This window comes from Mirounga angustirostris, unplaced genomic scaffold, assembly GCF_029215605.1.
Source record: "Mirounga angustirostris isolate CCGP_5_RB_7025 unplaced genomic scaffold, mMirAng1.0.hap1 SCAF_16, whole genome shotgun sequence".
NCBI classification, from domain to species: domain Eukaryota; kingdom Metazoa; phylum Chordata; class Mammalia; order Carnivora; family Phocidae; genus Mirounga; species Mirounga angustirostris.
Window position 1 is genome coordinate 56,991,748 of NW_026991724.1, and position 60,392 is coordinate 57,052,139.

The 60,392-nt window shown below is 47.1% G+C and overlaps 1 protein-coding gene across 2 annotated transcripts; it reads right to left on the reverse strand.

Moving 5' to 3' along the window:
- Window positions 1-7,847: 7,847 nt before the first annotated feature.
- Window positions 7,848-59,686, reverse strand: RDH13 (retinol dehydrogenase 13). 2 transcript variants are annotated; one of them, XM_064581704.1, is made up of 12 exons: window positions 59,377-59,686; window positions 56,414-56,532; window positions 54,907-55,062; window positions 51,691-51,795; window positions 50,551-50,763; window positions 49,641-49,742; window positions 23,328-23,363; window positions 22,935-23,192; window positions 20,115-20,402; window positions 10,908-10,967; window positions 9,547-9,597; window positions 7,848-8,124 (listed from the first exon to the last, which is right to left on the reverse strand). In XM_064581704.1, the coding sequence occupies exons 1-12, from the start codon at window positions 59,439-59,441 to the stop codon at window positions 7,889-7,891; spliced, it is 1,689 nt and encodes a 562-aa protein (XP_064437774.1). In that variant the 5' UTR covers window positions 59,442-59,686; the 3' UTR covers window positions 7,848-7,888. The 2 variants fall into 2 exon arrangements, 1 of the variants encoding a protein (XP_064437774.1); XR_010408282.1 differs by lacking the exons at window positions 7,848-8,124; window positions 9,547-9,597; window positions 10,908-10,967; ... (1 more) ...; window positions 22,935-23,192; window positions 23,328-23,363 and adding exons at window positions 38,920-40,627; window positions 45,780-48,263 and having other exon boundaries at window positions 59,377-59,612.
- Window positions 59,687-60,392: the final 706 nt, after the last annotated feature.

Sequence of the window (60,392 nt, forward strand, 5' to 3'; positions counted from 1 at the left end):
GGTTAGGTTTATTCCTAGGTATCTTATAGTTTTTGGTGAACTTGTAAACGTGATCAATTCCTTGATTTCTCTTTCTGCTGCTTCATTATTGGTGTACAGAAATGCAACAGACTTCTGTGGATTGATTTTGTATCCTGACACATTGCTGAATTGCTGCATGAGTTCTAGTAATTTTGGGTGGAGTCTTTTGGGTTTTCCACATAAAGTGTCATGTCATCTGCAAAGAGAGTTTGATTTCTTCTTTGCCGATTTGAATGCCTTTTATTTCTTTTGTTGTCTGATTGCTGAGGCTAGGACCTCTAGTACTATGTTGAACAATAATGGTGAACGTGGGCATCCTTGTCATGTTCCTGACTTTAAGGGAAAATCTCTCAGTTTTTCCCCATTGAAGATGATATTCACTGTGGGCTTTTCATAGATGGATTTTATGATATTGAGGTATGTTCCCTCTATCCCTATACATTGAAGAGTTTTAATCAGGAAAGGATGCTGTATTTTGTCAAATGCTTTTTCTGCATCAATTGAGAGGATCATATGGTTCTTGTCTTTTCTTTTATTAATGTGCTCCATCATGTTGATTGATTTGTGAATGTTGAATCACACTTGCATCCAGGAATAAATCCCACCTGGTCGTGGTGAATAATCCTTTTAATGTACTGTTGGATCCTCTTAGCTAGAATCTTGTTGAGTATTTTGGCATCCATGTTCATCAGGGATATTAGTCTCTAATTCTCCTTTTTGATGGGGTCTTTGTCTGGGTTTAGGATCAAGGTTTTCCTTCCATTTCTATTTTTTGAAACAGCTTCAGGAGAATAGGTATTATTTCTTCTTTAAATGTTTGGTAGAATTCCCCTGTGAAGCCATGTGGCCCTGGACTCTTGTTTTTTGGGAGGTTTTTGATCACTGCTTCAATTTCCTTGCTGGTTATTGGTCTGTTCAGATTGTCTATTTCTTCCTGTTTCAGTCTTGGTAGTTTATAAGTTCCCAGGAATGCATCCATTCCTTCTAGATTGCTTAATTTGTTGGCATGTAGTTGCTGGTAATAATTTCTAATAATTGTTTCTATTTCCTTGGTGTTAGTCGTGATCTCTCCCCTTTCATTCATGACTTTATTAATTCGGGTCCTTTCTCTTTTCTTTTGGATAAGTCTGGCCAGAGGTTTATCAATCTTATTAATTCTTTCAAAGAACCAGCTTCGGGACTCCCACTGCTTGTGCTCCTGCTCTCGCTCTCGCTATCTCTGTCTCTGTCAAATAAATAAATCTTTAAAAAAAAAAAAAAAAAAAAGAACCAGCTTCTAGTTTCGTTGATCTGTTCTACTGTTTTTCTGGTTTCTATTTCATTGATTTCTGCTCTAATCTTTATTATTTCTCTTCTCCTGCTTGGTTTAGGTTTTATTTGCTGTTCTTTCTCCAGTTCCTTTAGGTGTAAGGTTAGCTTGTGCATTTGGGATTTTTCTGATTTTTTGAGAGAGGCTTGGATGACTATGTATTTCCCCCTTAGGACTGCATTTGCAGTGTCCCATAGGTTTTGGACCGATGTGTTTTCATTCTCATTAGCTTCCATGAATTGTTTAAGTTCTTTAATTTCCTGGTTGACCTGATCATTCTTTATTTTTCTTTTAGATTTTTATTTATTTATTTGAGAGAGGGAGAGCAGAGGAAGAGTGAAAAAGGGAGAAGCAGACTCCCTGCTGAGCAGGGAGCCAGATGTGGGACTCGATCCCAGGACCCTGAGATCATGACCTGAGCCAAAGACAGACACTTAACCAACTGAGCCATCCAGGCGCCCTGACCCAATCATTCTTTAGCAGGATGCTTTTTAACTTCCAAGTGTTTGAGTTCCTTCCAAGTTGCTTCTTGTGATTGAGTTCCAGTTTCACAGCATTGTGGTCTGAAAATATGCATGAGATAATCTCAATCTTTTTGTATCAGTTGAGTCCTGATTTGTGACCCAGTATGTGGTCTATTCTGGAGAAAGTTCCATGTGCATTTGAGAAAAATGAGTATTCTGTTGTTTTAGGGTGGAATGCTCTGTAAATATTTATGAGGTCCATCTGGTCCAATGCGTCATTCAGAGCTCTTGTTTGTTTGTTGATCGTCTGCTTAGATGATCTGTCCATTGCTGTGAGTGGAGTGTTGAGGTCTCCTACTATTAATGTATTATTATCCATATGTTTCTTTATTTTGGTTATTAATTGGTTTATATAATTGGCTGTTCCCATGTTGGGGGCATAGATATTTACAACTGTTAGATCTTCTTGTTGGATAGATCCTTTAAGTATGATATAGTGTCCCTCTACATCTCTTAATACAGTCTCTGGTTTAAAATATAATTTGTTTAATATGAGCATTGCTACCCCAGCTTTCTTTTGAGGTCCATTGGCATGGTAAATGGTTCTCCATCCCCTCACTTTCAATCTGGAGGTGTCTTTAGGTTCAGAATGAGTCTCTTGTAGACAGCATATTGATGAGTCCTGCTTTTTATCCAATCTGAAACCCTGTGTCTCTTGATGGGAGCATTCAGCCCATTCACGTTGACAGAAACTATTGAAAGACATGAATTAGTGCCATTGTACTGCCTGTAAAGTCCCTATTTCTGTAGGTTTTCTGTTTCTTTCTGGTCTATGTGACTCTTGGGATTTCTATTCACTTACAGAGTCCCCCTTAATATTTCTTGCAGGGCTGGCTTGGTGGTCACATATTCTTTCAGTTTCTGCCTGTCCTGAAAGCTATTTATCTCTCTTTCCATTCTGAATGACAGCCTTGCTGGATAAAGTATTCTTGGCTGCATGTTCTTTTCATTTAGTACCTGAATATGTCTTGCTAGCCCTTTCTGGCTGGCCAGGCCTCTGTGGCCAGGTCTAATGTTATTCTGATGTTCCTCCATACATAAGAGATCTCTTCCCACTAGCTGCTCTCATGATAGCGTCCTTGGCTCTAAGATTTGCAAATTTCACTCTTACATGTCGGGGTGTTGATCTATTTTTATTGTTTTTGGGAGGGGTCCTCTCTGCCTCTTGGACACAAATGCTTGTTTCCTTCCTCAGATTAAGAAGTTCTCAGCTATGATTTGCTCAAATATACCTTCTAGTCCTCTCTCTCTTTCTCTCTCTCTACCCCCTCGGGGATCCCAATAATTCTGACAATGGAACATTTCATGGTGTCGTTGATCTCTCTAAGTCTATTTTCATCTGCTACTAGTTGCCTATCCCTCTCTTCTTCAGCTTCCTTCCTTTCTATCAGCTTATCTTCTAGATCACTAATTCCTTCTTCTGCCTCATTTACCCTGGCTGCCAGAGTATCCAGTTTAAACTGCATCTCATTCATAGCATTTTTAAGTTTGGCCTGATTAGATCTCATTTCTGCCCTTAGAGATTCTATATTGTCACTAATGCTTTTTTCAAACCTAGATATTGACTTCATGACTTCCCGAAGTCTATCTCTGACATCTTTCTTATATCCATATCCATTAGTTCTGTGTCAGAGGACATTGTCTCTGGTTCTGTTCTTTGTTGGGACTTCCTTCTCCTAGTCATTCTGTCAAGGGATGGTTGAGTGAATGGATGGATTCCAAAATGTCAACTACGGCCCAAGCTAGATGCACCCTAACAAAATCCAGAGTGGTCAGACGCCACCACTGAAAATACAAAGCCAAAATGAAACACAAGAATAAAAGTGAAAAAATTAAAATAAATTAAAATAAATTTTTAAAAAGGGGGGAGAGAAAGGGGAGCTGTAATCTCTCAATGTGCAAAGCAGGGTGTTTCAGTTGTTCCTGGGTGTATTTTGTTCTGTGTGTTAGAGGGCACTATGTCCTAAAATTACTGGGAAAGTAAAACTTGTATATATAAAAAGGTAAAACTGAGTTAAACATGGGCTAAAATAAAGCATATATCTATAAAAAAATATAGGTGTGTAAAAATACAAGTTCAAAAAGCGACTATGAATAATGAGTTGGTATAATAGACATCTAGTCAAAAATGAGGAGAAGGTATGAAGAAAAATACAGAAGGGGAAAACAGCATGAGAAAAGGAGAAAGGAAAAGAAAAGAAAATGAGAATTATATCTGAAAAATAAACAAGTCGTTAGGCCACACCTGGAGCTCAATATACAATTTTCCCCTGGTGTTGGGATTTTACAGTCTTATGGGATCCAAAGGATTGTCATCCACCTTGTTCTTCCAGCCTATCTTCTGGGGGAGGGACATGCTGCATGTGCAGAGTTGCCCCACCCCCTCTCAGGGGGTGGGCTCAGTGGAAACCAGTCTTCTGTGCCTCTTTTGTTCCCTGAGGAACACCTCTTCGGGGGATCAGAGCAAAAATGGCCACAGCCAAACCTCTGGCCCAGAGCAGAAAATTTGCCGTCTTCCCTCTTTAATAAACTGTCCAGGACAGTCTCCACTTCTGCTTGCACCTCTGAAAACCACAGCCACCCATGGTTCATGCCCGCAGCTACTCCCTCAGAAGTGTTGTCAGGGGTCCAGAAGTATCTTTGTGCTCCTAAAACCACAAGGGGCTGTGGGCTCCCACATGCACCCAAAGCTCTGGAATCAGGTCTGGGTTCTGACCTAAAGCCCTTTCCCAGCCACTACTGTTCTGTGAGTTTTTGCCCAGTTGCAGGCGTAGGTTCCAGATTTTTTCAGGCTGTTCAAGAAGAGTGGATATCAACCCTCCCAGTTCATGGTTTCTGGCAGTTCGAGCTGAGAGTCCCTTCCTGGGCTCGCTGACCAGAACCTGTTTCCTGGCTCCAATGCTCAGGCCCTCTACCATTTCAGGAATCTCCTTTTGCTCTGTGGTCCCTCATAATCTGAGACCATAATGCCCTACCTAGAATTCTGCCTTTTCATTTCCAGAGCCCCTTCAGGGAGGGGTGTCTTACTAGAGCAGATTTCTAAGGGTTCCGATTTTGTGCTCTGGTGTTATGTCACTTTCCAGGCACCAGCTTATGGCGGCTCCCTCCCCTTCTGTGTATCTTCTGATATCTCCCTGCAGATTCAGGATTCCATATGTCCTACCTTGCCAAAAGCAGTTGCTTTTCTGCTTGTAGAGATCCAGATACATATTCTTACATCTCAGGCTGATTTTGTGGGTGTTCAAAATGGTTTGATAGATAGCCAGCTAAATTCAGGGGACTAGTTGAAGTGGGGTCCCCTACTTCTCCACCATCTTGCCTCCTCCCTATACATATTTTTGCTTTATTCTCTCTTGCTCCCCCTCACCCTGTTCCCCATTTCCACATCACACAGATGAATATGGTTACCAAAAGATGAATCCTACAAATGAAGCTGTTACTATCACAGGTCAAATAAAAGGTATTGGTCAGCTAGTATAAATAGCCAAGGGGGACTAAAGCCTGGTCTGAGTGACTTGGTTCAAGTGTGTGTGTTTTGTCCTGGATCCACCAAGTAGAAGTTGCCAGAGTGAGCTGTGGAGTAGGAAGGTGTTAGAACTACATCACAGATGTATCCATCAATTCCATCTCTCCAAGCATGATATGAGGATCGCCTGAGATCATCTAAGCATGCAAAAGCATTATAACGTTAACCTGGTATTGTCTCTCTTTCCCTACCAAATCAATATGGAACCCTACTTTGGAGCATACAGTAATCAGTAAAGACTGCCCCTGCCCCTGCTCTAAAGCATGAGACTTTTGCAGGCACTTGGGCATTTGGAATGAATCTCCTTGAAGCAACAGGAAACCTTCTTTTTGCCCCATTGTAAGTCCAGGTTGAAGATAGATTAATCTGATCCTTGAATCCAGAAGCTGCTGAAAGAAACCCAAGATGACCCACAACTGACCATTGAGAGTGATAATCAAGATCCAGCCAATAACCAACCTTCTTCAAATGACTTTATTTTCTGAATCCCCTGGACTTATTCATTCCCCAGTAAAGTCCAGGATCATCAAGGTGATGGTGAACTTCCTCTGAGCCCTCTCAGTGATGTTAGGTGCTGGGCCAGATGTTACTGTAGCCTTAGTTGTGCTTTGGCTTCCATGAAATACACACAGGTGGCTTACCCCTGTTATGGATAGAATGCCTATATCTCGAGTCTATCAAGAGAAATAAAGGCATGAAAGCATTCATAAAGGAGGTTTTTATTAATGGATTCTGACCAAATTTAGACAGAAGATCCTTTATTTGGGGAGAACCTAACCCAGAAAGAAAAGGGGGACAGAAATGTTTGTAATCACACTGGTCTGTTCACCTTGCCAGTCACTGCCCAGTTCTGGCATTCCTTGACCTTCGTGGATAGCTGCCTAGTAAGTCTTCCTTGTAGAGTATTTCTCCACCAATCCTACAATATTTTGTAGCATTCTTAAGTGCTTCAGTGAAGCCCTTATATGATCATGTCCTTGCTCTGATTAGCTTTTTAATAATTCCAACCTTACTTACAGAAAACATAACTTCATGGTATGTACTTCATGGTATGCTCTTCCCCATAGAGTCCCCCTTATTTCCTTGTGACAGACAGAATCCCAAAAGTCCTTAAAGCAACAACTGTAAGAATCACTTTTTTTTATTAAGCACTAATTTTTAAATTTTTCTTCCAATCATCCTACTTTCCCCTATTTCTTCACTGGGGTCCATTCATTCATCATTCTCACCAAATATGCCACATTCCCAGACATCCCCTTCAAACCTCCATTTAATGTGCTTGTGTGTCATCATCTCAGTGATGTCCCTGCATATGGTGTGGGCTCCTGGATTTTTCTATAAGTTTCCTTCTGTTTCTCTCTCAAGGCCTCTTGTTCAGCTGGATATAGGTCTCTCCTAGAGCATCTGCATTCTCAGGGTCTGAGGTGTGCTAGCTGCCTTCAGGTGGGAGTGGGTGGGGTTGTTAAAAGAAGAAATAGAGGCACACAATGTTTTAAAAGCTAGGAAGGAATCTCAATATCTTCTAGCCGAGGGTTTCTCAATTTCTGTGCTATTGACACTTGGAGCCAGATAATTCTTTGTTATCTTAAGTGTATCTCAAAATGGAGAGATACTTGATGATGAGAGAGAAACTGTCCTGTGCATGCTTAGAGTGTTAGCATCTCTACCCTCTACCCACTAAATACGAGCACCTCCCTCCCAAAATATCTCCAGGCACTGACAAATATCCCTTGGGTGCAAAATGCCCTGAGGTTGCCCCCTTTAGGGGAAAAGAAATTGAGTAGCCTGTGTGCATCAGTTTAGGGACAGATACTCTGCCAATTTCACCTGTGAGTTAGAGAATCTGTGAGTGTGGTATTCACTATGCAGCAACATAGGAGGAGGATGTGGCCATAAATTGATGAACCCAAAGCCCATGTCTGAGGAAATGGCATTTGGGATCAAGGAGTAGGAGAAGGACATCCTCAGGGTGGGGAGGTGTGGTGGGGCAAACCCTGAGTACTCACACATATAACCAAATGTTTCTGGTTAGGAGAGAGGCTGGGCTGAGAGGCTCAGGAAATGAGTACTTGTCTGAATTAACCAGCTAAGCCATGGATACCCAGAGAAAACACAGGGGCCAACAGGAAGCATGGGAGAGTTTTGTGCAGAGGATAGAACAGGGTCAGCTATGAGGCTTGGGGATACAGAAGTCAATCTGTAATATGTATTAGGAAAGGTTGAAGAGGTCAGTGTGATGGTCCAGTTAGGGTGCCATAAGATCCACAAGGGGCAAGATATGAGTGAAAAGATACTGGCATCCACTAGATACCTCCAATCCCAAATGAAGGGAGTCCTTGGATGGAAAGCCAAATAGACACTGGCTCAACAGCTCCTTGATGGGACACCAAGGAGAGGCCCCAAGGTCCTCCTCCTCCAGTTATAACCACTATCCTCCTCCTACATTCCATACACTCCACACATGGTTTTACGTCCCATGTCTCGTAGATACAACCAAGCCTTGGAGTTCTAATGGTGGTGCCCATGGTTGTGGCCATCTGGTCGACCCCCATCCTGCTGACTGTGTGGTTTCTGGGTCTGCGGGAGGGGTGGGAGTGGCCTGCGGATAGGTCTGACCCGGTGTGGCAGGGATTTCTTTCTGCTGTGCCAATCTTCTGCCAGAAGCCCCACCAGGAGTATTAGAATCACAGCCCCAATGCATATCCGGACCAGATTGCTCTTGGTGTAGTGCTGCTGGGCAAGACCTGGAGGAACAAAGAGACAGGAGCAGGTGATGAAAGCCTATCTCTAGGACCCACTTCAAGGTACATCTTGGGTTTCTCATAGCCATATCCCTCATCCTAGATCCTATTCTCTGCTACCTAGAATGTCAGTCTCCTTCCTAGAGGGTTCCTCCCCTCCTCACCAATGGTCAGGGCTAGATAAGCCCAATTCTCTAAATATCATTTCTTCCATACAACCCCCTCATAGGCCTCTGATACAACCCCTCCACACACACAGACACTACCTGGCCATTTGGCTAATTGCAGCAGAAAAGACTATTACGAGGAGTGGAAAGAGATGGAATTTATCTTTCCCTGATCCTTTAGAAAATCTCAACCTTCCCACCTGATCTTATTGCCCAATTCTGAGTTCCAAGTACTGATATTTACCCTCCTCTTAACATTTTATAAACCAAGACCCAAGACCATAGAGCTGTACAGGGAAAGCAGTCAGCTTTAGGGGAAGACACAGGGGTGGGAATGAAGAGGGTCCAGAGAAGACCACTTACTCACCAGTTGGAGACTCTGGCCCCTTTGGAGAGGTGGTGATAGGAAAGTATAAAGGGATAAGATCATCTCCTCTAGCCCTGTTCCTGCCCCTATCCTGAATGCATGCACTTTTTTTTTTTAATTTTATTATGTTATGTTAGTCACCATACAATGCATCATTAGTTTTTGATGTAGTGATCCACGATCCATTGTTTTCGTATAACACCCAGTGCTCCATGCAGTACATGCCCTCCTTAATACCCATCACCGGGCTAACCAATCCCCCTCCCCCCTCCCTTCTAAAACCCTGTTTGTTTCTCAGGTCCATAGTCTCTCATGGTTCATCTCTCCCTCCAATTCCCCCCGCCCATTTTTCCCTTCCTTCTCCTAATGTCCTCCATGCTATTCCTTATGTTCCACAAATAAGTGAAACCATATGATAATTGACTTTCTCTGCTTGACTTATTTCACTTAGCATAATCTCCTCCAGTCCCATCCATGTTGATGTAAAAGTTGGGTATTCATCTTTTCTGATGGCTGAGTAATATTCCATTGTATATATGGACCACATCTTCTTTATCCATTCGTCTGTTGAAGGGCATCTCGGCTCTTCCCACAGTTTGGCTATTGCGGACATTGCTGCTATGAACATTGGGGTGAATGCATGCACTTTTGAGACAGAATGCCATGACTATAAGAAGAGCATGAACTACAGTCAGGTTTAGATTTATCTCAACCTTCTCACCTGATCTTATTGCCCAATTCTGAGTTCCAAGTGTGGATATTTACCCTCCCCTTAGTATTTTATACACCAGGACCCAAGACCATAGAGTGTAGCCTCTGTACAGGGAAAGCAGTCAGCTTTAGGGGAAAACACAGGGGTGGGAATGAAGAAGTCCAGAGAGGACCACTTACCAGTTGGAGACTCTGGCCCCTTTGGAGAGATGGTGATAGACCTAGAAGGCTCTGGGAATCAAAAAGAGAAAGTATAAAGGGATAAGATCATCTCTCCTAGCCCTGTTCCTGCCCCTATCCTGAATGCACACATTTTTGAGGCAGAATCCCATGACCATAAGAAGAGCGTGAACTACAGAGTCAGGCTGTCTAGATTTGAACCCCAGATCCATCACTAATTAGATGTGGGGCCTCTGTCAATAGACTTAATATCTATGAGCCAGTTTTTCCATCTGTCCAGTGAAAATAATTATAATACATCACAGGTTAATGTGAAATTTAAACCAATAACAATAATAACAGCATAAGGCACTGTGCTTGGTATATGATAAGCACCCCACACATGGTAGCTCTTGTCTAATTCCACAAGTATCTCCAGAGACTTTCCAGGTGCTCAGCCATACATATCTGACAGGTGTGTGTTTTAATATACTGTGTAAATTGCTATAATAGTCCACAGGACAGAGGAAACTATACAACCCAGTGTCAGAAAAGGCTCTCCTAAGGGACTGAAGCCAGGAGGAAATGGAAGGAAAAGTAGAGCAAGTGGCTTGGATGCAGAGTGAGGAGGAGATGCCAGGGATCCAGGAGAGCTTCATCTGACTCTGTGTGACTGAGATTTGCATGAGGAATGAAGACAAGAATGGAGGGATCTTGTCCCTCCCCTGGAGGGATCAGACAGTGGCTGATCTAAGGGCATTGCATCTAAAAGCATTGAACATCAAGCTGAGAACCCCAGGCTATATCCTAAGGGTGATTGGGAACCCAGAAGGATTTTGAACAGAGGGTGATAAAGAATCTCCTTAGGGTCTTAGAAAGAACTTATTGGCATCAGGAGTCTAACAGAGAGCTCGAGTCAGGTGGACCCAGTGGAGATATTGGACCTATCCTCAGGGGATCTGTCAAGGTTTCTGTCTTGAGGGAAGTGGATACTTTTTCCAGGAAAAGTGAGGGGGAAGAGAATTACATGTGAGAGAAGTATGTTGCACGGGACTGCAGTGATAAGAGGAGGCAGTGAAAAATAGAGGACAAAAGTTACACACATGGACCAGAGCAAAGTCAGAAGAGCAGTGTGTAGGAATGAGTGATGGTCCTCCCATCATAGCCTTGGCTCCGCCATCTTTGAAATGGCCACATTACGCAGAATGCATATCTGTCCCCATACTCAGAGCCCACCTCTATCCTATCCTTGATCCTCAAACCAAGGACTTTCCTTGGGAGAATCAGGTGATCTCCTGAAGCAGACTTAAAGCCTTAGATGATGAGAGAAAAACCTATCCTCATACTCCTCTCTGCTGGGCTCTGAGCGCCTGGTTACCTACCAATTGTAGAGCTCTTGTTGATGAGTGAGATGCTCAGTTTCCTGGAGGCTTCTGGGAATTCTAAGCAAGAGGGTAATAAGAAAGTGGATAATGTAAGTCTGCCCAGGGAGTCCCCTACTCTGCATAGCCCTTCTGAGATATCTGGGCTTCCCAGAACCCCTTTCTCTGACACACACTGCATAGACACTGAGGAGAGACAAATGTAGAGGTGCTATAAGACATATTGTCTTCGGGGTGCCTGGGTGGCTCAGTTGGTTAAGCGACTGCCTTCGGCTCAGGTCATGATCCCAGGGTCCTGGGATCAAGTCCCGTATCGGGTTCCCGGCTCAGCAGGGAGCCTGCTTCTCCCTCTGACCCTCTCCTCTCTCATGCTGTTTCTCTCTCGCTTGCTCTCCAATAAATAAATAAATAAAATCTTTAAAAAAAAAAAAAAGACATATTTTCTTCTATCCCTCAGTGGCTGAATAAGAAATGGATCCATTCATCCAGTGATGGACTTACATTATGTCCTCTTTTGGGCTACTATCAATAATGTTGCTATGAACATTTATGTACACATTTTTGTATGACCATACATTTTTTAATTTGGGGGGAGAGGATATAGCAACAAGTGGAATAGCTAGCTGGGTCCTATGGTAATTTTATGATAGAGTCATATGATAATTCTTTTGAAGAAATGCTGAAATGTTTTCCGCAGCAGTGACACCATGTTTCATTCCCACCAGCAGCGTATGAGGGTTCCAATTTCTCCACATCCTCAACAACACCTGTTGTGCTTTATCATTATTATTATTATTAATTACTATTGCCATTCTGGTGGGTATGATGAACTTCATGGTATGTGACTTATATCTCAATTTAAAAAGTAAGAAGTGGACCAGTAGATCTGTGCAAGCTCAGTGGTTGATACCAGCCTCTGAACACAAGAGGCTCCCCTCCCTACTGAGGCCATTTTCTTAACCAGGGACCTCCCCAGTTACATGGGCACCAAAGTATCTCCTAAAACCCCTCAACCTATAAATATGTAGCTCCTATTAAGGCTGGGGACCATCTTTGTATGGTGGAACCAGCTCATCAAAGCCTAGCTTATGCTCACCTATCTGTGGTATAATAAGACCTTGGGATATTATTTGTTCTCTGTTATTTCTCTTCCTGTGAGCCTCATTAATAAATTCTTGTTTGAGGGGCAACTGGATGGCTCAGTCCATTAAGCATCCAACTCTTGATTTCTGCTCAGGTGATGATGTCAGGGGTTCTGAGATGGAGCCCTATGTGGGGCTCTGCACTGACCATGGAGCCTGCTTAAGATTCTCTCTCTCCCTCTGCCACTCCCCATCTCACATGCATGCACTCTCTCTCTCAAAAAATAAATAAATAAATTTTTGTTTGAATTTAGATTAAACATGATGAAATACATGTATACCATGGAATACCACTCTGCCATAAAAAGGAACACACTATTAATAACACACAATAACTTGGATGGATCTCAAGGGCATTGCGCTCAATGAGAAAAGTCAATCCCAAAACATTCCATGATAGGTGAACCTTTCCATTTATATATAACATTGTCAAAATGACAAAATTAAATAGAATAACAAATTAGTACTTGCCAGGGGGTAGGAATGGTGGGAGGGGAGTGGGTGGATATAACCATAAAGGGGTAGTCTGAGGGATATCTTTGTGGGGATGGAAGAGTTCTGTATCTTGGAGTGGTGATTACATGGATCTACACATGTGATAAATTGCCATAGAACTAAAGACAAATATTGTATCAATGTCAGGTTCCTGGTTTTATGTTGTACTATAATTATGCAAGACGTAGCCATTGGAGAAATTTAGGCAAAGGGTACAGGGAATTCTTCTCTATTGTCTTTGCAACTTCTTGTGAACCCACATCTCAGAATTAGAAGTTTTAAAATTCCAATGAGAAATACATGCACACATATGCGCACATACACACATGCAGTGTGCCTCGTTTAGCATGACAGCCTCCATACCACCCTCAACCACACAAGTCAGCAGATTCTTGTCCAACTTGGCTCTTTTCAACATGCTTCTGTTCCTCAGAATTTGGGTCTACCCTGAGACATGGGGAATGTTAGAGATGCCACAGACTAATGCACAGTCTCTTAAGGCACCAGCTGGTATGCAACATACCAGAATCAACTAAGATACTTTGAAGATGGGAGAATATGATGGCTCACACAAAATTTAGTGCAGTCATTCTCAAAGTGACATCCCAGGATCAGAAGCATCAGTGTCACCTGGAAACTTGTTAGAAATGAACATAACTGGGGGTTCCTGGGTGGCTCAATCAGTTAAGCATCTGCCTTCAGCTCAGGTCATGATCTCAGGATCCTGGGATCGAGCCCCACATTGGGCTCCCTGTTCAGTGGGGAGTCTGTTTCTCCCTCTGCCTGCCGCTCCTCCTGCTTGTGCTCACTCTCGCTCTCTCTCTTAAGTAAATAAATAAAATCTTTAAAAAAAAAAAAGAAAATAAATGAACATAACTGGACCCCACCCCAGACCTTCTGAATCAGGAACTGGTGGGGTCCAGAAACCTGGATCACCTCCAGGTGATTCTCAGGCCCCCTAATGTTTGAGAACCACTGGACAATGGAATCAGAGACTCAAAACTAGAGTCCAGGAATCTATGATTTTATAAGCCACTCAGATTATTCTTCTCCACATTAGACATTATAAACCATCTAAGGCTGGATAGAAGTGGGGGTGTAGGGCAGCATAGTAATGTCTATCTAATATTATTATACCAATCTTCTTTACAGGCAGAAATAAGTGATTTTTTAAATAAATCAAATTTATGAAAGAGACAAGTGAATTAAATTGAGAAATCTAGATAAAGGGGAGAAAGAAAAGAAGGGGTCTGTTGGTCTATACCCCAGACACTGGGATGAATCCTCCAGAATTTACCTGTCACAGAGGATGGTGGTTCTGCGGATAACCAGCCGGGGGTCACAGAGGTCCCTGGGAAATCAGAAAAAGAGAGTTCTGTGTTCTGTTAGCTATGGATCCTGAACAAATAATAAAGCATTTCTGCGACCTAGTTTCCTCACCTAGAAAATGAATACAAAGAAGCTCACATCACTGGACTGTCATGGGTGTTAAATAGCACATCTAGCGCATTCTGGGACTCATTAAGAATGACAGTCTCTGTAGCTGCCCTCCCTGCTTTTTGAACTTCAGTTCTGTCCCTTTTTCTGGATCTCTGTGACCTGCACCTTACTTTGTCCCTAGGAGCAAAACCGGCTCTTAAGTCCTGGAAAGCAGAAGAGGCAGAAGCCGTGGGATACATGTAGGGAGAAGGGGTGATGCCCATGTAGCAAAACACAACCCCTTTCCACCCCCACCACCCTAGCTTTGTAGCTGCACCAACCTGCCAACCTCCTTTCACCCCAGGACGTTTGCTCATACAATCCCGCACGCGTGCAGTCCATCCCACTGCTCCACCCACCTAGTTACCTCTTACTCTGCCCTGAGATCCAGGTCAAACATTGACTGCTCAGAGAAGGGTTCCCGAACTGCCTCCCCTTCTAGGTTCTAACAGCACCATGTGCTTCTAATTCATAATGCATGTCACAGCGACAGCTATGCAGGTATTGGATACCCTTTAAGACTGTTTATTCTAATTACTATATGTATGTATTACGTGTGTGTGTGTAATATGTGTGTGTAAAGGAAAAGATACGAGAGAGAGAGAGTTTCAAGTCCCCAGCAAAGCACAGCCCCAGCATAGGCACTTTTGAAATACGTTCAGTGAAAGAAGCAATAAATGAGCAGGGATCCAAAAAAAGACAAATCTATAAAGGAAGGAAGATTAGTGGTTTCCTTGGGCTGGAGGGAGGAGGAGGGAGGGGCTGCATATGGACATGAGGGATATGATAGGGTGGTGGAAATGTTCTATAACTGGATTGTGGTGGTGACCACACAACTCTAAATTTACTAAAAACCACTGCATTGTACAATTAAAACAGGTGACTATTCATTAAGTTCCTATTATGTGCCAGGAACTATTGTTTGTGCTGGGGATACAGCAGAAAAGAAAACAGCCAAAATGTCTGTCTTTCTGGAGCTTACATTCCAGGATGCAGGGGGCAGACAGGTGATAAACACCATAAATCAGTACAATGTATGAACAGGTATAGGTGCTGTGGAGAAAAATTAGGCAGGGAAGGCAGCAGATAGCATCAGAGAGGCAAGAATGTGACCTTTGATAGAAGGCCTGAAGGAAGCAGTGGATTGAGCCATGAGATCTGGAGAAAGCATCCCAGCAAGTGCAAGGTCCCTGAGGACATAGTGAGCCTGCAGATTCAAGGAAAAGCAAGATGGGATGTAGTCAGTAATATAACCGTCACAGATGGTATTGTGCAAGACTGTTGAATCTCAGATCTGTTCCTCTGAAACAAATAATGCAATATATGTTTAGAAAAAAAAGAAGAAGAAGAAGAAGAAGAAGGTAGCGGGAGGGGAAGAATGAAGCGGGGGAAATCGGAGGGGTAGACGAACCATGAGAGACGATGGACTCTGAAAAACAAACAGGGTTCTAGAGGGGAGGGGGGTGGGAGGATGGGTCAGCCTGGTAATGGGTATTGAGGAGGGCACATTCTGCATGGAGCACTGGGTGTTATGCACAAACAATGAATCATGGAACACTACATCTAAAACTAATGATGTATGGGGATTAACATAAGAATAAAAAAATATATATATATATAACCGTCACAGATGGTAACTAGACTTATCCGTGGTGACCATTCCATAATATATATAAATATCAAATCACTATGTTGTACACCTGAAACTAAGACAACATTGTATGTCAGTTAGTCTTCAATTTAAAAGTAGGGTGGGGGGAAGCAAGGTGCCAGTGTACCTGAGGCAGAGTGGATGAGGGCAGAGCATCAGGTCAGTGATCAGACAGGTAAAAGAGGGGCTTGGTGAGAAGAGAGGAGGGAGCGCTGTGGGCTTTGAGCAAAATCATCTGATTTTCACAACCTGTTCTAAAAGGATTCCTCTTGCCATAGTTTTGCAAACATTCTAAAGGGGCAAAGGTATACAAACTTGCAACCAGTACATAAATAAGTCCTGGAGATTAATGCATAGCATACTGTCAACCACACTATATTACAGATTTGAAAGTTGCTAAGAGACCAGATCTTTAGTGTTCTCACCACAAGAAGGCAATGGCAATTTTGTGATGGGTTGGAGGTGTTAGTTAGTGAGACAGTGGCAATCATGTTGCAATATATAAATGTATCAAATCGACATGTGCTGTATCTTAAACTTATGCAATGTTATGTGTCAATTATATCTCGATTAATTAATATTAAAAAATTAAAGGGGACAAAGGTGGACACAGACCTGTATGGAGTAACCGAGTTCTACGTGATGGATGGTAGAGCGGTAGAAGTGCTCAGTTGTCAGATTAGGGACAGGTTTCAAAGATGTAGTAGGAAGCATGAGTTGGGCAAAGACACCAAGATTTATAAGAAAAATGCCTCTGAGTATTATAGCAGGAAAATGTGTCTTTTTTTTAATTTTCATGTTATTTTTTGGGGGCGCCTGGGTGGCTCAGTTGTTAAGCATCTGCCTTCGGCTCAGGTCATGATCCCAGGGCCCTGGGATCGAGCCCCGTATCGGGCTCCCTGCTCCGTGGGAAGCCTGCTTCTCCCTGTCCTACTCCTCCTGCTTGTGTTCCCTCTCTCACTGTGTCTCTCTGTCAAATAAATAAATAAAATCTTTAAAAAAATTTTTTTCATGTTATTTTTAAATACATTAAATGTACCATTTTATTTTTTTTAAGTGTACAGTTCAATAGTATTAAGTGCATTCACATTGTTGTGCAAAAAATCTCAGAATTTTTTCATCTTCAAAACTGAAATTCTGGGTCCATTAAACACTAACTCCCCTTTTCCCCTCCCTCAGCCTTTGGCAATCCCCTTTCTACTCTCTGCCTCTATGGTTTTGACAACTTTCAAATGCCTCCCGTGAGTGGAATCAGACAGTATATGGCCTTTTGTGACTGATTTATTTTACATAGTGTAACGTCTTCCAGGTTCATCCATACTGTAGCACATGTCTTCCTTTTTAGGGCTGTATAATATTCCATTATGTGTATGCACATTTTCTTTATGAACTGTGCTGTCCTCTTTTTTTTTTTTAAAGATTTTATTTATTTATTTGAGAGAGAAAGAATGAGACAGAGAGAGAGCATGAAAGGGGGGAGGGTCAGAGGGAGAAGCAGACCCCCTGCTGAGCAGGGAGCCTGATGCGGGACTCGATCCCGGGACTCCAGGATCACGACCTGAGCCGAAGGCAGTCGCTTAACCAACTGAGCCACCCAGGCGCCCCTGTGCTGTCCTCTTTTGAAAGAGGCATGTTTTAAGAATGAAGGATTGATAGCTGCTACGATGTGAACAAACCTCAAAAACACGAGGCTGAGTGAAAGAAGCCGGTCACAAAAGACCACATGTTCTAGGACTCCCTATATATGAAATTCCCCCAAAGAGGCAAATTTATAGAAATAGAAAGTAGTTAGTGGTTGAATGGAAAATGACTGCAAACAGGCACCAGAGATCCTTCAGAGGTGATGGAGATGGGCTAACTGGGTTGTGGTGATGTTTGCACAACTCTGTGAACTCACTAAAAACCATGGACACTTAAAGTGGGTAACCTTGTAGGTCTAGAAACCATACTTGAATAAAACAAAGAATGGAGGGCAATTTCTACTGAATAATGACCTCACTAGCTAGATTTCAATGAAAATAAGTCTGAATACTAGTACATTTTCATTTTACCCTGCACTATATTAATCCACTGGAGACCAAAAGGATAAGAATTTTCCCTTTGCTAATAGATAGAGTCATTAGTCTTTTGTATATTGGGGCATTTCATTTTTTTTTAAAGATTTTATTTATTTATTCATGAGAGACAGAGAGAGAGAGGCAGAGGGAGAAGCAGGCTCCCAAGAAGCAGAGAGCCCGATGCGGGACTCGATCCCAGGACCCTGGGATCATGACCTGAGCTGAAGGCAGACGCTCAACCATCTGAGCCACCCAGGCGCCCGGGGCATTTCATTTTTTTTTAAAGATTTTTTTTAATTTTAGAGTGTGTGTGAGCAGGGTGGGGAGGAGCAAAGTGGGAGGGAGAGGATGAGGGAAAGAATCTTGAGCAGCCTCCATGCTGAGCATAGAGCCCCATGCAGGGCTCCATCTCATGACCCTGAGAACATGACCTGAGCCAAAACCAGGAGCCCAATGGCTAACCAACTGAGCTATCCAGGTGCCCCTATTGAGGCATATTCAATAATTCAGTTGCTAGGGCACCTTACCTACTCAGTAGGAAGAGCATGCCACTCTTGATCTCAGAGTCATGAGTTTGAGCCCCATGAAGGGTGTAGAGATTATAAAAAATAAACAAATAGGGGCGCCTGGGTGGCTCAGTTGGTTAAGCGACTGCCTTCGGCTCAGGTCGTGATCCTGGAGTCCCGGGATCAAGTCCCATATCGGGCTCCCTGCTCAGCAGGGGGTCTGCTTCTCCCTCTGCCCTCTTCCCTCTCGTGCTCTCTGTCTCTCATTCTCTCTCTCTCTCAAATAAAAAATAAATAAATAAAAATAAACAAATAAACTTTGAGGCCCCTGGGTGGTGCAGTGGGTTGAGCATCTGGCTTTTGGTTTTAGCTCAAGTCATGGTGGGATCAGCCCCCCATAGGGCTCCACACTCAGCTTGGAGTCTGCTAAAATTTCCCTCTGCCCTTCCCTGCTCTCTCCCTCTCTCTCTCTGTTAAATAAATAAATCTTTTTTAAAAAATTAAATACACTTTAGGGGCACCTGGGTGGTTCAGTTGGTTGAGCGACTGCCTTCGGCTCAGGTCATGATCCTGGAGTCCCGGGATCGAGTCCCGCATCGGGCTCCCTGCTCAGCAGGGAGTCTGCTTCTCCCTCTGACCCTCCTCCCTCTCATGCTCTCTCTATCTCATTCTCTCTGTCTCAAATAAATAAATAAAATCTTTAAAAAAATAAATAAAATAAAAAAATAAAAATAAAATACACTTTAAATACTTCAGTTGCTTCAATACTTGTGAAGGAACATAACTGTAAAACAATGGTGAGCAGGAAACGTCAATAATGGTTTTTAAATTATATCAGTTGATGTAAAGGATTTAGCAGCAAGCTTTGTTGTAGAGATACCTCGTGCTTCGACTATTACAAATAAGAAAGACTTAGTGGTGTAAAGGGAGTCAAAGTTTCCTTCCTATTATAGTGGCATTTTTTAAGTAATTTCCATAAGTTTTTTGCTGCTGTTTGTTTGAAACCTAGACGAGACTCAAGGCATTATCACTGGTATTAAGAATTATTTTTTCTGGGCGCCTGGGTGGCTCAGTCATTAAGCGTCTGCCTTCGGCTCAGGTCATGATCCTGGAGTCCCGGGATCGAGTCCCGCATCGGGCTCCCTGCTCAGCAGGGGGTCTGCTTCTCCCTCTGCCCTCTTCCCTCTCATGCTCTCTGTCTCTCATTCTCTCTCTCTCAAATAAATAAATAAAATCTTTAAAAAAAAAAAAAGAATTATTTTTTCTAGTGTATACGCTCTGTAGTAGACAGGATAACAGCCTCCCAAATATGCTCAAGTCCTAATCCCCAGGCCCTGTGAATATGGCACCTTACGTGGTAAGTGAGAGGATGTCGGGGTGGAGAGAGTATCCTGGATTATCCAGGTGGGCCCAGTGTCATCACAGGGTCCTTAAATGTGGAGGCAGGAGGCATGGAGGCAGAAGAGTCTGAGACAGAGAGACTGAAGATGCTACGTTGCTGGCTTTTGTGACAAAGGAAAGGACCACGGGAGCCAAGGGATGCAGGCATCTCTAAAAGCTGGAAAAGGCACAGGACAGATTCTCCCCTGGGGCCCCCGAAGGAACACGGCCCAGCTGACAGCGTTGTTTTGTCCCAGGGAGACCCATTCGGTACCTGACCTCCAGAAATGTAAGGTAATGATACATTTATGGTCTTTGAAGCCAGTGTATTAGTGGTGACTTGGGACAGCAGCACTAAGAAACGAATATTATACCCTCCAAAGCCTCAGGTTTCCCCTGGCCTCCCACCTCCTTCACACCTGTTGGCCCCTCCCCTGGAACTTCCACCAGAGTGTGCAAGAGCTGAAGAAGAAGGGCTTGGTCTGCAGCACCCTCACCTGTGACCACAAGCTGCAGGGGGTCGCTGGGGGCCGACCACAGGTACGGCAACTTGCTGGAAAAGCTGTAGCATCGGTAGGTCCCACCGTGGGCAACAGTCACTGCGGTGATGGGGAAATCAGCCCAGTTCTGCTTCTCAGATCCCTTCTGGGGCCCAGCATCCCCTTCCTTGTACAGAGCAAATTGGTCGAAACTGTATTGGCTCCGACACTGGAGAGTGACTTTCCCTCCTGGGGACACAGCCGGGCTGGGCTGGGCTGAGAGCGAGGGCTTGTTGGCATAAACTCCTGGGAGGAAAGAGAGCTTTGGTGTTAAAGACCGTGGCCAGTGTGTGGCCATGGGGGTGAGAAGGTCCCCCCACCTCCTAAGAGCTAGGGAACTTTCCAGGTATATCCATCCTAGAGAACCCACTGGCCCTGCCACCAGCCAACAAAAGGGTTCAGGGAATGTAACCAGGAACCAGGATCATATCGCAGTGCCCAGGCTCAAATCCTGGTTCTGTCCCTTAGGGGCTGTGTGATCCTGGAGATCAATCTACCCTTCTATCTGTGCCTCAGTGTTCTTTTTTTTTTTATGTTAGTCACCATACAATACATCATTGGTTTTTGATGTGGTGTTCCATGATTCATTGTTTTTGTATAACACCCAGTGCTCCATGCAGTACGTGCCCTCCTTAATACCCATCACCGGGCTAACCAATCCCCCCTCCCCCCTCCCCTCTAAAACCCTCAGTTTGTTTCTCAAAGTCCATAGTCTCTCATGGTTCGTCTCCCCCTCCGATTCCCCCCCCTTCATTTTTCCCTTCCTTCTCCTAATGTCCTCCATGCTATTCCTTATGTTCCACAAATAAGTGAAACCATATATAGTTGACTTTCTCTGCTTGACTTATTTCACTTAGCATAATCTCCTCCAGTCCCATCCATGTTGATGTAAAAGTTGGGTATTCATCCTTTCTGATGGTTGAGTAATATTCCATTGTATATATGGACCACATCTTCTTTATCCATTCATCTGTTGAAGGGCATCTCAGCTCCTTCCACAGTTTGGCTATTGTGGACATTGCTGCTATGAACATTGGGGTGCATATGGCCCTTCTTTTCACTACATCTGTATCTCTGGGGTAAATACCCAGCAGTGCAGTTGCTGGGTCATAGGGTAGCTCTATTTTTAAATTTTTGAGGAACCTTCACACTGTTTTCCAAAGTGGCTGTACCAACTTGCATTCCCACCAACAGTGTAAGAGGGTTCCTCTTTCTCCACAACCTCTCCAACATTTGTTGTTTCTTGCCTTGTCAATTTTTGCCATTCTAACTAGTGTAAGGTGGTATCTCATTGTGGTTTGGATTTGGATTTCCCTGATGGCTAATGATGATGAACACTTTTTCATGTATCTGTTAGCCATTTGTATGTCTTCTTCAGAGAAGTGTCTGTTCATGTCTTCTGCCCATTTTTTGACTTGATTATTTGTTTTTCGGGTATTGAGTTTGAGAAGCTCTTTATAGATCTAACAATTCAGTAATGTGGCAGGATACAAAATCAATGCACAGAAATCAGTTGCTTTCTTATACACTAACAACGCAACTGTAGAAAGAGAAATTAGAGAAACGATTCCATTTACAATAACACCAAAAACCATAAGATACCTCGGAATAAACCTAACCAAAGAGGTAAAGGATCTATACTCTAGGAACTACAGAACACTCATGAAAGAAATGGTGCCTCAGTGTTCTTTACTGTAAATGGCAACTGATGAATCGTGGAACACTACATCAAAAACTAATGTTGGCTAACTGAACATAATTTAAAAAGATTTTTAAATTAAAAAAAATAAAGATAATTCCATAGTTGTAAAGATGAAAAAAAAACTAATGATGTACTATATGTTGGCTAATTGGATTTAAATTTAAAAGAATAGAAAAGAAAATGGGAATGACTAAATGAAGCAACTTAGCATAGTTGCCTAATGCATAAGGACCTCCCAAACTATGCCATTAGTAACAAAATAGCTTACTATTTTAATGCAATTTTTAAACCAGAATTAATGCAAATAATTCATACTGCAAAATAACCAAGATTTTGAACAAAAACAGACTCCAACTGTGCCTAGTGGAGAGGCAAAAGGCTCAAAACACTTTTGTGTATTTGTATGGTGAATTTTTTCCACACTATTAACATAGTTGAAAAAAATTGAAAAACTTCAAAGTAGGCTATTAGAACTCACAAATTATTTTAAGTTTATATCATTTATACCAAAAAAAATTTTTTTTAAAGAATTCATTATCCTTTTACTCTCCTGGCTTTAGGGAAACCAACTCATCAATGACATTTTCAAAATCTGTTCGGAAAATAGCCATTTGAAAATGCATTGGAAATAAAAGGACAAGCTGAGAACAGTCTATTCCATCAAAAAATTTAAAAAGAAGGCATTAGCATGTGGAGAGAGGGGATGCATGTTGCCTTTTGCATCCGGCTCAGGTATGGTTCGAAATGGCACCGTCTGATTCTGTCTTTACTTAAAAGTGTGGTGTTCTGTTCAGTGTGAATGTTTTCGCATTGGTTTTTGTTGTTTTATTTTATTTTATTTATTTATTTATTTTTTTTATTCTTACGGTTTTTGTTGTTTTAGAAAGATAGTGCGTTGACCTATCGCTTACGTGGATCACTGCGTTTTGGGGCACCTCTCCTAAACGTAGCTAGCGCTTCACTCCCCACCCCAATCCCAGCCCCTGGGGTCTCGGGGTCCGCTGTCATCGCCATCGCCCTCCTCGCCCTCCTGGAGCCCCCAGGCCACGGGTGCAGCCCCAAGCCCCACCAGGTACCTGTAGCAACCAGCTCCAGCCGGTCGCTGGGGGGAGACCAGCGGCTCCCATTCTGATAGGAACAGCGGTAGCATCCGGCGAAACGTTCCTCCATGGCCGGGATGAAGAGGATGGGCTGATCCTGGTAATTCACGGACCTCAGCTTCTCCAGGCGGTACAAGTCCACCCCCGGAGGTCCCTGGCAGCGGACGGTCACCTGCGTCTTCAGGGGCGCTAGGGAGCTAGGCAGGGCCTGGAGGGAGGGCTTGGGCAGGGGGCCTAGAAGGGAAGTGGAGGCTGGTGGAGAGCAGCTTCCAAAAAGGCTCCTCCTCCCGGGGCCCCCACTGCCCCCGCCCTCCTGAGCCCAGAGGAGGGACCCGGGACTCCGGGGCTCTGGGGCGGGGAAGGACTCACCATGCTGAGCTTGCACGACCTGCCCCAGACACAGCCCTGAGCAGAGAAGAAAAGCGCCAAAGGCTAGGACCTCCCGGAGCCCACACTTCTGCATGCAAGGCAGGTGATTTTAGACATTTGCAGGCAGTGACTTTCTCTTCTCCTCATTTTTTTTTTTCTTTTTTAAGGACACACACAATCACATAATTTAAGTGCCAGAAGCAGCCAGCCATGAAAGGCCGCATACTGTATGATTCCATTTATCTGAAACGTGCTCACTGGGTCAGTCTGCCTGGAAACACAGAGAGGAGATTAGTGGTTGCCAGGGGCTGGGGAAGGAGGATTGAGGGTTGGTTGTCATGGGTATGGGGTCTTTTTGGAGTGGTGACAGTGTCTTGGAACAAGACAGGGGTGATGTTTGCATGCCTTGCAAGTGTACTAAATGTCATTAATGATACATTTTATGTTAAGTTTGTTATTTTACCACAGTTTTTAAAAAGCCAGCCAGGGATTCCTTGCCCCCTCCCCATGCACACACTTTTTTTTTTTTTTTAAAGATTTTGTTTATTTATTTGAGAGAGAGAGAATGAGAGAGACAGAGCATGAGAGGGGGGAGGGTCAGAGGGAGAAGCAGACTCCCCGCCAAGCAGGGAGCCCGATGCGGGACTCGATCCCGGGACTCCAGGATCATGACCTGAGCCGAAGGCAGTCGCTTAACCAACTGAGCCACCCAGGCGCCCCAATGCACACACTTTTGACAACTGTGAAGAGAACTATCTCCTCTCTGAAAAGGGGGCTGTGTGCAGGATGTGGTCTCTTTTTTTTCCCCAGCTTCATGGAGAGTACTGATGTACGACATTGTGTAAATTTAAGGTATGTGTTGATTTGACATTTATATATCACAAAATGATTTCCACCACAGCATTAGCTAACACCTGTATCCCGTCACATAATTACCATTTCTTTTTTTGTGGTGAGAACTTTTAGGATACTCGGCAACAAGGTGTTATTGGCTATAAACACCATGTTGTAGGGCTGCCTGCGTGGCTCAGTCGGTTAAGCGTCTGCCTTCAGCTCGGATCATGATCCCAGTGTCCTGGGATCGAGCCCCGCATCGGGCTCCCTGCTCAGTGGTTAGTCTGCCTCTCCCTCTCCGTCTGCCCCTCCCCCTGTTCACGCTCTCTCTCTCTCTCTCTCTCAAATAAATAAATAAAATCTTTAAAAAAAGAAATCACCAAGCTGTATATTAGATCCGGGTGGGATCTATTGCATTCTGTCATGTCTAGAGATCACCGGCTGTGTTAATCATGGATTTCCCACTGTTCTAACTTTTTGTCTAAATCAATATTCTGTAATTACACTATGACTGTGCAAATATTATTCACATCTGAGGAGTGTAGTGTTGTACCTGTATATTTTTCCTATTTATTGAACCTGGAATCAGTATTTGTCTGGCTTAGTGCCATCTGCATAGTTTTCCTTGACCCTGTGTCTAATTCTTTCCACAGTTCCAAATAGCCTCCCCGCGTAATTTTACACACCTCTCAAACTGCCTAATCAATCAATGCCACTTTCTCCGGTGGAGGTGCCTTTCCTCCATTTTGCCTTCTACCTTCTCTAGGTTGAACAACTGCCTTTTTCCTCTCAAGCTGGCTTTTTTTTATTATTATTATTATGTTCAGTGAGCCAACATACAGTACATCGTTAGTTTTCTTACCCTTTTTGCTCGGTTGGTAACATAACCTGTTTTAGTCTCACTAGGGTTGCCAGATTTAGCAAATAAAAACATAGGACTCCCATTTAAATATAAGTTTCAGATAAACAATGAAAAATTTTTTCATAGTATGACCCACAAAATATAGCCGGATATACTTAGGCTTAAAATATTATTTGTTGTTTACCTGAAAATAAATGTCACTGAGCATGTTGTATTTTACCTGGTAACTCTTACCCTTACAAACACACACACACACACAAGCTCAGGAGGAGTTACTGTCTCCATGATAAACATAAGGAAACTGGACAGAGAGGCTAAGCAGTTTCTTTGAGCTCACACAGCTAAGAAGTGGCAGGACCTGGATCATCCCTGACTCCAGAGCTCAGGGGGTGACACACTTGTCTCCAGCCCCCTCTGAACCTCTATGCACACCAGGTTCTGCTCCCTGTACCCAAGCTCTACCCACATCTTTGTCTGCTGCCCAACGCAACCCCACCTTGGTCCTTTCGTGGGTTTCCATCCAGCCTTCTAGCGTGACTGAAAATACTCCCAGTCCCCTTCTGAGAACTTCCTGGATGGACCCTGAATCACCGCAGTCCTTCTGGTTAGGGACCATCATTAGCCCCATTTTATAGATCAGACTATGGAGACTGTATCGTGTCCGCCATCCTGCAGCTGGCAGGAGGTAGATTCAAACACCAGCAGCATATTTTAGTGATAAACAGTGTGAACTTGGTGCTAAACTCTTGAGTTTATTCGAGCCCTCGATGTGTGACCTTAAACAAGTTCCTTAGTCCCTCTGGGCCTCAGCTTCCTCCTCTGTAAAATGGGGGTATGAAAAAGGCCCTACCTCGTCAGGCCATTCTGGGAATTAAGTAGGTGTCTGCTAAAAAACATGGAGTAATATCTAGCCCATAGTAAATGCCACATGAGTGTGTGTTGATGAATGACTGACAGGTGGTCTGTGCTCATGACGTGTTCTCTTATCCCCATAACACAGCTGTTCCTTCCTGCTTGGCCCCTGGGAGCCTCCATCCTTTTAGCAATAGGGCTCTTCTGAATAAATAAGGGAACTGTGCACACACACGTAATCCTACCACCAATCCCACCATGGGAGGCTCTTACTTCAGCCCTATTGAGGTATCACTGACAAAGAAAAACTGTACATCTAGGGGGTACAACATGACGATTCGATGGACATTCACACCGTCAAATTATCACCACCCGTCCACTACCTCACACAGGTTGTTTTGATTTTTGGTTTGGTTTGGTGAAAATGCTTAAGATCTACTCTTTCAGTAAATTTCTGTATTATTACTGCCTATAGTCACTATGCTGTGCATTAGATCTCCAGAACTTGCTCATCTTGTAACTAGAAGCTTGTATTCTGTCCGCCTATCTCCCCATTTCCTCCCACCCTCAGCCCCTGGCAACCACAAGTCTACTCTCTGCCTCTTTTTTTTTTTTCTTTTATTATGTTAGTCCCCATACAATACATCATTAGTTTTTGATGTAGTGATCCACTCTCTGCCTTAATGAGTTCGACTTTTTTAGATTTCACATATAAGTGAGATTGTGCGGTATTTTCTTTCCGTGTCTGGCTTATTCCACTTAGCATAATGGCCTCAAGGTCCATCCATATTGTTGCCAATGGCAGGATTATTTGTCCCTGTGCCGTGAGGTTTGCTGACAAATCTGTAATCTAGTCCTGATGTCACCAAGTCCACATACAAAATATAAATTAATAATTAAATAATTAAAACAGTGTATAGAGACAAAGTTGCACCCAAAACTGGAAGACCTGTTTATTTCCTGACCCTGCCAAGAAGAGAATAGAACAGAATAACAGACAAACACCACCTCCCTGGGTCCCAGTTTTCCCAACCAACAAATGAAGGGCCCTCATAGGTCACCAGCTGTCCTGAAATTCATTTCTGATGCAGTTTTTTAAACATTCTTAGTCTCATAGCCCACTGCCTACCCCTCAGCATTTCCCAGATCAACCCTCAGGACTCACCAAGACAGAGAAGGGCAGACAGGGATGGGGCCATGGTTCTGCAGCCTGTCCAGAGCTCTGTAGCCCAGGAGGAAACCTTCAGGGGCTGGAGCAGAGGTGCGGGATGTGATGAGGATACAGAACCCTCTCCTCCCTTCCCCCCTCAGGCTGGCTTTTCCTAAGTGAGGCTCATCAAGCTGGAGCCATCCCTCAGTAGAATGACTTGCACACAAGCTCACAGAAGCTCATTTATCTTCTGTCACCAACCCAGGATCGCGCTATGTTTTCCCCTTGAGGCACTGAGGTGGAATATTATCTGATGGATCTCATTAACAGAACGGTCTCAGGGAGCTTTCCTTTGGAGGGGTGACATTTTTTTTTTTAAGATTTTATTTATTTATTTGACAGAGAGAAACACAGCGAGAGAGGGAACACAAGCAGGGGGAGTGGGAGAGGGAAAAGCAGGCCCTCCGCCGAGCGGAGAGCCCGACGCGGGGCTCGATCCCAGGACCCTGGGATCACGACCTGAGCCGAAGGCAGACGCTCAACGACTGAGCCACCCAGGTGCCCCTGGAGGGGTGACATTTGAGATTATACCTGGTCATAAGAAATATTCATGGAATGGGCGCCTGGGTGGCTCAGTCGTTAAGCGTCTGCCTTCGGCTCAGGTCATGATCCCAGGGTCCTGGATCGAGCCCCACATCGGGCTCCCTGCTCCGCAGGAAGTCTGCTTCTCCCTCTCCCACTCCCCCTGCTTGTGTTCCCTCTCTCGCTGTGTCTCTCTCTGTCCAATAAATAAATAAAATCTTTAAAAAAAAAAAAAAGATTCATGGAAGAACAGCATGTTCAGCATGCCCCAAAGCCTTGATGAGGCAAAGAGCTTGGCATTTTCATATAAGCGGTAAGTGATTAGTGTGGCTGGAATGGAGGAGCATAAAGCTGAGACTGAAGAGATTATACAGGTCAGATCAGGATGTCCCAACCTTGGTACTGTTGACATTTGGAACCAGGTGACTGTTGGAGTGGGGGCAGGCTGTCCTGTGCTTCTGGGAGGCTCATGGCCAATCAAGAACCACTGGTTTGGATCATTCGGGGACTCCATGGGCAAGATAAACCTGGGTACACAAATATCTCTTTATAATCCTACTCACTTTCCAGGCATGTTTTGTTTGACCCTCACACAAGACTGAGAAACAGGTGCAGCTTTAGTCCCATTCATTTTTTTTCTTTTTTAAATTTTTTATTTAAATTCAATTAACATATAGTATATTATTAGTTTCAGAGGTAGAGTTCAGTGATTCATCAATCTTATATAATACCCAATGCCCTCCTTAATGTCTATCACCCAGTTACCCCATCCCCCTACCCCCCTTCCCTCCAGCAACCCTCAGTTTGTTTCTTCTTAACATTTTATTTTATTTTGTTATGTTAGTCACCATTCATTAATGAAGGGGGGGAAATTGGAGGGGGAGACGAACCACAAGAAACTATGGAATCTGAGAAACAAACTGAGGGTTCTAGAGGGGAGGGGAGTGGGAGGATGGGTTAGCCTGGTGGTGGGTATTGAGGAGGGCACGTATTGAATGGAGCCCTGGGTGTTATACGCAAACAATGAATCATGGAACACTACATCAAAAGCTTTAGTCCCATTCAAATGGGAAAACCTGAACTTAGAAGAAAATGTATTTTTCTAGTTAGAGTTTGGGTGCTGGAAGCTGAGTAATCGATTTCCTCTGGCTTAGCACAAGCACATGCACATCCAAGCCATCGCTCTCCCCTGTGGTTCCATTTCAATTATCCACCTCCAAGGAGCAGCTCTGAAATAGTCCATGCGAATTAGTTCATCTCTGCAAAACTTTATTTTGTATCTTGCAAACGTATATTGTGCTGTAAATTGTGTAATGCTGTGGAAGTCATTTGTCTTTCCATAGCACACTCAGCGTTTCCGGACCATTCATATGTCTACAGAACAGTTACTTGCTTCAACACATTAATCTTTCCACTGTCCCAATAATGGACAGCCACATTATGCCCAAATATCTCCACTGTAAACAATACTGAGCTAAATATCACTCTACATGTACCCCTCTGAACGAATGTGAGAATATCTTTAAAATATGTATCCAACAGGAAATTGCCAGATCTTGAGTTAGGTGTATCTTCAATTTACTCACTGCCAAATGGCATTCCATATTCAACGTACCAGTTCCTTGTCCCACAGCAGGGAAAGAAGGTCCCCAGACCTCCCCACACACCCAAAACCCGGGGTTGCCCAGCCTCCTAGTCTTTGGCAGATGGTGCACTAATTTGCCAGGGCTGCCAAAGTATCACTAACTGAGCAGCTTACACAACAAAAGTTTATTGCCTCATAGTTCTAAGATGAAGGTGTCTGCTGGGATGGCTCCTTCTGAGAACCATGAGGGAGAACCTAGTCCATGCCACTCTTCTAGATTCTGGGGGCTGCTAGCCATCTTTGGTGCTCATTGGCTTATAGATGCATCAACTCCAATCTCTGCCTCCAGGTTCACATGGTATTCCCCCGCCCCGTGCTTGTCTGTGCCCAAATTTCCTTTTTGTTTTTAAGGACACAAGTTATATTGATTAGGAGCCCCACCCTACTCCAATATGACCTCATCTTATCTTAACTAACTACATCTGCAATGACCCTATTTCTAAAAATAAGGTCCCACTCTGAGGTTCTGGGGGTTAGGACTTCAATGTATGAATTTGGAGGGGACACAGTTCAGCCCATAGCAGATGGGTATGGAGTAATATCACATCATTGTTGTCGCCTTCTTTTCTCTAATTCCTCATGAAGTTGAGCATCTCATCACACCCTTTCCCGAGCTTGTAAATTACTTATGTCTTTCTGGCTTAGAGAATCATTTTTAAACGTGTACATGATCATGCAGCCAATGGCAGCAGAAGGAGAATTTGAACGCAGGTTAGCTCATCTACTCCAGAGTCTACAGTCTTACCTGATATGCTATCCCACCAAGGGTCAACCATCTCTCATTCCCCACCATCATCCACATTATTTCCTCCCCTCAGTTCTTTCTTTTTTTTTAAGATTTTATTTATTTATTTGATAGAGAGATAGATAGCACAAGTAGGCAGAGCGACAGGCAGAGGGAGAGGGAGAAGCAGACTCCCCACTGAGCAGGGAGCCCGATGTGGGGCTTGATCCCAGGACACTGGGATCACGACCTGAGCCGAAGGCAGACGCTTAACGAATGAGCCACCCAGTGCCCCTATTTCTTTTTTTTAAAACATATAATGTATTATTTGTTTCAAAGGTACAGGTCTGTGATTCTTTAATCTTATACAATTCACAGCGCTCACATACCCTCCCCAATGTCTATCACCCAGCCACCCCATCCCTTCCACCCACCTCCACTCCGGCAACCCTCACTTTGTTTCCTGTAATTAGAGTTTCTTATGGTTTGTCTCCCTCTCTGGTTTCATCCTGTTTCATTTTTCCCTCCCTTCCCCCCGCCATGATCCTCTGTCTTATTTCTCAAATTCCTCAAATCAGTGAGATCATATGATAGTTGTCTTTATCTGATTGACTTATTTCACTTAGCATAATACCCTCTAGTTCCATCCACGTCATTGCAAATGGCAAGATTTCATTTTTTGATGGCTGCATAATATTCCATTGTATATATATACCACATCTTCTTTATCCATCCATCTGTTGATGGACATCTAGGCTCTTTCTATAGTTTGGCTATTGTGGACATGCTGCTATAAACATTTGGGTGCATGTGCCCCTTTGGATCCCCACATTTGTATCTTTGGGGTAAATACCCGGTAGTGCAATTGCTGGGTCATAGGGTTGCTCTATTTTCAACTTTTTGAGGAACTTCCATACTGTTCTCTTTTTTTGTTTGTTTGTTTGCTTGTTTTTATTTTTCAAGAGTGGCTGCACCAGTTTGCATTCCCACCAACAGTGTAGGAGGGTTCCCCTTCCTCCGCATCCTCACCTACATCTGTCATTTCCTGACTTGTTAATTTTAGCCATTCTGACTGGTGTGAGGTGGTATCTCACTGAGGTTTTGATTTGTATATCCCTGATGCTGAGTGATGTTGAGCACTTTTTCATGTGTCTGTTGGCCATTTGGATGTCTTCTTTGCAGAAATGTCTGTTCATGTCTTCTGCCTATTTCTTGAGTGAATTATTCCTTGGGTGTTGAATTTGGTAAGTTCTGTATAGATTTTGGAGAAGGAAGGGAAAAATGATGGGGGGGTGGGAATTGGAGGGAGAGATGAACCACGAGAGACTATGGACTCTGAGAAACAAACAGGGTTTTAGAGGGGAGTGGGGAGGGGGGATTGGTTAGCCCGGTGATGGGTATTAAGGAGGGCACATACTGCATGGAGCACTGGGTGTTATATGAAAACAATGGATCATGGATCACTACATCAAAAACTAATGATGTATTGTATGGTGACTAATGTAACATAATAAAATTAAAAATAGATAGATTTTGGATACTAGCCCTTTATCTGTAATGTCATTTGCAAATATCTTCTCCCATTCTGTCAGTTGTCTTTTGGGTTTGTTGACTGTTTCCTTTGCTGTGCAAAAGCTTCTTATCTTGATGAAATCCCAATAGTTCATTTTTGCCCTTGCTTCCCTAGCCTTTGGCTATGTGTCTAGGAAGAAGTTGCTGCAGCTAAGGTCGAAGACGTTGCTGCCTGTGTTCTCCTCTAGGATTTTGATGGATTCCTGTCTCACATTTACGTCTTTCATCCATTTTGAGTCTATTTTTGTGTGTGGTGTAAGGAAATGGTCCAGTTTCATTCTTCTGCTTGTGGCTGTCCAATTTTCCCAACACCATTTGTTGAAGAGACTTTTTTCCATTGGACATTCTTTCCTGCTTTGTTGAAGATTAGTTGACCATAGAGTTGAGGGTCCATTTCTGGGCTCTCTATTCTGTTCCACTGATCTATGTGTCTGTTTTTGTGCCAGTACCATACTGTCTTGATGATGACAGCTTTGTAATAGAGCTGGAAGTCCGGGATTGTGATGCCGCCAGCTTTGCTTTTCTTTTTCAACATTCCTCTGGCTATTTGGGGTCTTTTCTGGTTCCATACAAATTTTAGGATTATTTGTTCCATTTCTTTGAAAAAAGATGATGGGATTTTGATAGGGATTGCATTAAATGTGTAGATTGCTCTAGGTAGCATAGACATTCTCACAATATTTGTTCTTCCAACCCATGAGCATGGAACGCTTTTCCCCTCAGTTATTTCTATCAAACAACACACACACTCAATTCCCCTCTACTTCTACCTCTCACTCCAAACCACCTCTCTGATTCTCACTATGCTTGCCATTAGCTTTCTATTCTACTTCCTTTTGTCAAAAAATTTTTTTAATTTTAATTTGTTTTATGTTATGCTAGTCACCATATACTACATCATTAGGTTTTTTTTAAAGATTTTATTCATTTATTTGACAGAGAGAGACACAGCGAGAGAGGGAACACAAGCAGGGGGAGTGGGAGAGGGAGAAGTAGGCTTCCCGCTGAGCAGGGAGCCCAATGTGGGGCTCAATCCCAGGACCCTGGGATCATGACCTGAGCTGAAGGCAGACGCTTAACGACTGAGCCACCCAGGCACCCCAATACATCATTAGTTTTTGATGTAGTGATCCATGATTCATTGTTTTCGTATAACACCCAGTGCTCCATGTAGTATGTGCCCTCCTTAATACCCATCACTGGGCTAACCCATCCCCCCCAAAAACCCTCAGTTTGTTTCTCGGAGTCCATAGTCTCTCATGGTTCATCTCCCCCTCCGAATCCCCCCTCCCTTCATTTTTCCCTTTCTTCTCCTAATGTCCTCCATGCTGTTCCTTATGTTCTACAAATAAGTGAAACCATATGATAATTGACTTTCTCTGCTTGACTTATTTCACTTAGCATCATCCCCTCCAGTCCCATCCATGTTGATGTAAAAGTTGGGTATTCATCCTTTCTGATGGCTGAGTAATATTCCATTGTATAAATGAACCACATCTTCTTCTTTTTTTTTTTTTTTTTTTTTGAACCACATCTTTATCCATTCATCTGTTGAAGGGCATCTCGGCTCTTTCCACAGTTTGGCTATTGCGGACATTGCTGCTGTGAACATTGGGGTGCATATGGCCCTTCTTTTCACTACATCTGTGTCTTATTTTTTGAGGCACCTCCACACTGTTTTCCAAAGTGGCTGTACCCACTTGCATTCCCACCAACAGTGTAAAAAGGTTCCCCTTTCTCCACAACCTCTCCAACATTTGTTGTTTCTTGCCTTGCAATTTTTGCCATTCTAACTGGTGTAAGGTGGTATCTCAGTGTGGTTTTGATTTGGATTTCCCTGATGGCTAATGATGATGAACATTTTTTCATGTGTCTGTTAGCCATTTGTATGTCTTCTTTGGATAAGTGTCTGTTCATGTCTTCTGCCCATTTTTTGACTTGATTATTTGTGGTTTTTTGGGTGTTGAGTTTGAGAAGTTCTTTATAGATCTTGGATACCAGCCCTTTATCTGTAGTGCCATCTGCAAATATCGTCTCCCATTCTGTGGGTTGCCTCTTTGTTTTGTGGACTGTTTCCTTTGATGTGCAGAAGCTTTTTATCTTGATGAAGTCCCAAAAGTTCATTTTTGCTTTTGTTTCACTAGCTTTTGGAGATGTATCTTGAAAAAAGTTGCTGTGGCCAGTGTCAAAGAGGTTATTGCCTATGTTCTCCTCTAGGATTTTAATGGATTCATGTCTCACATTGAGGTCTTTCATCCATTTTGAGTTTATCTTTGTGTATGGTGCTAGAGAATGGTCGAGTTTTATTCTTCTGCATGTGGCTGTCCAATTTTCCCAGCAACATTTATTGAAGAGACACTCTTTTTTCCATTGCATATTTTTTCCTGCTTTGTCAAAGATTATTTGACCATAGAGTTGAGGGTCCATATCTGGGCTCTCTATTCTGTTCCATTGGTCTATATGTCTGTTTTTGTGCCAATACCATGCTGTCTTGGTGATCACTACTTTGTAATATAGCTTGAAATTGGGCAACATGATGCCCCCAGCTGTTTTTCTTTTTCAACATATCCTTGGCGATTTGGGGTCTTTTCTGATTCCATACAAATTTTAGGATTGTTTGTTCCAGCACTTTGAAAAATGTCGTTGGAATTTTGATCGGGATGGCATTGAAGGTATAGATTGCTCTGGGTAGCATAGACATTTTAACAATGTTTATTCTTCTGATCCATGAGCATGGAATGTTTTTCCATCTTTTTGTGTCTTCAATTTCTTTCATGAGTGTTTTGTAGTTCCTAGAGTATAGATCCTTTACCTCTTTGGTTAGGTTTATTCCGAGGTATCTTATGGTTTTTGGTGCTATTGTAAATGGAATCGTTTCTCTAATTTCTCTTTCTACAGTTGCGTTGTTGTATAAGAAAGCAACTGATTTCTGTGCATTGATTTTGTATCCTGCCACATTACTGAATTGCTGGATGAGTTCTAGTAATTTGGGGGTGGAGTCTTTTGGGTTTTCCACATAAAGTATCATGTCATCTGCGAAAAGAGAGAATTTGACTTCTTTTTTGCCAATTTGAATACCTTTTATTTCTTTTTGTTATCTAATTGCTGTTGCTAGGACTTCTAGTACTATGTTAAATAATAGTGGTGAGAGTGGGCATCCTTGAAGTGTTCCTGATCTTAAGGGAAAGGCTTTCAGCTTTTCCTCACTGAGGATGATACTCGCTGTGGGTTTTTCATAGATGGATTTTATGAACTTGAGGAGTGTTCCCTCTATCCCTATACTCTGAAGAGTTTTAATCAGGAAAGGATGCTGTATTTTGTCAAATGCCTTTTCTGCATCAATTGAGAGGACCATATGGTTCTTCTCTCTCCTCCCATTAATGTGTTCTATCACATTGATTGATTCACGAATGTTGAACCACCCGGGGATAAATCCCACTTGGTCGTGGTGGATTTTCCTTTTAATGTATTGTTGGATCCTATTAGCTAGGATTTTGTTGAGGATTTTGGAATCCATATTCATCAGGGATATTGGTCTGAAATTCTTTTTTTTTTTTTAAGATTTTATGTATTTATTTGACAAAGAGAGACACAGCAAGAGAGGGAACACAAGCAGGGGAGTGGGAGAGGGAGAAGCAGGCTTCCTGCTAAGCAGGGAGCCTGATGCAGGGCTCGATCCCAGGACCCTGGGATCATGACCTGAGCCGAAGGCAGATGCTTAATGACTGAGCCATCCAGGTGCCCCTGAAATTCTCCTTTTTGATGGGGTCTTTGCCTGGTTTGGGGATCAAGGTAATGCTGGCCTCATAGTCTGGAAGCTTTCCTTCTGTTTCTATTTTTTGAAACCGCTTCAGGAGAATAGGTATTATTTCTCCTTTGAATGTTTGGTAGAATTCCCCGGGGAATCCATCAGGCCCTGGACTCTTGTTTTTTGGGAGGTTTTTGATCACTGCTTCAATCTCATTACTGGTTATTGGCATATTCAGGTTGTCAATTTCTTCCTCTTTCAGTCTTGGCAGTTCATAGGTTTCCAGGAAGGCATCCATTTCATCCAGATTGCTCGTTAGAAACCAGAAACACGGTAGATCAGATCAACAAAACTAGAAGCTGGTTCTTTGAAAGAATTAAAAAGATCGATAAACCACTGGCCAGACTTACCCAAAAGAAAACAGAAAGGACCCAAATTAATAAAATTATGAATGAAAGGGGAGAGATCATGACTAACACCAAGGAAATAGAAACAATTATTAGAAATTATTATCGGGGCGCCTGGGTGGCTCAGTTGGTTAAGCGACTGCCTTCGGCTCAGGTCATGATCCTGGAGTCCCTGGATCAAGTCCCGCATCGGGCTCCCTGCTCGGCGGGGGGTCTGCTTCTCCCTCTGTCCCTCCCCCCCTCTCATGTGCTCTCTCTCATTCTCTCTCTCAAATAAATAAATAAAATCTTTTAAAAAAAAAGAAATTATTATCAACAAGTATATGCCACAATTTTTTTTACAATTTTAAAAATGGAAAAATGTTTTTAATAAATAAAAAATTTTAATTGGAGGGTGCCTGGGTGGCTCAGTTGGTTAAGCGACTGCCTTCAGCTCAGGTCATGATCCTGGAGTCCCGGGATCGAGTCCCGCATCGGGCTCTCTGCTCGTCAGGGAGCCTGCTTCTCCCTCTGACCCTCCCCGCTCTCATGTGCTCTCTCTCTCTCTCTCAAATAAATAAATAAAATCTTTAAAAAAAAATTTTTTTTAATTGGAAAAAATACAAAAGAAAATTACTCTGTCACAGTTCTGGAGCCCAGAAGTCCAAAAGTAAGGTGTTGTTGGGACTCGTTCCTTCTGGAGGCTCTGAGGGAAACCCATTCGATGCCTCTCTCCCAGCTGCTGGTGGCCTCAGTGTCCCTCGGCTTGTACAGGCTCATCCTGATCTCTACCTTCATCTTCATGTGTTCTTCACATGTGTCTTCTCCTTTTATGCCTCCAGTGGGGATACTCATCATTGGATTTAGGGCTCATCCTGATCCAGGATGGTCTCATCTCAAGATTCTTAATTACATCGTCAAGACTCTTATTCCAAAGAAGATCACATCCCAAGACTCTGGACAGACCTATCTTTTGGGAGGGGACACTATTCAACCCATTATATGCCAATATCCCATAGGACATTATTTCACTAATGGGAAGAATAATATCAGTTCCTTGAAGTGGCCATTGCCGCAAGCTAGGCCTTGCAGTCTGGGGAGAAGCAGGTGGGATAGTTATATTCCCATTCACTCACTGGCCAACTGTCCCTATGCAGGTGACAACCTGAATGACTCCATGCTATGATTTTCGCACTCATGAGTTCTCAATTCAAACAGGGACAACTGGTCCAGGGTAATCCAACGGGGAGGGTGTAGTGAGCAAGACAGAATAATGATGCCCTGAAGATGTCCACATCTCCATCCTCAGAGCTTGTGCATATGTCACCTTATGCAGCAAAGGTGAATTCCAGCTCTGATGGAATTAAGGTGGCTAATCAGCTGATCTGAAAATAAGTAGGTAATCCTGGACTATCCAGACAAGCTGAATGAATCACAAGGGTTTTGTTGTTGTTGTTGTTTTATTAACATATACTGTATTATCTGTTTCGGAGTACAGGTCTGTGATTCATCGATCTTACACAATTCACAGCACTTACCATAGCACATACCCCCCCCCCAATGTCCACCACCCAGCCACCCCATCCCTCCCCCTCCACTCCAGCAAGCCTCAGTCTGTTTCCTGAGATTAAGAGTCTCTTATGGTTTGTCTCCCTCTCTGGTTTCATCTTGTTTCATTTTTCCCTCCCTTCCCCACCATGATCCTCTGTCTTGTTTCTTAAATTCCTCATATCAGTGAGATCATAGGATGCTTGTCTTTCTCTGATTGACTTATTTCACTTAGCATAATACCCTCTAGTTCTATCCATGTCATTGCAAATGGCAAGATTTCATTCTTTTTGATGACTGCATAATATTCCTGTGTGTGTGTGTGTGTGTGTGTATACCATATCTTCTTTATTCATTCATCTGTTGATGGACATCTAGGCTCTTTCTATAGTTTGGCTATTGTGGACATTGCTGCTATAAACATTAGGGTGCATTGCCCCTTCAGATCACTACACTGAATCGCAAGGGTTTTTAAATGTAGAAGAGGGAGTCAGAAAAAACAAGAGTCAGGCAGTGGGAGAAGGACTCAACCAGCCATTGGTGGCTCTGAAGATGGAGGAAGGTACCACAAGCAGCCGTTATTCATCCTTCAGTTCCCTGTGTTTCTCTGCAGGGGCTGATGCTTGCTGGACAAGACAGGCTTTCTCCCCTCCTTATCATCACCCAGTTTTCTTCTTCCCAGTTCCTATCAGATCCACCAAAGTTGGCCCTCAACCTACACACCTCTTGCCACCCTCTCCCTCCTGGGAGAGCTCATCCCCTCCTAGCGTGTGGTGACTCACCTCTAAGGAGAGCACCCCCACTCCTGAATTTCCAGCCCCAAAGGACTCCATCGGTTGGACTCTCATTTTCAGCCATCTCCTGGATGCTTGTATTAATGGTGGTTCCCTGGCCACTCAGGGAAAACAGTTCCTGCTGCTAAGGCACTGTGTCTCTCCTCTTCTTCTATCTCACCACAGGTGCCATGGTGCTCCCACTGCCGGGGGTCCAGGCACGTAGGTCCCATCCACCCACATGTCACTATGTCCCCATTAAATGTCTCCCCCAGACAACGTGCTAAAAACCAGTACCAGCAAAATGACTTTTATGCTCACTAACAGCTGTAAGATGTTCCTTTCCTTGGAGGTACCATAACTTGCTTATGATGACTCATATTGCTGACTTTTAGATTGTTCCTCATCTTTCCATATTAAAGAAATGCAACCAGCTTTCTTTTACGAATCCTGTTGCGCACGTGCATGTATATTCCCAGGCTATGTTCCAAGGGTGGAAAACTGCCAGGTCTGGATCTGTATGTGGGGGAGATATTATCAGGGAGATTCTGCCCTGGAGAAGTCCCTAATAGTGTGTGTCAGGGATGGTGAAGATAAATGCAAAGACTGCCCCTAAGCATGGTCACAGCTTTGTGCCTTCCCTCCGCATTAGGAATGGGAGTGCGAAGGTTAAAATGGAGCCCCCCACCCCCTGGCACAAAAATTGAGGGTAGTTTGTATGTATGAGAGAGACAGAGAAAACAGGAGACAGAGGGGAGATTGAAGTTTTCTGAGCCTGACACAGTTAAGATTGTGAAATGGGAATATAGAACCCTTATGTTCCCTCGGGGGAACTAAACCAAGTGCTGAGCCCATAATATTGGGGAAGTATCATTAAACAAAACCTCCCAACCCAGAAAACTTCTCCACAAAGGTAGAAGAGAAAGAACACAGTTTTATTATTGAATAGGTATTCAAGCCAGAACGTGATGTGCATCAGGACAAGATCTGCCAACAAGATAGCAAAGACAGGAAACAGTCCCGCCCTGTCACAGAGTCAAGCAGGGTCAGCTCATCACATCCAGTGGACCTGACAACACCATCATCCTAAATTTATCTGGTGACTGGGGAGACCACGTGTGTCAGCTGATTGGCTTTAGGCAGAGGAAAAAACAAACCACTCCCAGCTTTATGTGGGGAGGCAGCTTTGCAACATGGAGTTGAGCTCCTGTCCTCCTTCAGAAGCTGGTAGATAGGAATGCCGCCTCCCTTCACGTTCACATTCCCAGTCCTCGAGAAAGACAGTCCTGGGTCACAGAGCTGGCAAGAGGCTTACTTACCTTCTAAAAATGTTGGCACACACTTCGAAGGGACAGAGAGAGAACTTTCAAGTTTTCTAAAGAAATGTTCTAAGCAACAGGAGAGATGTTTCTCCCCGTGTTTTCAACAGGGAGAATGAAGCTCTTGATTGTAGTTAGTTGCAATTGTCTTCATGTGTTCGGATCTCCCCAGGCATCTCCACGTGCTGCCAATTTGGTGGCTAGACCAGCAGCCTCCGCGCCTCCCCCAGAAGCTCCCTGCCTGCTCCTGAGTTCTGCCCGGAGAGATTAAGGCTTACTGCTCCAGTCCCAGCACTCGATCTCCCAGACCGTCGCCCCGCTGCCCCTGGTAAGCACCATACTATTTTCTATCTCGGCAAATCTGGCTTCTTTAGAGACATCATGTCCGTGAAACCACACGGTATTTGTCTTTGCGACTGGCTTATTTCACTTAGCGTCGTGTTTTCAAGGCTCATCGCTGTGGTCGCGGGTGTGAGGGCTGAATAACATTCCACACTTCCTTTATCCAGTCAACTCTGATGGGCATGGGGTTGCTCCCACCTTTGGGCTGTTGTGAATACGCTTGTGAATGTGAGAGGAACATAATCTAGCAGTTCTTCAAAATGCTGTGTACGTAGGGTTACCGTGTGACCTACTAATTCTGCTCTTAGGTGTTATCAACTGAGTTTTGGGATTCTCATCTTCTGGTTCATTTGGATGGCAGTGTTTGATAAATAATGTTTGCACCTGTGTATTTCTGTTAAACAGGGCTGGTGGTTGGGATGATCTGTGCGGCTCCTGTTGACAGGTATTCCTAGATAACGCGCTTGTTTGCTGTAGTAAAGATTTTTGGTACGAGTCTGCCCTCTGCTGTCAGTGGTGAAGTACAGTTTTTTACTAGGGGGCTCCTGCAGGGAGGCAGAGTGGAGAGAAAGGTTATGTCCTTGATTTTTTTTTTTTTCCTTTCTTCTTGAAAAATCCTAATTTCCCCCTCTTTCTCCCTTTTCCCTTCACCATGCAGTGTCCAAAGGACGCCTCTCCCTGTTCTTGAGCATCTCACAGACTACGGTCTGTGCTCTGCGGTCGGTGCCCTGATCAGTCCGAATGCTCTCTTTACTGTTTGCACAACCTTCTCTTTCTGGCGGTGGTTTTCACCCAATGTTAGGGCTGCCAACAGCCCTTGCCTCGGTCTTTTGCATGGCTTCCCGCAAACTCTCCCTGTGGCATCTCTGTGATACAGACGCGTGATGAAATCGTGCACAGGTATTTTTTAAAGAATGCGATCGACCTTTGTGTAGCGATACAGATGATCTTCAAGATCTATTGCTAAATGGAAAAAGAAGATGCAGATGTAAATGATAGTGTCTTGCCATATGTATGCATCCCTTTGCTTTTATTTATGGAACTTGATTTTATTCTAGTAACACATTCACATGGTTGAAATATAAAAAACATGAAAAGAGTGAGAGCATGAGCGCTTGCTCACTGGAAATTGGTGAAGTTTTGCCTTTTCGTTTTACTTGGCGTTGTTTTGAAGTGCAGCCATTCTCTGTCTTCTCGGGGGGAGATGTGGTTTTGTGCTGTTTTGTAATTCTGCATTGTTTTTCTTTTCCATTTATTTATTTTGAAACAAACTTCGGGAAGAGTATATAAATACAATACAAAGAAGCTTTTTTTTCCCCCCTGAACCATTTGAGACTGTGTTGCAGAACTGATTAATTCACCCAAATACTGATCTTTTTTCCTGCAAACAAGGACATTCTCCTAGTTAACCACAATACATCATCAGAACAGGGGTATTGATATTGATCTGTCTTTAGGCATTATGTGGGAGATCCATAGTTATGCATTTGCCATAGTTTGCAGCTACTCAGAAAGCCCAAAATATTAGATAAAATCTTCATCATAGGTGAGTGACCCCACATCCATGGATTCCTCCCAGTTTGTCTCATGTTCCACCCCGTCTAACACCCTCGAGATCCACTTGCAGTGATCCCCATGTTCCTGCCAAAACACATTAGTCAGACCCTACAATTCATGGAGCATGAGCTGGGATCTGCCACAGGCAATGGAAGTGGTAGGGGCAGGTCTTGAGGTGAATGAGTATCATCCCAGGAGACACCTGCTTACGGAGGAACGGTGACCTCCGATCAAGAGAGGCTGGTCTCTCATTGCAAGGGCATCTCAGGGGAATTGGGAGTTCAACATTTTCAGGTTTGTCCCCACAAATGACCCAATCCCAGATCTCAGATTTCATTTCCTCTGCTGCTGTCACCCTGAGACCCTGGCCTGACTTCAGCGGGACCGCCCACTGCCATTTGCATGGTTTCCATGAGGATCTGTTGACTTCTTTTTTTTTTTAAAGACTTATTCATTTGAGAGAGAGAGCATGAGAGAGACAGAGAGCACATGAGAGGGGGGAGGGTCAGAGGGAGAAGCAGGCTCCCCACCGGGCAGGGAGCCCGATGCGGGACTCGATCCCGGGACTCCAGGACCACGACCCAAGCCAAAGGCAGTCGCCCAACCAACTGAGCCACCCAGGCGCCCGAGGATCTGTCGACTTCTAAAGCCACTCAATCCCCCAGCGCCTGCCTTCCACCCCCGTGCCCTCCCAATACCACAGGTGACAGCAAGCAGCTGTGAGGCTCTGTGGCTGGTGCTTACTTCCGTGGTCATCCACCTGCAGCTGCTCACGTTCATGACCTGGAAAGGGGTCCACACGGGTCTGCGCAAGGAGTTCTCACCTGGAGGTGACTTCCCTCCCAGGGGACATTTGGCAATTTGGGGGGGGATGCTACAGGCATCTAGTGGGTGGAGACCAGGGATGCTGCTCAACATCCCACGGTACCCAGGACACCCCCTGCCCCACAGCCAGGATTATCCAGCCCTGAACATTAAGAGCACTGGTGTCGGGGAACCTGCCTTTCATCCATTACTCCCTGGCATTCCCTGGGGGGCTTTTATGGGTTTGAAGATAAACCCCAGTAGGCAAAAGAAAGAGAAGCCCTTCTCTCTCCCACCGGACAGAAAACAAGCAAGTGGTCCCCGTCGGCTCTAGCAACCATCCTGTGACCCCCAAAGAGACTGTATTAATTCCCTCTGGTTGTTGTGACAATTAACATCAACCCGCTGACCTAAAACAACATTTACTGTCCCACAGTTCCAGAGGCCAGAAGTCCAAACTGAAGGTGTCAGGAGGGCCATGCGACCTTCAGAGGCTCAAGGGGAGTCTGTCCCGTGCTGCCTTTGGCAGCTTCTGGGGGTCCTAGTGTTCCTCGGTGTTAGGCTGCATCGTTCCACTCTCTGCCCTGTCTCCACGTGGCCTTCTCCACTCTGTGTCACCTCCTCTTCTGTCTCTTATAAGGACACTTACCGCTGGATTTAGGGACCCCTGGATAATCTAGGATGGTCTCATCTCGGGATCCTTCATTTAATTTTATCTGCAAAGCAACTTTTTCCAAATTAGCTCACACTCACAGGTGCCGAGGGTTTGGACTTGGACGGATCTCTTAGGGGTTCACACTCCGACTGGCTAGAGACCCAGCCTTGGGATGAAGTTGACCCCAGTCGGATGGTCAGTCGGCAGGAGGAAGCTGGGCCGTATCACAGAACACAAAGCCCGCCTTACCTCTGGACTCCCACCGCTGTGACGGTGCCCCTTCTTACTTATGCCTGGTGTGACTGTCATCCCAGCTTACACCCCGCACGTTTCCCAGCACAGCAAACACAGGCAGCCCACGGAATCCTGGCAGAATTCCCCAAGCGCAAAGAGCAATCTGAAGCGTTTGACATCGCCTCAGGTCTCTTTTTGGGAAAAACAAAACAAAAACTCCTGAAGCATCACCCTTTTACATTTGGTTCTTCAGTCTGCTTATTACTTTGCCACAATGCTCTCTCTGGATTTCTGGGGGTTTGGGTGTGGTTTTTTTTTTTTTTTTTTTTTTTAGGCCCGTTTTTAATCATCCTTCATCTCTCTGGGGACTCTCTTCAGGGTTGTAGCCACCTCAAAGCCTTCAGGAGAGTAAGGCAGGGGTTACGTGGTTTGTGAGTCAACATTTGTGGTCCTTGGGGTTTCTCAGTTCCAGAGAGGAAGCAGATGTTGGTTGTGAGGGTTTGTGGCTAGAATTAACCCCAAGCCACGTTGCACTTGTCTATGCAAGAGATCAGTCCCTGTGGGGACCGCCGCCCCAGTGGGCTGGGCTTCCCATTCCTTCCATCCAAGCCCCTGTTTCCCCCACGAATGTGGGCTTCTGAATCAGACTGGATTCCAACTCTTCTTGCTCAGGCACGCCAGGGTTTGTTCAGTTTTTGTTTTTAAGTCAACACGCCCACAGTGGGGCTCAAACTCACAACCCTGAGATCAAGAGTCATGTGTTCTTCCAACTGAGCCAGCGGGGAGTAGGGGGAAGCCTCCCTGGGCCTTTTTTTTTTTTAGAGTGAGTAGTAGGGAGTTAGTGGTAACATCTGCTCATTTCATTTGACTTGCTTGCAAGCAACACCGTTGATGAGGGTTCTACTTAAAAGAAGGGAATTGATGGGAAGTGACCCAAGAAGCTCACAGCCCTGAGAAAAGCTAAGGAAGCAGGTTTTGAAGAGGACGGTGTAGTAGGCAGAACAGTGGCCGCCCCAAAGAGATCCACATCCTAAACCCCAGGACCCGTTACTTTGCATGGCAAAGGGGGGTTAAGGTGGCAGATGGAATTCAGTTGCTCACCAGCCGATGTAAAGGACAGAGGTGACCCTGGAACCTGGGGATCCTCCTTAAAAGGGGAAAGAAAGAGCCAGAAAGATGGCAGCGTGAGGACTTGGCCCACCACAGCTGGCCCTGCAGACAGAGGAAGGGCCAGGAGGCGAGGAATGTGGGGGCCCCTAGACGCTGGACAAGGCAGGAAGCAGATTCTCCCCTTGAGCCTCCAGAAGGAACACAGCTCTGGCTGAGCCCTTGACGCTAGCCCTGAGACCCATTCTGGACATCTGACGTCCAGAACTCTAACAGAGTAAGTGTGTATGCTTTAAGCCCCCCAGTTTGTGGTCATCTGTGAGAGCAGCCCTATGAAGCTCGTACAGACCGGAGCTAGGGTGCAGGGACCAGGAACCGACAGGAACACACGTTACTCGTCTTGGTGTCGGCCCCATCAAGATCCACATTCAAGGAGAGGGTCTGGCTGGTCTTGCTCGAATCACATCCGTGTGCCCGCTTGCCACATATGCAAAGACAAGGGACTCTGACTGAGAGACCCGCCAAAACTGCAGACAGCAGGGGGGCAGGAAGTCCATACGGGAGCTCCAGGGCTGGTGAGCACGTGGAGGTGCAGAGAGTGGGGTGTCCAGGGGCAGCAAGGCTCTGGGCCCTTCGCCCCATGCACCCCTGCCACAGGGTGTCATGACTGATAGCACCGATGATGGGACAAAGACATCTCCTGTCTCCTGACGTAAGGCACCGCGAAGAACACAGCATCACTCCTGTGGTATTCTTACCAAAAACACGTAGCCTGAATTTAATCACCAGGAAATCACAGGCAACCCAAACTGAAGCACTTTCTATAAAATACCTGGGCAGGACTCTTCAGAAGTAAGTAAGAAGTAAGTAAGTAATATAAGTATAACCTTATACTTATATTATAACTTATATAAGTAAGAAGGGGCACCATCAGTGGTGGGAGTCCAGCTCATGAAAGAGAAAGACCGTTGCAGCAGGTTAAGGAGACATGCCAAGTAACGCAAAGTGTGGTTCTGGATTGGATCTGTGATTGGGTCACAAAAGAATTTTGTGGAGGTTTTTTTTGCTATAAGGGACATTATCACTGATAAAATTCCAATGTCTATAGATTGGTATCAGATATTAGCACCATCATTATTATTTTCTTGACTTTGATCATTGTATTTTGCTTACATTAGCAAATACCATCACCTCCAGGCGAATCCTGGACCTTTGTTTAGAGAACCAGGGGTTTCGCGGTTACCCTCAGACCACCGTACTACCAGTTGAAGTATTTCTCAAACGTGGTTTTTCCAATTCCATGGTAAGAAATGCATATGCTACATAAGGATACGTGCACGCGTGTGATCTATGTACGTGTGTGTGGTGTGTGTATCCCTGTGGTGAACGGGCTCCCAGAATACCCCACCCCCGTGATTCCCACCTCCTGGCGTTCACACCTTCTCTGGCTGTCCAGCTCTTGGCCTCTCCTCAGGGTGGCTCACGCCAGGCAGTGTGAGGGCCGGCAAGCACGAGCTAGCATTACAGATGCCCGTCAGTAACCGAACCCCAGAACTGGATGTTCCGTCGGCTTTGCCCTGTTCTTTGCACTGGAAGTGAGTAGCTAGGGCCAGCCCACAGCTGGAGGGTAAGAAGGCCGTGGACAGGGGGCTGTGGGGATCGTTGGGGTCCATGCGGAAGGTGCCTACCCGAGTCCGTTCATCCCAGACCTATCCTTCGGCTGCTGTGGTCTGATGTGGTAACAGAAAGAAAACTCACCGTATTTATAAAACTTCGAGCCGTCTTTAATCCCACCTTCCTCAGCACTGTCGGCATTTGGGGCAGGGCCACTGGCTGATGTTCTGGGTAGTGGAGGGCATGGAGCAGCATCTCTGGCCTCCACAAGCATCTCAAATGGTACATGTTTGTTATGTTAAAACACTTGAATCTTGATTCCTGAGCTTTGTGGTGCGCCCCCCCTCCATTCTGTGCGGGAGCTGAGTGCCAGCCCCGATTCTGCCACCGAAGCTGCGCAGCTGGTGGGCTTCTCACCCTTGCTGTCCCGAGCAGGACTGGCATTACAAGGCCTGTCCTCAGGGGTGACCCCGGCGGCTCGCCCAGGGTATGGCACGCGCAAGCGAACGTTCAGCAGCAAGGCGAGAACTCCGTCGTCACCACACCGCCCCGCGAGGTAGTCAGGTTATTCTGCACATTCACAGAGGGAGAAACCGAGGCTCAGAAAGGCAACTGAGGGCGTGCACGGTCCCACGGGGAACCACGACCTTGACCGTGTCTGGCCGACAACCTTCCCAACGGCCATACAGTTCTGCACAGGCTCTCCTGACGGCCACGCCGGAGGGAGCGGACTCCTCCCTCAGTTCCCAGTTACACGCTCAAGGCAGGTGTCTGACGGCCCCGCGCACCTGCGGGCTGCGGGGCGCACCGCATCAGTTGCGACAGGTGCGCATCTGCAGTCCCATCCACTGTGCCTGAGAAAAGGGCCGCTAGTGACCCCTACAGGGTGGTATGCGCATGGCAGCCAGCGTTCCTTGGGCAGTACTGCCACCTCGAGGGTGGTGCCGGCATGACAGCAGTGGTCTTGAGCTCACGCAGCCAACACTGCCACCTAAAGCGTGGCGTGGGCACGGCAGTCAGCATTCTTTAGTCAATACTGCCACCTAGAGGAGGCTGAGGGCATGACAGCAGTGGTCTTGAGGCTCACGCAGCCAACACTGCCACCTAAAGCGTGGCGTGGGCACGGCAGTCAGCATTCTTTAGTCAATACTGCCACCTAGAGGAGGCTGAGGGCATGACAGCAGTGGTCTTGAGGCTCACGCAGCCAACACTGCCACCTAAAGCGTGGCGTGGGCACGGCAGTCAGCATTCTTTAGTCAATACTGCCACCTAGAGGAGGCTGAGCGCATGACAGCAGTGGTCTTGAGGCTCACGCAGCCAACACTGCCACCTAAAGCGTGACGTGGGCACGGCAGTCAGCATTCTTTAGTCAATACTGCCACCTAGAGGAGGCTGAGGGCATGACAGCAGTGGTCTTGAGGCTCACGCAGCCAACACTGCCACCTAAAGCGTGGCGTGGGCACGGCAGTCAGCATTCTTTAGTCAATACTGCCACCTAGAGGAGGCTGAGGGCATGACAGCAGTGGTCTTGAGGCTCACGCAGCCAACACTGCCACCTAAAGCGTGACGTGGGCACGGCAGTCAGCATTCTTTAGTCAATACTGCCACCTAGAGGAGGCTGAGGGCATGACAGCAGTGGTCTTGAGGCTCACGCAGCCAACACTGCCACCTAAAGCGTGACGTGGGCACGGCAGTCAGCATTCTTTAGTCAATACTGCCACCTAGAGGAGGCTGAGGGCATGACAGCAGTGGTCTTGAGGCTCACGCAGCCAACACTGCCACCTAAAGCGTGGCGTGGGCACGGCAGTCAGCATTCTTTAGTCAATACTGCCACCTAGAGGAGGCTGAGCGCATGACAGCAGTGGTCTTGAGGCTCACGCAGCCAACACTGCCACCTAAAGCGTGGCGTGGGCACGGCAGTCAGCATTCTTTAGTCAATACTGCCACCTAGAGGAGGCTGAGCGCATGACAGCAGTGGTCTTGAGGCTCACGCAGCCAACACTGCCACCTAAAGCGTGGCGTGGGCACGGCAGTCAGCATTCTTTAGTCAATACTGCCACCTAGAGGAGGCTGAGCGCATGACAGCAGTGGTCTTGAGGCTCACGCAGCCAACACTGCCACCTAAAGCGTGGCGTGGGCACGGCAGTCAGCATTCTTTAGTCAATACTGCCACCTAGAGGAGGCTGAGGGCATGACAGCAGTGGTCTTGAGGCTCACGCAGCCAAGACTGCCACCTAGAGGGTGACGTGGGCATAGCAGTCAGCATTCCTTGGCCAATACTGCCACCTAGAGGGTGCTGCAGACAGAGCCGCCAGCCTTGGTTGGTCTTGCCGCTCCATCCTGGTACTCAGCCTCCCATGTGGTTTTCAAAGGCTCCCAGAGGTTATTTGGGGAGGGGCTGCCCCCTCCCAGAGGAACCACCGGACATCTCCAAGCCCACCAGGCGGGCACTTTCAGCCCAAAGTCTCTGGGCTACCTCCTCATCCTCAGCTTCAGGGGCTGGAGGCTTCTCTTTGAGTCCATCAAAATACTTTCCAGAAACACCTTCCAATTCCTCTGCCACAGCCAGGTACGTGCTAGGCTGGGCTGCCAGCTGGGGGCTCTTGACCAGCAGCCAGAAGATGGGCCCTGCAGTCAGCCCACAGAGCATTCAGTCAGCACACATTCAGGGAGGAGGACACGAAAAGCCCTATTCCACCCCCAGGGTTGCCCAGAGGCCAGATGTGGGACTGCAGTCCCACACAGCCCACCTCCAGGCCTGTGCCTCCAAGGTGCCCTCCACCAGGAGCTCCCTTCCCAGGCACTGCCCAGCCAAATCCATCCAGGTGCAGAGACCAGCCCAAAAGCTGCCTCCCCCAGCAAGGCTCCCTGGCTTTTCCCCAGGCAAATGGAAGCTCTCCCTCCTCAGTCAGCTCCGAGTCTTTACCCTACCCCATCTTGCTTTAAAATAACTTTTACTTATTAAATGTCTCTGGGGCCAGCCTCAGCTTAAGATCCATGGTATCTGGCACCCACCCTGTAAATGATTTTCAGGATTATAAATACTAGTTCTAAAGTTCTAATTATTTATTCGGCTTAAAGCTGGTCAGGCCCTGTGCTGGCCCTTTTAAGGCCCATCTCATCCTCCCAACAACTGTGAGGAGGACACTAGTATGGCCCTCATTTTGTAGTTGGGAAACTGGAGCCCCAAGAGGTGAAGTTGCTTCCCTGGCTGGCACAGCTAGTTTGGGGTGAAGCTGGAGTCACCCCGAGCACAACCAGGAGTCAGCTCCAAGGTCTCCTTCTCTGACTCAGTTTTCTCATCAAAGAGGATCTAGCCTGTTTCCTGGGGCTATTCTGAGGCCAGCAGGCTGGATACACATGTAGAAGTGACTCATTTTCAGTACCCTAGAAGACACAGGGGAGGGGGCAGAGCCAAGCCACTGACATAGTCTCTTGAGTGTGCGGTTAATTTTGTGTCAAGTTGACTGAGCTAAGGGATGCCCAGAAAGCTGGTAAAGCATTACTTCTGGGCGTGTCCACGAGGATGTGACCAGAAGAGATTAGCATTGGAATCAGTAGAGTGACTAAAGAGATCCGCCCTCGCCAATGTGGGCAGCCAAGCTATTAGTTGAGGGTGAGAACAGAACAAAAAGGTGGAGGAAGGGCGAATTCCCCCTCTCTGCTTGAGCTGGAGCATCCATCTCCTGCCCTCAGATAGTGCTCCTGGCCTTCAGGCTGGGACTTACATCATCGCTCCCCTGGTTTACAGGCTTTTGGGTTTGCACTGGGACTACACCACCAGCCTTCCTGGGCCTCCAGCATGCAGATGGCAGATCACAGGACTTCTCAGCCTCCATAAACACATGAGCCAATCCCGCATGACAAATCTCCCAAGCATCTATATATATCCTATTGGTTCTGTTTCTCTGCAGAACCCTGACTAATACCCTGAAGAGAGTCCCAGCCCCCAAGCTGTGAGGGCAGGGGTTCAGCTCAGGGACCCCAGGCCAGGAGGTGGCTTACCGAGTGTGAAGCTGGAGAAGGCAGAGCTGTGCATGCCTGTGTGCCTGCCCAGCTCTGTCCTGGCCACACCAGGGTGCAAAGCATTGACGGTCACACCCGTGCCTGGGGAGAGAAGGGGAGAGGAGGGAAGAGCAGGGATGAGGGGGTGGGCAGACGCCAGGTTCACTTCCCACCTGGAAGGCTGACACGGCCCACCCTCAGCTCCAGGGCTACCCCGTACTATGCTGGGTCCGACCCTTGAATCCACATCACCTCTCTTGCTCTGAAACTTCCATGTCAAAGTGGTTTCATCTTGCAAAGCCGCCCTGCTGCATGACTGCCCAGAGCAGAGCCTCCCAAACCTGAGCGTATGTAAAAAATCACCCAGAGGGCTTGAGACACCCAAACTGCTGGGCTCTACCCACCCCCAGGGAATGTGAAGCAGTGGGTCAGGGATGGGGTCTGAGACGCTGTAATTATGACAAGCTCCCAGCTGATGTTGCTGGTCCACGGGTGCTCTCTGAGGAGCAGGGCAAAGGGCAGACTTTTCAATTTCAGCTCTGTGGACCCTGAGGTCAGATCATTCTTTATCCTGTGCGCTGCAGGATGCTGAGCAGCTAGATGCCAGTAGCAACACCCACCCCACCTCCACTCCCTGAAGCGATGGCCGCAGCCATCTTCAGATATTGCCGTGGTTGAGAACCACTAGCCCAGAGCACCAACGGCTTAGATGCCTGTGAGCACGGAAGAATGCCACGATTGATCAGTGATGTCTGCTCCAGGCCCCAAGGAACATGGTGGCATGTGTGTCACTTGTCTGCCTCTTCTGGAACCGCTGCTTGACCTCCCCTGGGCCCAGGGTCGGAGCAGGACTGTTCCAGGCTCAGAGATAGAGGAAGAAGGAGGCCAGCGAGGCTCGCCACACACGTACCCTGCAGCTGCCGGCTCAGCTCCCTGGTAAAGAGGATGATGGCCAGCTTACTCTGGCAATAAGCTGCTTTGGTGTCATACTTCCTCTTCTCCCAGTTCAAGTCATCAAAGTCTATGTGTCCTGCAACGTGGGCCAAGGACGAGAGGTTGATGATCCGTGAAGGGGCCGAGGCTTTCAGCTTGTCCAGCAGCAAGTTTGTCAAAAGAAAGTGACCTGGACGAAGGACAACAAAAAGACAATTTTCACTGAATTCTTACCTGGTACCTAGGATTGTACTGAGAACATTAACTTCTTTGACCCTCCCAATAATCCATGGCTCTCGACAGGAGCCAGTTCTCTCCCCCAGGGGACATCTGGCAATGTCTAGAGGTTTTGGTCATCATAACTCTAGAGAGAAAAGGGGGTGCTCCTGGCGTCTAGTGGGAGGAGGCCAGGGATGCTGCTGGACACCCTATACTGCACAGGATGGGCCCACAGCAAAGAGTGACCCAGCCCCAAACGTCAGGCCCTGCAAGAACCCCATGAGGTCAGCTGGGGAGACCGACTGCCTCCCATGTCTCCTTCAGCAATAGAACTGTTGGCTGTGCACAGGACTGCCCATTGAAAGACTATATTTCCCAGACTCCCTTGCAGTGACGTCAGGTCATGTGACTGCATCCCAGCCAATAGGCCACAAATGACAGTGATGTGCGTTTTGACCCTCCAGGACCTCAACATGTGGCCTTATTCAGAGAGAGGGTCTTTACAGTGAAAATGAGGCCATTAGGGTGGACCCTAATCCGGTGATTGGCGCCCGTCCAATATGTGTTTCCCCCCTTGCCCTTACTAACAGAACTCCAGTTATATCCAGGGTGACAACAGGTAGACAGACAAAGTGACTGATGGACAGACAGACTGGAGGACAGACAAAGGGCCAAAAGGCCAAGAGATGGATGGAGGATCCAAAGAACTGACAGAGCATCCAGCAATGAATAGGCAACTCCCTGAGCCGCCAGGTGGCCCCACAGGTGGCTGCCCAGCTGCCCTGGAGAGCAGAGGAGGACTCTGGCCCTCCCCAGAGCCCATGCCTGGCCCACCGGGGAACCCCACTCACATCCCAGGCTCACGATACACCACGCAGCCCTCAGCCCGTGACCTCACCCAAGTGGTTAACACCAAACTGCATCTCAAAGCCATCGTCGGTGGTCCAGTGGGGGCACCGCATCACAGCTGCATTGTTGACCAGAATGTGCACTTGTTCCTCCTCTGGAAGACAGGGGCGAGGGCAAACATGTCAGTCCTGTACGGGCCTGCGTGCGATTGGTGGGAAGCGCCCCAGCACCGGGCTGGCCGAACAGTGTCCCTGAAACACTCATGTCCACCCAGAGCCTGGGAATGCAAACTGTTTTTGGAAAGAGTCTTTGCAAAAAGTAATCAGTTTAAGAGAAGGTCACATGGGGCGCCTGGGTGGCTCAGTTGGTTAAGCAACTGCCTTTGGCTCAGGTCATGATCCTGGAGTCCCGGGATCGAGTCCCGCATCGGGCTCCCTGCTCGGCGGGGAGTCTGCTTCTCCTTTTGACCCTCCTCCCTCTCATGCTCTCTCTCATTCTCTCTCTCTCAAATAAATAAATAAAATCTTAAAAAAAAAAAAAAGAGAAGGTCACATTGTGGGCCCTAATCCAGTAGGACACAGGCTGAGACCGCAGCGAGACAGAGGCAGAGACTGCAGACCACGGAGGACTGACAGCCCCCGCCAGAAGCTGAAAGAGGCAGAAGGATTCTCCCGGTCTCAGGAAGGCTGCCGCCCTGCTGACACCTTGATCTTGGACTTCTGGCCTCCACAACTGTGAAGAGAACAGACTCTCATCTCAACCTACTCAGTTTGCTGTCCTTGGTGACGGCAGCCCCAGAAAACACAACACACCTGAGGCTTGGAGACCTTTCCTGGAAAGGGAAAGAAGCCACATCTGCAGGGGCCTCAGCCTGGGGGGTTACTCGTGGGAACACCAGCTCGGCGGGCAGCCCATGCCACACCTGATTCCAGACCTGCCACGTCACAGGCACAAACGACTGTCCCTCTCCAAGCCTCTATTTCCTCCTCTGTAAAATGGGACGAGTAATAGCACCTTCCTCCCCGCATCAGTTAGCAAGGGCTGCTGTAACAAAGCATCACACAATGGGCTGCTTGAACGTGCTGTGTCCCAGTTCTGGAGGCGGGAAGCCCGGGGTCAGTGTGTCTCAGGGCTGTATCCTTCCAAGGACCAAGGACCACGAGGGAGAATCTGCGCTGGAGTCTCTCTCCTGGGCTCACAGGTGACTGGCCGCCTTCTCCCTGTCTCTTCCCTCGGGCCTGTCTGCGTCCTAATCTCCCCTCCGTATGAGGACACCAGTCACTGGAATAGGGCTTAATCACGTCTGTACAGACCCTCTCTGCAGATCAGGCCTCGTGCTGAGGTCCTGGGGATTAGGACCCCAACACATCTTTTGAGGGGACACAGCAGAACCCATAACACTCTGAAAGCAGTTTGCAGGATCCGTGGGGATAACAGGTTAGTCATCTAGGAAACAGCCTCTGTTTGGCCTCGAGGGTGGAGGGGGTTAGCAGAGCCGTCAGGAACACATACTCTGGAGCCATCAGATGACAGTTCAAATCCCCTGGCTCTGCCCTGAGAAGCGGTATGACCCTGGCCAAGTCACACAGCTTCTCTGTGACTCGGTTTCCCCCTCTGTAAAAACAGATAATACTAGAACTTGCTGGGTAGAATGGGGGGGGAGAGAGCACCACATGTGTGACAGGCCCTAGTTGTATAAAAAAGCCAAGGGAGGGCCATGCTGGTGGCTCAGTCGGTTAAGCGTCCGACTCTTGGTTTCAGCTCAGGTCACGATCTCAGGGTCGTGAGATCAAGCCCCCGCGTTGGGCCACGCTGGGCGTGGAGTCTGCTTAGGGTTCTCTCTCTCCTTCTGTTCCTTTCCCCTCCGCTCATGCTCGCTCTCTCTAAAAACTGAGCCTGGTGGCTCAGTTGGTTAAGCGACTGCCTTCGGCTCAGGTCATGATCCCGGAGTCCCTGGATCGAGTCCCGCATCGGGCTCCCTGCTCGGCGGGGAGTCTGCTTCTCCCTCTGACCTTCCTCCTTCTCATGCTCTCTGTCTCTCATTCTCTCTCTCTCAAATAAATAAAATCTTTAAAAAAAATGAAATAAAAATAAACAACCAAGAAGAGATATATACACCTGCTTGCTTTATAAATGCCCAAACTGTCTCCAAAAGGACACACGAGGACACTGAACACATCTGAGGAAGGCAGCTGGTGGCTAGTGGCAGGGAGGTGTTTGGCTGTAGCCCCGTTTGTACTTTCCGAATGTTTAGTCCTGTAAAATGGTACCCCTGTTTGAAAGCATAAAGACGTGAGCCAGTTCTGAGAATATCTGGTGGGACGCGGAAATGAGTGAGTCACCCGTGGGACCAAGTGCAGAAAAATGCCCGCCGAATCCCCGCATCTGCGAAAAGAAACACCCAGCAGAGAATATCTGGTGGGACGCGGAAATGAGGGAGTCACCCGTGGGACCAAGTGCAGAAAAATGCCCGCCGAATCCCCGCATCTGCGAAAAGAAACACCCAGCAGAGAATATCTGGTGGGACGCGGAAATGAGTGAGTCACCCGTGGGACCAAGTGCAGAAAAATGCCCGCCGAATCCCCGCATCTGCGAAAAGAAACACCCAGCAGAGAAAGTGGGAGCTCCGGGTACTCTGTGCTGTGCGGTGGCGTCCCCCGCTGGACCGGGCGCAGGGCCTGCATCTGACTCCTCTCTGCGTCCCGGGCATCACCCATCAGCCAGGGGGGCCGGGGAGGCTCAGCAACTGCTGGATGAGTCAGCATTTCCGCCTGCCTTCACTGGGCTAACTCACCTGCCAGCTCCCTGCACACCTAACCTCACCTGGGCCTCTGCGTCTTGTCGGCTCTCGGGCCGAAGGAGTTCGTCTTCCTACAGAGCAGGAGTCCCACAGAGCAAACTTTCCCTGTAAAGGACCAGACTAGGTATTTCTGGCTTTGCAGGCCATACGGCCTCTGCTGTCGTAGGACTAAAGCAGCCACAGAGAATACCTAAGCTAACAGGACCGTGTGCCAATAAAACTTTATTTGTGAACACCGATATCTGAATTCCATACAGTGTTCACATACCCAGAAATATTACTCTTTTGATTTATGTGAACAGTTGAAATGAAAAATATTTTCACGCGACAATGTCAGGAGATATAAAAATGTACGATCTTCGCGCGTAGAAATCTGCACCTGTCCGAAAACACCAGCACCGAAAACACTCTAGGACTTGTGGCTACCCAGGACCTCGCCCCCAAGGCCGGCGTCCTCCCTCCTACCTTCGATGATCTTCGCGGCAAACTCTCGGATGGACTTGAGGGAGGCCAGGTCCAGGTGCCGGGCCCTGACGCGGTGATTAAGGGTCTCCCCACGAATGTCCTTTGCCGCCGCCTCACACTTCTCCATATCTCGACAGGCCAGAATGATGTTGCCTCCTGCGAGCCCAGGACAGGAAAAAAGTATTTTTTAAATCCTCTCCCAGGTACAGAGAGAGAACACACATGAAAACAGAGGTCTGCACAAGAGCATGTAAACGTGAGCACATAGTGGCACCATTCACAGCAGCCGAAAGATGGAAACCACCCAAATGTCCATCAGCGGCTGAGCGGAGAAGCACAAGGTGGTCCATCCAGACCCTAGAATCTACTCGGCCACGGAAAGGAACGTGACACATACTACAACGTGCATGGACCTCACGAACGTGCTTGCTGGAAGCAGCCAGTCACAAAAAAAATATACGTAGCCTATGATTCCATTGACATGAAATATCCATAACAGGCCGATCCACAGGAGGTAGATGGATGGTTCCCGGGGGGGAGGGGGGGGGGACACTAGGGTGACCACTAAGAGGACCGAGCTGTCATTTTGATGAAAATGTTCCGAAACTGATTAGCAATGTTCGTACAAATCTGGGAATATACTAAACACCAGCGTGTACGCTTGACGGGTGAATTATGTGATGTGTGGATTGAATTTCAACACAGCCATAAAAAAAAAAAAAAAAAAAAAACTTTAAAAAATTAGAGAAGTGAGAAGAAGCAGGGATTGGAGAAGGACGGATGTGGATCCGCGTGGCTCGTCTGCCCACCATGGGCCCAGCTGCCTCCAACACACCCCGCCTCCCCTCCCTCGGTCCACAAGGGAACTCAGCCAACCCGGGATCTGTTCATCCTCTGTTGCCGCCGGGCCCTCCAGACAGCAGTGGGTGGGGGTGTCCACCCGATTTCACTTCTCACCTTCTCCTGGGAGGAGCAGGTGCCCCCATCCTTGGGGAAACCCCATGTGGTGGGGGGGGTGCTGCCCATCACGGCCCCCACCACTCTGACCTCGGAGGCAGACAGGCAGCTCCAGCCTAGCCCATCAGGACCCATTCCCCCGGCCACCCCAACCCGTCAAGCCCAAAGAAAGTTTCCCATCTCCCCCAGCCCTCACACCTGCCCTGCCACAGCCTTCCCACCCCAGCCAAAGGCAAGTCTGGTCTCCCAGTTGCTCAAACCTAAATCCTTGACTTCTTTTCTGGTGTCTGACTCAACAGGAAATCCACTAATTCTAACTTCAAAAGCGATCAATCCTCCTCCGTGGACTTCCTCCATAACCCCAGTCCAAGTGTCCACAGCCTCCTCTAAGACCCAAAGTCCCCCCTACCTCTCTCAGGGACACCAGCCTTTCTGGCTTAAGCCGGCGTGACTTTGGTTTCTGCCACTTGCAACCAAAACAATCCCCCAGGAGAGCAAACGCTCCATCCCAGACCTCACGCCCCAAGCCAGGCGCCCCCTGGGACTTCACCTCTTCTGCCCAGCTCCAAGGCCGTCTGCTTCCCGATGCCCGTGTTGGCGCCGGTCACAATGACGGTCTTCCCAGGAATGGTGGCCTTGCTGGGACAGACCCCGCCCGCAACGTAGTCTCTGCAGGTAAGAAGCGAGGTGGTCACTTCCGTCCATGGGGGTCCACTCACCCTCACCGCACGTGCCCCTGACTGTTAGGATCCTGGGTGAATGACCCCACTGCGCTTGTGTTCCCCCAGCGGAAAGACGGGAAGGACATCTAACTCCGTGAGGTCCAGTATGGTGTTGCAGGCAAAAGGTCAGTCTTTGTAAAGACCCACTGGGTTGGTTTCTATGGCTGCCACACCAAGTTACCACAAGCTGGGCCGGTTAAAACCATGCACAGGTAATCTACGGGTCTGCAGGCAGGAGTCCAAGATGGGTCTCACCAAGATAAGGGCTGGGTGTTGGCAGGACTGCGCTCCTTCTGGAGGCTCTAGGGGAGAGGCGGGTCCCATGCCTTTTCCAGCTCCTAGAGGCGCCCACACTCCCTGGCTCGCGGCCCCTCCTCCTCTGTCTCCAAAGTCAGCAGAGCGGTGTCTTCAGGTCACTGACTCTGAAGGAGCACTGTGATTGCACTGGGCGCCCCCCACCCCCGGACAACCCAGGACCACCTCCCCATCTCAGGGTCCTTAACTCAATGTCACCTGCAAGGTCCCCTGTGACAGCTAAGGTAAGACCTTCACAGTTCTGAGCCCTACAACATGCGCATCTTTGGGGGGCTCTTACCCTTTACCCACATTCCCCAGAGGCCAAATACTGGAAACAAGTGAATGTCACTGATAGGGGACCGGCCACGTAAAAATGCCACCACGTGACAGAAAGGCCCTGTACAGCACGGAAACCGCCAGCCTCCTGGGGCTAATTTTTTATTTAAGTTAATTAAAAATAAACAGCCATACTTTTTCCCCAGGGCATTCAGCTAACCTCTCATTCTGCCCATCCCATGCCCTCCCTTTATTATTGTTACTATTTTTAGGTCTTCAGAAGTGAAAGACAGCAGTATGAATAAAAACAAACAGCAGCTGATGAATTTTATCACACGGGAAAATTATTTCCATTTAAAAAAGAACTATCTCCATTTTCTAGACCTTTCAAAAACACCCAGTTGGGCGCCTGGGTGGCTCAGTCGTTAAGCGTCTGCCTTCGGCTCAGGTCATGATCCCAGGGTCCTGGGATCGAGCCCCGCATCGGGCTCCCTGCTCGGTGGGAAGCCTGCTTCTCCCTCTCACATTCCCCCTGCTTGTGTTCCTGCTCTCGCTGTGTCTCTCTCTGTATAATAAATAAATAAAACCTTAAAAAAAAAAAAAAAAAAACACCCAGTTAATATCACAGAGCCGCAGTGTAATGAATTATAAATCAAAACTCCCTGAAGATGACTTTATCAGATCAGGAGCAACAAGTTCACCACGAAGCCTCATCACAGCGCAGGCAAATAAACCCAAAGGTTTACAGTCTATGGTTTATGCCCTTAAAATATATATATGTGTGGGCGCCTGGGTGGCTCAGATGGTTAAGCGTCTGCCTTCGGCTCAGGTCATGATCCCGGGGTCCTGGGATCGGGTCCCGCATCGGGCTCCCTGCTCGGCGGGAGGCCTGCTTCTCCCTCTGCCCCTCTCTCTCTCTCTGACTCTCATGAATAAATAAATAAAACATTTAAATATATATATATGTGTGTGTGTGTGTGTGTATTTCCATATTCCAATTACTTCCAGGCCTCCCAGCCAATCTCTTGTATTGTGTAAGTGTAATGAAATTATACGTTGCCAATTCTTTTTTTCAACTGTAAGAACACATGAGCTGCACCCTCTTTTTTTTTTTTTTAAAGATTTTATTTATTTATTCATGAGAGACAGAGAGAGAGAGGCAGAGGGAGAAGCAGGCTCCCCACTGAGCAGGGAGCCCGGTGCGGGGCTCGATCCCAGGACCTTGGGATCCTGACCTGAGCCCAAGGCAGACGCTTAACCGTCTGAGCCACCCAGGCGCCCGAATGAGCTGCACCCTCTTTTTTTTTTTTTTTAAGATTTTATTTATTTATTCATGAGAGACAGAGAGAGGCAGAGGGAGAGAAGCAGGCTCCCAAGGAGCAGGGAGCCCGGTGCGGGGCTCGATCCCAGGACCCCGGGACCATGAGCTGAGCCCAAGGCAGACGCTTAACCATCTGAGCCACCCAGGCGCCCCTCTTTTTTTTTTTTAATAAAGATTTTATTTATTTGAGAGAGAATGAGATAGAGAGAGAGCATGAGAGGGGGGAGGTTCAGAGGGAGAAGCAGACCCCCCGCCGAGCAGGGAGCCCGGTGCGGGGCTCGATCCCAGGACCCTGGGATCATGACCTGAGCTGAAGGCAGACGCTTAACGACTGAGCCACCCAGGCGCCCCAATGAGCTGCACCCTCTTAACCGGTGCTGGAGTACAGTCTCGTTAACCACAAGCCATGCTCTGAGCGCCGGGTAGCCGTGTGTGATGGCTGTCATAACGGACCGCACAAACGTGAAACACTTCCATGGGCGCAGAAAGTCCACCCGCCACGCTGCTCTAGAATACTGGGCAGCTGGGTTTCTGCGGGCGGGCGGTTAGTGCATTAGCCTAGAAAAGACAAGAACCACGTGCATAAGCCGAGCGGTACAATCACTGGGCGATCCGGTTTGCGTCTCGGATTCCGGGTAACGAGAGCTTGGGGGGCACGCATTTCCTCGCACCCGGGTCACGGGTGACCTATGGGGACTGCCCAATGCACGTCTGCAGGATGGACTCGCTAATCAGTGACCAGAAGGTTTCCGAGGACTCGGGGTGACCTTGGGCCGTGACCTGCCCTCGAGGCCCCCCCTAGGCCTGCCCCCCCGCCGCACTGTCTGGACCGTCCGAGGCCCGCGACCACCAGGCGACCTCTCCCCGGCCTGCCACCCCCCACCTGGAGGCACTCACCGGAGCAGCACCGCGCCACCCACCGCCGTGCCCAGCACGGACAGCGGCAGAAGGTAGCGGTTCATGGCGGGAAGGAGCGGGATCCGACGCGGAGCCCGCCGCGGACGGGGCACACGCTCGCCGCGCACCCGCCGCGGGGTCGCTCGCAGGACAGGGGCGCGCAGCCGGCGACCCACGCGGGGAAGGGCGAGCTCCGCTCGGGCCAAGGCTTCCGGAGGGGGCGGGGCTTAACGGGGCGGTGGGCCTGTCAGGGGCGGGGCCTGTGAGGACCGCCCCCCGCGCGGCGGCCCTGGGAGGGGGAGTTTCCGGAGTCGGGGGCGTGGCCGCGGCCTGGGGGCGGGGCAGGAGGGGCGAGCCTGCGCACTGTTCCATGACGTCACGTTCGCGGCGCGGTCACTGAGCTGCGGGGCCGCTGGGACCGCGGGGTTCGGCTGCTTCCGCCGCCCGCCGCGCTGCGCTCGCAGGTTGCGCCCGGCAGTGTGCCTTTACTTTTTAATTGTTTTATTTTCTTTGTGCCTTTCCAATAAGCAACCTGTTCCCACCTAAAGTGCGCGTTCACCAACAGTACCTTTCTCATAGACTATGAGAGAATTTGAGATTTTTGAGACTCCGAAGCCAGGACCTACTAGCCTGGGGGTTCCCAAATCCCTGGGGCCCTGAGAGAGACCAGGGCGTAGAGTCCTCGGTGTGACGGAGAAGGGGCTGGGGGCCAGGACTCCTGGGTCTGAGAGAGGAGGGGACTGGGGTCTGGACTCCTGGGTCTGAGAGAGGAGGGGGCTGGGGGACTGGCCTCCTGTGTCTGAGGGAGGAGGGGCTGGGGGTCTGGACCCCTAGGTCTGAGGGAGGAGGGGCTGGGGTCTGGACTCCTGGGTGTGAGGGAGGAGGGGCTGGGGGCCTGGACTCCTGGGTCTGAGAGAGGAGGGGGCTGGGGGCCAGGACTCCTGGGTCTGAGAGAGGAGGGGACTGGGGTCTGGACTCCTGGGTCTGAGAGAGGAGGGGGCTGGGGGCCAGGACTC

Excerpts from the sequence above, each read along its gene's own strand:
- RDH13 (XM_064581704.1), bottom strand. The coding sequence starts at position 59,441 with ATGAACCGCTACCTTCTGCCGCTGTCCGTGCTGGGCACGGCGGTGGGT. Across the intron at positions 50,764-51,690 it reads GTTTGGTGTTAACCACTTGG|GTCACTTTCTTTTGACAAAC; the intron begins GTGAGGTCACGG and ends TCCTTCGTCCAG. Across the intron at positions 9,598-10,907 it reads CAACAAGAGCTCTACAATTG|AGCCTTCTAGGTCTATCACC; the intron begins GTAGGTAACCAG and ends TTTGATTCCCAG.